Source organism: Malus sylvestris, chromosome 12 (assembly GCF_916048215.2).
Source record: "Malus sylvestris chromosome 12, drMalSylv7.2, whole genome shotgun sequence".
Taxonomy (NCBI): domain Eukaryota; kingdom Viridiplantae; phylum Streptophyta; class Magnoliopsida; order Rosales; family Rosaceae; genus Malus; species Malus sylvestris.
The window spans coordinates 10,651,776-10,723,864 of record NC_062271.1 but is presented as its reverse complement, the minus strand read 5'-3'; the positions used below and the strand labels follow the sequence as shown (position 1 = coordinate 10,723,864).

General features: G+C 37.6%; 1 protein-coding gene and 1 long non-coding RNA gene across 2 annotated transcripts; both read right to left on the bottom strand.

Annotated features, from left to right (window-relative positions):
• Positions 1-27,791: 27,791 nt before the first annotated feature.
• LOC126592442 (uncharacterized) lies at positions 27,792-62,139 on the bottom strand. The gene is made up of 2 exons (XR_007612644.1): positions 61,865-62,139; positions 27,792-27,893 (listed from the first exon to the last, which is right to left on the bottom strand). It is a non-coding gene; the product is annotated as an uncharacterized LOC126592442 (long non-coding RNA).
• Positions 62,140-67,624: 5,485 nt separating this feature from the next.
• Positions 67,625-68,560, bottom strand: LOC126592145 (uncharacterized). Its single transcript, XM_050257894.1, has one exon. It carries the CDS (start codon positions 68,558-68,560, stop codon positions 67,625-67,627), a length of 936 nt encoding a protein of 311 aa, XP_050113851.1.
• Between the last annotated feature and the right edge of the window lie 3,529 nt (positions 68,561-72,089).

Below are 72,089 nucleotides of genomic sequence, written 5' to 3'. Positions count from 1 at the left end.
TTTAGGACTCCTCTTTTTAGCTGAAACCTTTGCACATTAGGAATAGGGAAACTTGTCTTGATCAATCCTTCTTCTTTTTGGATTCATTTTCCTTCTTTGACTTGGAATACTTATTTGTTGCTGAAACTCAAGGCCAATTAGGTTTAACTTTCCTACTTCAAGTAGGAAACCTTGTTTGAGTAGGAATTTTCATTCTCCTAGGAATCCATCTTCAACTAGGAATCCTTCGTCGATTAGGAATCCTTGTTCATGTAAGCACTTTCCTACTTCAACTAGGAAACCTTGTTCAAGTAGGAATCATCATCTTCAAGTCTTCAAATTCGTCCAAACCTTGGCTCCAAATATGTGACATTCATTCCAAGCTCCATTTTGCTCCAAAAGGCTCCAAAATGCATCTTTTTATATGATTTGCCCTTAAAACCTGAAAACACATAAAACTAGCTTAAAAGACTACTTTAACTAAGGAAACACCATGGAAATGCATAAGAACTAGCTAACTAAGGTGCATAAATATGCTCCTATCATACATGAAGTAATTTGTGCAGCACATCAAGCTGGAAAAAAGATGAGGTGGTTACTGAGAAGGTATGGCTACTTTTGGCCCGATATGGAAAAAGATTGTAAGACCTATGCTAGACGGTGTGAAAAATGTTAGAGAGATAGAACCCTCCAGTATTTACCATCAGTGCCTTTGAATCTGATAATGAAACCATGGCCTTTTAGAGGGTGGGCAATGGACTTTATTGGGCAAATATACACGGCTTCTAGCAAGAGGCACACCTTCATAATTGTGGCAACTAACCACTTTACTAAATAGGTAGAAACTTTAATTGTAAAGACCATCAATTCAGTTGCTGTGAAGAAGTTCATTGAGACCAAGATCCTACACAGATATGGAGTGCCCGAGACAATTGTTACAGATAGAGGGCCATCATTTACCTCAAAAGAAGTATAAAAGTTTGCAGACAAGTTTAAGATAAAGTTGGTCCAAACTAGCCCTTATTATCCCTAATCCAATGGTCAAGCACAAGCTAGCAATAATATCTTGGTGAATTTCATTAAGATAATGGTGGTAGATAGCCCAGAAAGGTGGCATGAGAAGTTGAGAGATACTCTTTGGGCTTATAGAACCTCCAAGATGGCAGGAATTAGGACCACCCCTTAAGCATTAACTTTTGGGCAAGATGTTGTACTCTCTATAGAAATCAATGTAAGTTCGGTAAGGCTTTAGAAGGTTACAAGAGATCCTAGCCTACCAAGTTTACATCTCTAACTAGGGCAGCTATGCTGGAATGATAGGTCTGCATAATAGTAAAGATTTTGCCCAGCTCCTTTAAGGAGATGTTACTGTTGGCTAATTAAGCTTCAGAATCTTCCACTTCAAGATTGACTCTCTTCACTTCCTTAATTTTCTAATAAAGTTTGCTTGAGAAAGTCATCTACTCGACCTTCAGCATAAAAAGTTACTCCTCCAACTTTTGGATCTCAGCAGCAACCACCACGATGCGATCGTCCATAGCTGAGCCCTCTTCTACTAACTTCTACAAGGAGCTGGAAGTTATAGAGTGCTTTTCCTTATAACACTTCACTCTATTTGCTTACCTTTATGCAGGAAGATGTTGGTCCCATAGAGCTCTCAAATTCTCGAAGAAAAAAAGAAATGACTCATATTTAACCTTTGATATCTGTTGAGCCTTGTACAATTCAGTGAGGACTTTCTCAACATCCTGAAGTGCCTTGAGGTTAAAGGAGGCCGTGAAATCCTTCTGCATCCATTCTTTGAAGACTCTTCACCGATCTTGAAGATATTGAGGCGTGGAGGTAAGCTTTGGAGACCTCAGATTTATCTCGATTTTCCCAAACTCTTTAACTAGTTTGGGCAAGGAGGCCATGGCTAGAATAGATGCTAGAGGGGGAGACATTACTCCAGCACCCCAGAGGTACCAATAACAATGGCAGCTTCAATATAAATAGAGGGGAAAGACTCTGAAGCAGCAGTAATAGCTTTTCTAGGCCGAGGGATGGGGATCCCTAGGACTGGAAAAGCCTTGGGAGGCCAAGGAATGACCGCTTTGCTCACTACGGGCAAGTTAATGGGTTGGTCTATAACTAAACTAATGAAAGAGCTTGTATACCTAAGTTGAGCCTTGAGCTTTGGGAGGGGATTTTGTTAATGTAATTGTCTTAGGAGAAGTTGAAGGAAGATTTATGAAAAACATGTTCATTTAAGCAACATCTATAAGCATGCAATTAACAATTAAAGGCGGAATCATGCTTGCATGCACTTAAAAACAAAACATTAACCATGAAATTCAAAGCCTAGTAGATTGGTGAACCAAGACTCAACTCAAATCAAAGTGAGTTGAGAAATTATACCTTTGTAGATTCCTCTTTGCATAAGCAAAGGCTAATCACCCAAAGAGAGGGCCTTCATTCCTTGCATCTTAGATCTATGGATTTGGATGGATGAAATGGTTCTCCAAGTTCCCAAAATTGAGAACCTCTAAGTCTCCACACCAAGGTAAGATTGATGAAGAAATGAGTGACCTTGGAGGAGAAAGATTACTAGCTAATCCCTCCAAGGGGGCCGGCCTCTTTAGAGAGAAAGGAGAGCTTTGTGTTCTCTCCAATTTCCTAAAAGAAACCCTTAATGAATTTTGGCTATAAAGTCATATTTATACCTTAATTCATTGGATTGGCAAACTTGTAAATAAGTCCAAAACCCACTCCATCACTAAATGGCTGGCCAAAGGGTTTCATTGGGCTTTTAAGGCCTTTGTGAATTATTTGTCATTAAGTTGTCATACAACTTAAGTCAATGGGCTTGACATTCGAAGCTCATTGGGCCTTGAGGCCCAAAACTAACCCGTGGTCTTTTAACGAACTTGATTCGTTTGATTAATTAACATATTAATTAATCCTTGCCATAAATAATTAAACCATTTAATTATTCTTACTCATCTCCATTGTTTCTTCAATCTCTGCCTTACACGGTGTACGATCCATTAGGTTCCTTTTAACGAGGCAGTGGGCGATTAAAACCATTTCAAATCGATTGTGAATTGAAACTTACTTTCAATTCTCCCTTTAGTGATTATACACGTTTAGGGCTTCCACAAACCATGTGTGACACTTAGTAGCATATCATGGTTACCCAAGCTAATCAGAAGAGGTGGAGAACCTATTCATTTTAGGATTACAAATGCAATACGGTATTTGTCTAATACAATACTCTTGACCACATTGTTTGGTTTGATAGTTTATTCCTGTCTACTATCCAATGTGATTCGTGTGCTTATATGATTACTTTGAATGTGATTTGGAACGACTTCCTAAATCTCATTCATACTCTGGCCAGAGATTCTTAATCATATCATAGAGTATTCTCCCTCAAACGGTTTGAAGGTTAGAGATCCCTTGTTGCGCATTTAATTGCCTCCATGGCTAAGTGGCTTAACCCCAACTATGCCGTGGACACCCTCCTTTTGGAGTGACTTTTGACATAATCAAAGATCAAGGACTTAACCACTAGACAACTATGATGCCTCAGGTCAAAGGACTACTTTGCATTATCCCAACCATGAATTCTCATGTGACATGAATATGAGAATTCTTCGTTGATCGTGTTTAGTGAACTCATTCTCTATTGAGCACCTACGTACTTGTCTTGATGTCACACACACCAATGACTCGAGACTAGTCACTCTCCCTGAGAGAAGACACAGCATGTACTGATCTTAACAGACTGTCAATGCCCAATTGGCAATCCTATGATCAGGCACATTTAGGATGTGCTACGAAAGAATGGTCTCATGAATCTAACTTCTTTAGATTGCATTCTCCCAATCACATATTCCTTGGACTTATCGTTTAAGCATATAACATTTATATGAGACGGCTTAAAACAATAATCTTTGCCCTTTATATTTAAACTACATTAGTTTAACTTGTGAAATATCCGTAAAGTATCGTCATATGATTGGTTTTAGGGCACATTTCCAACAGAAGTAGGCTAGCTGGCCCGAGATGAAGCTTGGGGAGCCTTAGGGCTAGTCACCTTAGAGACAACATGTATCTCGGGGACTATAGGCTCCTTAAAGGTTGGTGTTGATTGATGGGTGGTTTTGTGCACTAGAGAAGACTAGCAAAGACAATACAAATTCTAAGTTAATGAAGAAACTTAAAAGAAACCTGAGAAGGACTTAAGGAAAAAAACTTATAGAAGTGCTGTCATCCTTCACGTAATGAAGCATCTCCTAAGTTATGGGATTGAACTGAAAAGTGGGGGTCACCACCATTACATGAGGAGAAGTGAAAGAATTAGAAGTTGGTGTTTACCCGAATTGAGATGTAGAAGTGCCTCCCCTTGCCTAGAAAATAACATAAGTAAATATTAAGCCTTTAGAATTTAGAAATACAACTTTGCCAATATTGAAGGAAATAATTGTACCTCTGAGGGCTTAGCCTGAGGAGGGGAAAGGTGCGTAGATTAGGCTGGAGTAGAAGAAGGCTCAGGCTACGAGGTTCCCTTTGCTTTGGTTTCCTGTGTTGACATACAACAAAGAATTAGCAAGAATATGAAGGAGAGAGAACTTCAAAATTAATTTAGTACTTAAGGTTTGAGAGATTATACTTTTAACTCCTGGAGAATCTTTGTGAAGACTTCCTTGTCACTTAGTTGCACTTTTGCACCCGACTACGACTCTTTGGAAGTGGGGGCAGGTTTCGTAGTGACATAAGGCCCTAATTAAAAAAAAACATAGGGGATTAGTTTAAAACTTAGCAAAATCAAAATTAAAAGAAAGGAACCAACGCTGCATCACTTACTGAAGGATTTTTGTTTCTTCCTGCCCACTTCAACTGGATGGGCAGATGAGGGTTTAGAGACCTGGGAAATCTGAGACCTAGTCATTTTCTTTGTAGGGGTACCTCTCGGGTTAGGCAAGTTGAGCTTAAGACCCTCATCAGGCTCAGACTCTGATGGCTCCACCACAGAAGCCCTCGCTCGACGAGGGCCCTTATCTTAACTTCAGGCCCAGCTTCAGCCTCTGATTCACTGAATAGCTTGAAGATGTCCCTAGCATCCCTAGAAACATGGTTGAACCCTACTTCTTACCCAGCGGCCTCTGCAGCAGCCTCTTGACGGACCAGGGCATCATCAGTCTCCTCTTTTTGCCCAACATCCATTTTCTCAGTATTGCCTTGGGCTGCAAAATCAAGAAAAGAATTAGCTAACAACAGACTATCAAAGCATCATGTAGAAGAGGACAACAGAAGCAAGGTGACTTATCTACAAGTATAAGATGATTATTTTGGTTGATAGCCTCATTCCAGCTCTCGAACTCGTTCTTATTGGGGAGAAATTTAAAGAAGACTTGTCCGAAAAGTCTGTCATGGGCCTCCCTGATGTCTCCATCGTACTTTTTCATCCATTTGGCCTCCTACCAAGTGGAAAACTGAGGAGTGCACTTGAATTTTAGGGCCACGGGCTTGTGGGCAATCCTACTCATCACCTTAAGGTTGCGCCGCGTTGCCTGAAAGGTGACCTTGAAGGGAGAACGGAGGCTATATGAGGTCTCATAGTGAAGGGAGTTAAAGAAGGGCATTAAAATTACCTGTCTGAATCCTAGTTGTCCACCACAGAAGTTGGGGTGGTAAACTTCTAGCCTGTGCTCGTACCTTACTCTGTCACTTCAAACCCCCAAGGCCAGGTCATTTTGTTGCATGCAGCTGACAAATTTCTCTTTGCATGAGCTACTGGCATCATCCTTAAAAGAATCCTGGAAGAGTTGGTCCGATAACCAATGGTACCTCCTAAGCACAGAGGCCCCCCATTCCAAATCTGCTTGAGTTTGACAAATTCTGAAAAAGTAGAGGTAGGTCAGTGTGGAGTGATTTGTGGTAGGAGCCTCTTCCAAGATTTAGGTTGGAACTACACCTTCGGGGAACTCCAAATTAGTAGCCCGAAACTCGATGAAGTACCATTGGAGCCAGAGCTACATTATCCAAGTAGTCATTTTGACGTTGGTCTCAAATGGCTCGCACTTGGTCATTTCGTGGAGAAGGTGATAGAGATGTGCTAGGATGAATGACCCTGTGGTAACATCATCAAATGAGTGTAGTGCCTTCACAAAGGGGATCTACTCCAACTTCACCCGATTTGTTGGGGAACATATGCTTATTCAACCAAAAAATAAGGAAATACATGCGTTCTTGGGCTCTGTCTGCAATTGGGGAAGGCGGGCTGAACATCTTCTTGGCAAAAGGAATGAAGCCTGCGAAGGATGTCTCATAGCTTTTGAAGGTGGAGGAATTGTACTCCAGATAAGTGATTACATTGGAGGCCTCCGAGCTTTCAGCGGTCGGGCGAGAAGGCGAATACCAGTTATGTGTGATATTCACACATCTGCTCGAAGGCCTTAGGCCAAAGACTTGTGCCATGTCTAAGATCATGGAAGTCATGGGATCCATTTTAAAGTCGAATGTGTTGGTCTCATTGTTCTAGAAGAGCAAGGCAGTTGACAAGTGTTGGAAATGTGCCCTAAAACCAATCATATGATGATACTTTACGGACATTTCAAATGTTAAACTAATCTAGTTTAACATATAAAGGGCAAAGATTATTGTTTGAGCCGTCTCATATAAATGTTATATGCTTAAACGATAAAGTCCAAGGAATATGTGATTGGGAGAATGCAATCTAATGAAGTTAGATTAATGAGACCATTCTTTCGTAGACACATCCTAAATGTTCCTGATCATAGGATTACCAATTGGGCATTGACAGTCCGTTAAGATCAGTACGTACTGTGTCTTCTCTCAGGGAGAGTGACTAGTCTCGAGTCATTGGTGTGTGTGACATCAAGACAAGTACGTAGGTGCTCAATAAGAGAATGAGTTCACTGAACGTGATCAACGAAGAGTTCTTATATTCCATGTCACATGAGAACTCATGGTTGGGATAATGCAAAGTAGACCTTTGACCTGAGGCATCACAGTTGTCTTGTGGTTAAGTCCTTAATCTTTGATTATGTCTAATTCACCCCCTAGGGGTGTCACGGCATCGTTGGGGTTAAGCCACTTAGCTATGGAGACAAGTAAATGCGCAACAAGGGATCTCTAACCTTCAAACAGTTGAGGGAGAATACTCTATGATATGATTTGGAATCTCTGGCCAGAGTATGAATGAGATTGGGGAATGCGTTCCAAATCACATTCAAGGAAATCATATAAGCAAACGATTCACATTGGATAGTAGACATGAGTAAATAAACTATCATACCAAACAATGTGGTCAAGAGTATTAGATTAGAGAAGGACCGTATTGCATTTGTAATCCCGAACTAAATAGGTTCTCTAACCTCTTCTGATTAGCTTGGGTAACCATGACATGCTGCTAGGCGTCAACCATGGTTTGTGGAAGCCCTATACGTGTATAACCACTAAAGGGAGAATTGAAAATTGTTTCAATTCACAATCGATGTAAAATTGTTTTAATCGCCCACTGCCTCGCTAAAAGGAACCTAATGGATCGCACACCATAAAAGGTGGAGATTGAAGATTAAACGGAAATGAGTAAGAATGATTAAATGGTTTAATCATTTATTTATGGCAAGGATTAATTAATATGTTAATTAATCAAACGAATAAGTTCGTTAAAGACCTCGGGATAGTTTTGGACCTTAAGGCCCAATGGGCTTCGAACGTCAAGCCCATTAACTTAAGTTGTATGACAATTTAATGAATAAAGATTCATTAAAGCCCAAAAGCCCAAAATTCCTTAGGTGGCCGGCCATATGGTGATGAAATAGGGTTTTGGTTGTTTAGGTCACTTAAAGAAGTGACTATATAAAGGACTTTATAGCCAAATATTCATTAATGTGATTAAGGGTTTATTTTGGGTGAAAATGGGTGAGAATTGTCTCTCCATTTTCTCTCTAAAGAAGCTAACACCTTGGAGGGTACATCTAGCAATCCTACTACTCCAAGGTCACTCATTTCTTCTACAATCTAACCTTGGTGAAGAGACTTAGAGGTTCTCAATTTTGGGAACTTGGAGAACCTATTCTTCCATCCAAATCCATGGATCTAAGAAGCAAGGAATGAAGGCCCTATCTCTTTGGGTGATTAGCCTTTGCTTATGCAAAGAGGAATCTACAAAGGTATTAATTTCAACTCACTTTGTTTTGAGTTGATTATTGGTTCACCAAACTACTAGGCTTTGAATTTCATGGTAATGTTTTGTTTTTGAGTGCATGCAAGCATGATTCCGCCTTTAATTGTTAATTGCATGCTATATGATGTTGCTCAAATGAACATGTTTTTCAAAATAAATCCTTCAAGTGGTATCAGAGCCTAGGTCTAGTAGTTGGTGAATCCTTTTGGGTTTTGTAGTTCATAAGTTTATGATTTAAAAGTTGTAATTGTTACAAGCTTTATTCTTGCTTCTTTGAATGTAAATTTTGTTTGAAAATTTGCCATCTCAAATGTTGTAGATGTAGTTCATATGAGGATGAATATTGGAGCTAAAATTTGGTGCCATGATTTTGGGAATTTTCGGCCAAATCCAAAGGGTGATTTTTTGGGTTCATGTTTGTCTTGTTAAAATGGTTTTAAGGTGACTTTTGGAACCCCTAAGTACCCTAGGATGTTAGCCTCATTTTGAATGATAAAAATTTGAGTTTTATTGCATGAAAACATTCATGGAGCTCTTATGGGTTTTCATGGATGTTCTTCATATGTTCTTGATGTTCTTGCCAAGAACAAAAAGGTTTTGTGTTTTGATTCAAAGTTTTGAATATTTCATAAAGTTTATGTTATATGTTTTTCAAATGATTTATCATGTATTTAAAGTGTTAAATATTTGAATAAATGATGATGGAAACATCAATCATCAAAACATATATTAATTTTATGAAAGTATTTAAAGTGTTAAATATTTGAATAAATGATGATGGAAACATCAATCATCAAAACATATATTAATTTTATGAAAGTATTTAAAGTGTTAAATATTTGTATAAATGATGATGGAAACATCAATCATCAAAACATATATTATTTTTATGAAAGGTGAAAGCACTACTTGATTGTTTTTGACAAAACTAATAAATCAAAACACCCATCACTCATTTTTATCCCTAAAAACCGGCCACCCTAATAAAATAGGGTATTTTTGGGGCTTTTATGCAATTACATAAAGTTTTGATACTTTTGTGTATTTGTACTTTGACCCGAAAGTTTACGTTTTGACGTTAAGGCCTAAAAACGCTAAAGGACAAATTGTTTTGCTCCTTTAATGAAGTTTTTTGAATTTATTTAAATTTTGGGTTCTAGTTGTATTTACATGAAGTAGTGACTTTTGTGTTTTTACAAAGTGACCCCAAAAGTTTATGTTTTCGCAATATGGCCCAAAAAGTTGTGGTTATTGCATGATGGCCCAAATAGGATGAGAGCAAAATTGTTTTGTCTCTTTAAATGAGAATTGGATTTTCATTTTGTTTAGCTCCACTTAAATCAATTTTATGGATACAAAAACAAATGAAAATGTTGCATTCAATTAATTAGTTAAAGCGTTAATTAATTAAAGGATGGTTATGAACCTAAGCCTAATATAATTGAGCTATGTGAAAGGCGTTTCAAATTTGTTTGAACCATGGGAATGTGTAGATTAGATTTTGGTTGTAATTTGATTTGATCAAATGTTGTAAAAGGGCATAAGTCCTTCTTTACTTTAAGGTAATTTGTTTTATGCAAATGTTGTAATGAGCATAAGCTCATCCTTTACTTTGAAGTATTTCTTTCTTGCTTTATATGATATGCATGAAAATGAAGTAATTGGATCCAACGCCCCTAAGACAACACGCCTTAATGTGATTAAACGCGTAACTAAAATCAATCTCCATCCCTAGACCGAGATTCAACACAAGGCTCGTGTTGAATCTAAACAAAGGTTCATAGTCATCCTAAGGCCCTAAGGCAACTATATAGTCCATCAAATGAATGCAAACCTAATGTTAGTAGTAACATATACTCTTGCTTTAAAAACCGTTTTAAAAGTATAGTGGGAGTATTATGTACAACTAAAACAATCATATGGACCAATAGTTGTAATAGGACCAAAATTGTTTTAATAGAGATTAAAATGTATATTGATATGTGATGAGACCTAAAACCCTCAACCAAACCAATATTAAGTTGAAAGCGTGAGAGTGCTTAGAACATTCTTTCGTGGCCTTCCACCATGGTAGTTCCAATCGTTTATGACTTGTACACCGGCTTCACCCTATCATGGGGAAGTACAAAGTGCATGCTTATACTCAGGAGGAGTCTATATACATATGATGAGGTGAGTGTAGGCAACGAGGATAGCTATATATCGTATCATCGTGAGGCTATTCTTGAACCCCTTCACGCACTAAGCATGGTGGGAAGAACTTAACTAAGTGCAATGGAACCAATATCATATCATTGTGAGGTTACATTCTCTAGAGGCCAAATAAGATGGGTACTTGCATTAGTTGCAAATGAGTAAGCGTACTCTCTCATTATTATTAATGCTAGCCAATATCATATCATTGTGAGGTGGGCTTGATAATAGTGAGCCTCCCATAACCTACTAAGAGTTTCATCCAAAACTCTCGAATTCCAATGAGGGATATGGAATTTGCCAAAAATAGTGGGTGATGCTATTTGATTTAAAGACCCGAATCAAATGGCTTAAAATCAATCAATTTATATACGTTATGTATTTGTTTACCAATATATTTGCAAACGCTATCCAACACTTGACAAATAAAAGCCGAACGTTTAGTTTACGGACTTGGTACTACAAAACCATAGATTGTCTTTAATGGCTTGTAAATGTACCTAAGTAGTCTCATCCTCACAATCTTCCTATTGATAATGTATCATTAGAAGAATATGTTAGAAAAGGTCTATCATAAAGAGGACAACACTTTTAATGTCATAATTCTTCAATTACAAATTGTTGTATGAAGAAATAAGAGTTGCTTTGAACAACTCTTAATCAATGCAAACACTTAGTGCTTGTTTCTTTGTTACATGAACAAGGAACTTGAGAAGAAAGCACAAAGGCTTGGACACTTAATGTGCCATGATTCTTCACTTCCAAATGTTGTATGAAGAAATGAGAGTTGCCTTGTACAACTCTTGAAAGTTTGTAATTATGTTTAGAACATAATGGTTGGTTGACAAAAATAGTCCATTAACATGGACTTATGATGATTTTGAATCATTGAGTGTTGAAGTGTTAAACCACTTAACGAGACGGAAACTAGGCAAGGACTTTACCTTTGTTTCCCTATCCTAATGGTTCACTAAGTTTATGGTAAACTATGTAGTGAACAATAACCACATACTCTCCAAATTGTTTGATGTGTATAACACAATTGAAAAAGGTTTCAAGAAGAGATAGTGGGAGTTTAGGGACCATGACTAATGTAGTCAAAGGTGAAAGTCAAATAAAGAAGATAAATAACTCCAAGGGAACAAACTTTCTTTATGAAAGGATGGACATTGGAAGGGGTATTTGCAAGAAATGTCTTGCAAGTGTCAAGAACACACCTTTCGAAGGTGTTGTAAAATGTTCTTGAATAGTTCAAAACAGTTGGTTCTTCTACTTGAATATATGATTCCGTATTAGTAACTATGTTTTACAAATCGTTGTAAAAGTGTGACTAATAAGAAGTAGAAGATATATGAGAGAAGAAAAGGTGCTTCACATACGGAACGTGAATAAGATATAGATCTCTGCGAAAGCAGATAGTACTTACTTCCTCATATGAACTACCAAAGAAATTGGATTATAGTAATCTAATTGATTGTCTCTATAGTAGAGATGATATGGTAGTGTTAACTGTTTAGAATATAATGATGCTTAAAACCCAAAAGGTTGCAAGGTATTGACTAATCCCAACTAAATTGTGATACCTCTAAAACATAAGTTACGAGTTGGTGAAACAAGGATGCTTTGGATCGTTAGATCCGGATCCAATACCTTCTTGTTAAAATTGTATAGAGGCGAAATGTTCGAATCTTTATTCTTTTGGAAAGAAGAAAGAATCACAAAGTTGTTGAGGTTAATTCACTTAAATGTTAGTGGCACTTGTCCACAAACATAATATTACTCATGTTGAATAACATTCACCGAAGATCACTCTCGGTTGGACTATAGTTTATTTTGAATAAACACAAGTCCGAATACTTTGTAAAATGTTTCAAAGAATTCAAGTAATGTAAGTTGATGAGTAAGACATCTAAAGTATTTACCTCCTTAGATTTGATCCAAGGAAAGGTAACACTTTAGATAAGTTTCCTTGAAAGATATCAAGGAAAATAGCATCATAAGATAATGTATTTCTCCATTAGGAGAAGAACGAACTTGAATAAGATTTAGTTCGTTAAATGTTATCTATTACCCATATATATAGGATATATACTTCTAAAACAATATGATTGTCAATGAGAAGATCTTCCAATATTTTCATGACTCCATAAGATGTAGTTGGAAAAGAAAGACAAATCTTAAGCATGTTAAAGATTTGGGGTTGTGTGCTAATAAGCAATATTTGTTTGATAACAATCTTGTAGGATATCCTTAAAATAACTTTTGGATATCGCTTCTATAAACCAACTAACAAATGTTGTTTTGTTGGGTAGTTCATTGTAATTCTACAATGTGATTTGCCTAAAAGCAAATGAACGAGAGATAGAACTCAAAGAATGGGTTCTTTGAGAGACAAGATAGTAATCAACAAATATAACAACCTAGTTCCTATACCACAAGCTCCAAGGTAGTCGATAAGAATGAAAATCCTTATGACTACATTGAGTGCATATACGATATATACTCAAGGAAATGGTAAAGTACCATTTGACTCGAAATAATGAAACCTTCAAAGCTAATTGGTAGCTTAAGGTGACTACAATCAAAGAGAATGGTTGACTTTAAGAAACCATTTTTGACGTAGTCTTAGTTTCAATTAATTCGAAGATTGCTAAGCTACAACTAAAATGGTGATTCAATGTTTTGACATAATATGGGTTTCCGAAACCATTATTAAGATAGTCTTGATAATATATGTCCAAAACTATAAATCACAAGACATGTAAGTTGTAGAGATCCATCCATCATGGATCTTAGCAAGTTAGTGGGAGCTATTTGCATTTTATGAGGAAAAAGGATCAAATCGTTTGATTTCTCATTAAGATGTAAATGAATCTTTTGTTTACGAGTTTTACAAAAAAATTAGTGGGAGTTAATCATGTTCCTAAAATTTAAGTATATATGATATATTAATTTTGGAAATGAAAAGAATACTTCTTCGTTAAAGTTATGACTTTAATACATTATGGGAGATATAGTCTATATACATGGGATGGAAATCTATAATGATATATTTCATGATATAATTGGATTATATCAAATCCCTAATAATAGACAATGGATACTAGGAAGTTTCTCATATGATGATAAACTTCAATAAGAAGGACGATTCTAGTGAGACTAGCAAGTTGCCCTTCTCAAAGGGAACGTACCCTTTGACTCCCATAGAAATAATGCGTAAATTGAATCCTTTATGCATAAGCAGAAAGGTGATTTATGTATTTCATATTGTATGAAAAACATTGATATGAGTTGTACCTAGAACGGTACAAGACGATATCAGTGCAAGCCCAGGATCAGAACCGTGGCAACTGTCAAGTGAGTCCTTAAGTATTTAAGAAATACTTAAGGATAGATTCCTCAAAGAATGAGGAAGAATTAGAGTAACGTAATGGAAGCGTAAATGTATTAGATTATGAATCTGATACATCATTGGATGTTTCTTCATTATGAATGAAGAGATAAACAAATATCTCTTTATTATGACTAAAGAGATATTTGGATGGAAACATTAAAGTAATGACTTTAGTGTGTTCCATTATGAATGCAAGATATATTGCCATATAGAAGTTTACAACAATGTTGTTTGGATGGGAAAGTTCATTTATGAACTCTCTATTCGATTCCAACCAGAAAGTGTATGACACTAATGGGGCGATAGCTCAAGCCTGGGAATCAAGGTCTCATCAAGATCCGAACACAAATGAGAGACTGAACCACATGATTGAGAATCATGTATAATGGTGACGTCGTTATTCTCAAGGTTGCTTCTGTGGATAACACATATAGATATCCACTGTCTAGGCCTACTATTCAGCCATTTATGAAATGACTACAGAAGAGGTATCATCAAGATGACCTAGCTGATTGGCTCTAGTGCAAGTGGGAGATTGTTGGAAATGTGCCCTAAAACCAATCATATGATGATACTTTACGGACATTTCAAATGTTAAACTAATCTAGTTTAACATATAAAGGGCAAAGATTATTGTTTGAGCCGTCTCATATAAATGTTATATGCTTAAACGATAAAGTCCAAGGAATATGTGATTGGGAGAATGCAATCTAATGAAGTTAGATTAATGAGACCATTCTTTCGTAGACACATCCTAAATGTTCCTGATCATAGGATTACCAATTGGGCATTGACAGTCCGTTAAGATCAGTACGTACTGTGTCTTCTCTCAGGGAGAGTGACTAGTCTCGAGTCATTGGTGTGTGTGACATCAAGACAAGTACGTAGGTGCTCAATAAGAGAATGAGTTCACTGAACGTGATCAACGAAGAGTTCTTATATTCCATGTCACATGAGAACTCATGGTTGGGATAATGCAAAGTAGACCTTTGACCTGAGGCATCACAGTTGTCTTGTGGTTAAGTCCTTAATCTTTGATTATGTCTAATTCACCCCCTAGGGGTGTCACGGCATCGTTGGGGTTAAGCCACTTAGCTATGGAGACAAGTAAATGCGCAACAAGGGATCTCTAACCTTCAAACAGTTGAGGGAGAATACTCTATGATATGATTTGGAATCTCTGGCCAGAGTATGAATGAGATTGGGGAATGCGTTCCAAATCACATTCAAGGAAATCATATAAGCAAACGATTCACATTGGATAGTAGACATGAGTAAATAAACTATCATACCAAACAATGTGGTCAAGAGTATTAGATTAGAGAAGGACCGTATTGCATTTGTAATCCCGAACTAAATAGGTTCTCTAACCTCTTCTGATTAGCTTGGGTAACCATGACATGCTGCTAGGCGTCAACCATGGTTTGTGGAAGCCCTATACGTGTATAACCACTAAAGGGAGAATTGAAAATTGTTTCAATTCACAATCGATGTAAAATTGTTTTAATCGCCCACTGCCTCGCTAAAAGGAACCTAATGGATCGCACACCATAAAAGGTGGAGATTGAAGATTAAACGGAAATGAGTAAGAATGATTAAATGGTTTAATCATTTATTTATGGCAAGGATTAATTAATATGTTAATTAATCAAACGAATAAGTTCGTTAAAGACCTCGGGATAGTTTTGGACCTTAAGGCCCAATGGGCTTCGAACGTCAAGCCCATTAACTTAAGTTGTATGACAATTTAATGAATAAAGATTCATTAAAGCCCAAAAGCCCAAAATTCCTTAGGTGGCCGGCCATATGGTGATGAATTAGGGTTTTGGTTGTTTAGGTCACTTAAAGAAGTGACTATATAAAGGACTTTATAGCCAAATATTCATTAATGTGATTAAGGGTTTATTTTGGGTGAAAATGGGTGAGAATTGTCTCTCCATTTTCTCTCTAAAGAAGCTAACACCTTGGAGGGTACATCTAGCAATCCTACTACTCCAAGGTCACTCATTTCTTCTACAATCTAACCTTGGTGAAGAGACTTAGATGTTCTCAATTTTGGGAACTTGGAGAACCTATTCTTCCATCCAAATCCATGGATCTAAGAAGCAAGGAATGAAGGCCCTATCTCTTTGGGTGATTAGCCTTTGCTTATGCAAAGAGGAATCTACAAAGGTATTAATTTCAACTCACTTTGTTTTGAGTTGATTATTGGTTCACCAAACTACTAGGCTTTGAATTTCATGGTAATGTTTTGTTTTTGAGTGCATGCAAGCATGATTCCGCCTTTAATTGTTAATTGCATGCTATATGATGTTGCTCAAATGAACATGTTTTTCAAAATAAATCCTTCAACAAGAGGTCGTGTTTGACTGGGACGATGATCTTTGACATCATGATCACCTCGTAGATGTCATTCGCCATCCATTTTTTCTTCCAAATGGGTTCTAGCTCGTCCACCCATTGAGACCAAGGTTCATCCTTCATCCTTCATAAGAGGGAAACCTCCCTGAAATTTGACCACTTAGAGGCAGAAATTGTTGGAAATGTGCCCTAAAACCAATCATATGATGATACTTTACGAATATTTCACATGTTAAACTAATCTAGTTTAATATCAAGGGCAAAGATTATTGTTTTAAGCCGTCTCATATAAATGTTATATGCTTAAACGATAAGTCCAAGGAATATGTAATTAAGAGAATGTAATTTAAACAAGTTAGATTAATGAGACCATTCTCTTTCGTATACATATCCTAAATGTTCCTGATCATAGGATTGCCAATTGGGCATTGACAGTCCGTTAAGATCAGTACATGCTATGTCTTCTCTTAGTGAGAGTGACTAGTCTCGAGTCATTGGTGTGATTGACACCAAGACAAGCATGTAGGTGCTCAATAGCGAATGAGTTCACTGAACACAATCAACGAGGAGTTCTCATACTCATGTCACATGAGAACTCATGGTTGGGATAATGCAAAGTAGTCCTTTGACCTGAGGCATCATAGTTGTCTTGTGGTTAGGTCCTTAATCTTTGACTATGTCAAAGTCACCCCGTCCGAGGGTGCCACGGCATAGTTGGGGTTAAGTCACTTAGCCATGGAGGCAAGTAAATGCGCAACAAGGGATCTCTAACCTTCAAACCGTTTTAGGGAGAATACTCTATGATATGATTAAGAATCTCTGGCCAGAGTACGAATGAGATTTAGGAAGTCGTTCCAAATCACATTCAAGGTAATCATATAAGTAAATGAATCACATTGGATAGTAGACATGATTAAACTATCAAACCAAACAATGTGGTCAAGAGTATTGTATTAGAGAAAGACCGTATTGCATTGTAATCCTAAACTGAATAGGTTCTCCACCTCTTCTGATTAGCTTGGGTAACAATGACATACTGCTAGGTGTCACTCATGGTTTGTGGAAGCCCTAAACGTGTATAAACACTAAAGGGAGAATTGAAAGTAAGTTTCAATTCACAATCGATTTGAAAGAGTTTTAATCGCCCACTGCCTCGTTAAAAGGAACCTAATGGATCGTACACCGTGTAAGGTAGAGATTGAAGAAACAACGGAGATGAGTAAGAATAATTAAATGGTTTAATTATTTATGGCAAGGATTAATTAATATGTTAATTAATCAAACGAATAAGTTCGTTAAAGACCTCGGGATAGTATTGGACCTTAAGGCCCAATGGGCTTTGAATGTCAAGTCCATTGACTTAAGTTGTATGACAATTTAATGAATAATGATTCACAAAGGCCCAAATAGCCCAATAATACCCTAAGGCCGGCCATTTAGAGGAAGGGTAGTGAACTTGCTTTAATTACAAGTTTACCACTCCAATGAATAAAGGTATAAATATGACTTTATAGCCAAAATTCATTTAGGGTTTCTTTTGGAGAAAAGAAGATAACACAAGCTCTCCTTTCTCTCTAAAGAGGCCGGCCACCCTTGGAGGGATTAGCTAGTAATCTTTCTCTTCCAAGGTCACTCATCTCTTCTTCACATCTTACCTTAGTGTGGAGACTTAGAGGTTCTCTATTTTGAAAACTTGGAGAAACATATTCTTCCATCCAAATCCATGGATCTAAGAAGCAAGGAATGAAGGCCCTCTCCTTGGGTGATTAGCCTTTGCTTATGCAAAGAGGAATCTACAAAGGTATAAATTTCTCAACTCACTTTGATTTGAGTTGAGTCTTGGTTCACCAATCTACTAGGCTTTGAATTTCATGGTTAATGTTTTGTTTTTAAGTGCATACAAGCATGATTCCGCCTTTTAATTGTTAATTGCATGCTATAGATGTTGCTTAAATGAACATGTTTTTCACAAAATTTCCTTCAGAAATCCCATCCTTGGTGGAATGGAGGTTGGGGGTAAACCAATTAGTAGTAGGCATGTTGTTTGCCATTGCAACTGGGACTCAGGGCAGTCTAGGCAGGCCCTAGAGAGTGTACCCCTTCTTCCTCGAAGAAGATGGACAGGTTCAGGCCAGCCCGAAGGCGATGAAGGTTGTTGAACTAGCTGCGCAAATTGACGATCCCCTCTCCAGATTCACATGCAGGGCGTAGTTTGGGGGCCATAATTGATTTTGAAGGAGAAAAATAGCAGTGATTGAAGACAAAGGGCAAGAAATGGCTGAGAATGCAAGAGGTTCGAGGGTTCTGGAAATTCAAATAGATGAGTTTGTTGAAAATGATAACCGAGGAAATTTAAATAGAGGTTATTTAACGGACAGTTAGTTAATGTTAGAGATCGTGGGCTTTATGATAATGGAGGCCCAAAGATGCAAAAGCAAATAGAAGATTAGGCTTGGACAAGTCGGTAAGCCCGAGAAGAATTAAAAGCTATTTCAGCAAAGGCATAAACCATATCCCTATGTTTGAAGTGATGGGCAACATAAAACACCTCACCACCAGCCAAAAAGCACTTTTTAAGGGTATGGATGAGTAAATAAGTGATCACTCACTGCCCTTCAAAAGTTATCAGTTAAAGGCAAAAATGGGACAGTCGGGCCAAATTGTCTATAAAAGCAGAGAAAGATACCAGAGACAAGGACACTCAACCAATCAATCGAAGGACATCCAAACTTTGTTCTCAAACAAGTTCGTACTCAAAAAGCTACACTTTGTCCATATTCTACCCTTTTTAGCTGTATTTCCCCTTAGAAAGCCATATTTTGTCGAGTTTAGAAGCTCTGCTACCTTCCCTTAGTGTTGTAGTATTGATTCCCTCTAGTAAATCCTATTTACTTTTCATCCCCCTTAGTATACAAACCTGTATAAACACAAAGAGAAGTGGTTGCAAGAAGTTTAACCTTGCCCGACAAGGTTAAATCTTGCCCGAAGCTCTTTTGTTTGTATTTATATGTAGTAGATATGTCGTTTAATGCATTTTCCTTCATGTATTTAAATCATTTTCAACTGTTTTACACTTAAAAGTTTCATTTTGCAAATCAAATATGGATAAGTTAATGAACCTGTTTTCATTAAAGCAAACTTTGATCGAGGAAATGGTTGGAAAGGACCAGAACCCCCTTCATCTTGGACATACAATGTTATGAATTAAAAGTCCTTGTTTACAAGGCAAGAAAAAGAACTTCATGCATACTTAACCCATATGTGACAATCCTTTGAAAAATAAGAAGTCTAAATAACTTAAGGCACAAGTAACCAACCTAATTTACACCTATTCAACAATCTATTATACAAAGATAACAGTGGCACGCTCAGATCTTTGTTAGTTTTGATTGTGATCCTCAAGGCCTACACCAAATGACCCACAAAGGCACCTTTCAAACTAACTATAAACTCATTTTGCAGCATACCAAGAAGCAAGATCTTGCCCGACAGGCAAGAAATAGCCATTTTCCCAGGGGGTTGTGCAAGGGACCAGATCTAGAAATCCAGCCCGAACAGGACTATAACTTGCTCTGGAGCTAAAGGCCAAGCACGTCTAAGTTTATAGCGATTGACAATTGGTGGTGAATAAGATAAATGATGAGTTCAAGTCCTGAGACGGAAACATGGTGGCTTACGTGAAAGCAACAAGGAAGTTGGTAAAGCTTTTCACAAGGTGAGGCTGACATCTGCATTTGAGGGGGAGATTAAGCGCTCGATATTTATTGAGCACCTAGAGGAACCTAGTATCCTATGCCCTAAGAGCTCGGTGGCAGAGTTGAACGAGAAAGACATTTGGATGACCCAAATATTTGACGACATATGTCATGGGTCATTCCTTGAAGACATATATGAATCCCAGTGTCTATGGTTTTGAGTGGCTAGGTACACCATTATTGACAACAAACTCTACAAACGAGGGTTTTCTTTACCCTATCCATGGTTCAAGTCTTCTAGGAAATACATGAAAGAGTTTAGGGCAATCATTCGGCTACTTGTAAGCTCGAAGCCAAGGCGGCCAAATTAGGCTATTACAGTCGAAGACAGCTATATAAAATATCACATGATGACCATGTGGTGAAAATAAATCACTAATATGGACAAAGTCGATTTTATGACCATTGACCAATTTTATATGTCTCATCCGTGACTAGCTTCAAAACATATAAATTCATCATAAATCAATTTCTATTTGAGTCTCATTTAAAGACTAGATAAATAAATCATTTCTCAAAGCCATTTAATCGGAAATGTAGTTTTTGAAGGGATCCACTCATTGATAATGCGAGTGTAATCCATAATAGGTACCTTTGTTCATAATTGTAACCTTTATAATTGTACCGATAAATATAACACTTAGCTTTACTAAGCATATTCTAACATTTCACAAATTTCATCTCCTAACGTGATTAATGACTTTGAATTAGCCTACGGATTGTGTGTTGGAATATATTAGTATTTTAGGTATTATTTTGTTTCAGTTTTCTTATAAGTTTAGTTTGGGCCTAGCCTATTAGCATTAGGGTTAGAGTTAGTTTATTATAACTAGAGTGCTTTGTTATTCATTAGAAAACAAGTCATTCACAATGTAGCCTCTTAGGGTTTTGTAGCCATTTCGGCATTCTAGTTTGTTTAATAATATTCTTATTATTTTGTACTCTTGTTCGTTTCGTACTCTGATATTCAACTTTGTTTCAATTGATTTGGGACGTCCAAAAATCTAAAGCAGGTCTCGGGGTCCCCACGCGCCGCCACCCACTGGGAAGACGCGCCATCTAGAAAAGAATAGGAAAAGGAATACAAAGTAAAAATATCCAAGTAGAATATCCACGTAAGACTCCCATTTATCCGTCATCATGTTCGAATATTCAAAAGCCTACTGCTGGTTCCTAACAACACGTGTCCCTATGTTGTGTCTTCCGAATTGCTGACTCTAGTCGAGTTGTGACCACCGCATGCACATTGTTCTTCATTTCTCCTATCTTGTCTTCCGCCTAAGCCACGTCCATTCAAAGTTACACTTTAAGTTTGTCACTGTCGAAAAGGTTGTTGATCTTGGAAAAGTAAGTTGATTGAACTAATAGATAGACCGATCATCCATGACCATAGTCCGAATACTAAGTCATACCAAAGGGCATCCCAATATTCAACTTAGTATTCAGAAATTCTTCCAATAATGTCCTATTTGACCATCATTAAAATATAAACTTGTTTCGTTCCAACCGTTGCCATTGTGGTAAATGAAACATGTAGTGCATAAGGAAATAAGATCCTTCTGAGGAGAAACCACTCCGAGATCCATTCTCAAGGAAAGTGTATTACCAATCCAAACCCTACTCACCGAGGAGTAGTCAAATTAGATCCACCATTTGTAGACCTCAAAATTTGTTCTTAAACGCCGTCTTCACTGCTTATTTTTCTTTCTTCTTACAATTACTACTTGCTCCGCTTTCTGAGCTAAGCAGAAAGCAGCTTCCTAAATAACTCCATAAACCACAGAATAAACACAAAATACTGGGTTAATTCCACTATAAACTAGTTCTCATTTTCTTCATGTTATTTCTGAATCCCAGACACAACTTAATAAATCTCCGAAAGTCCTGCTCTTAATCGGCTACCGACATGTCTCCTTACTCAAGCGATGGAAACTTTCGTCTCTATCATGTGAAATTTAGGACTTAAGAAATTAATCTTGAGTTTTTACCTTGAACAATTCCCATATCGCAAATGTGTTCATTGACATCGTCCTCTTTTCTACTTTTCAAAACTTCTTAGCACTCTTGACATGAAAATGTCGTGGTGCACACCTCATTCTCCAGACATCTCATAACTTCCACGACATTATTCCTGTAATTCAGCCAAAATTAGGGTTTTTCATCTGACCTTTGGTCATCAATTGAATAGGCTTCATGACTCACGACAATCTCTGTCTGAGCATGACTTTAGTTTTCCAATGGAATTAGTTGGGCTAACGCCTCAACTAACTGCCGTAAACCGGGTACAGCACTTACACCTAAATAGAATTTTCTGTTAAGTTGATGTTAAAATTGTAGCACAAATACTGGCATCATTCGATGCGAATGTATATTATACTAACCATGCTCTGATACCAAACTGAAACACGTCGACCCTAATAGCCTTCCAGGTAGGGCTGGGCAAACGGGCCTAGGACCCGCATGGTGGGCCTGGTCTAGTCAGTTCTAAGTGGGTACGGGGCAAGTACAAATTTTGTGAACTCAAAATGGGACGGGGCGGGCCGGTTTTAGATTTCTAAAAAAGTTCCCCAGCCAAGACCGTTGGTACCTTCCATTATATGGAGATTAAATCTCCACCATTGATTTAAAACAAATCTTATTCTCGGTCTCTCTCTCTCCCCTCTATCGATATTTCATTAGTCAATGGACTCCCCTATCTTGATCTTGAATCCCCAACTCAAGCATCAATCTGAAGGTCTCTCTCCTGACTCTGACTACCACCGTTCGTCGTCGTGACTTCGGCTTCTTCGTTGGTCCAGACGTGATGTTCGCTGCAAGGACACCAGCAAGGTTCTGGCAAAGATCATCAGGAAGGATGAGGACAGCATCGCCTCCCTCGACGGCCTCACGGAGAAGGAGATTGGCGTCTTCACCGACTGGGGGAAATAGTACGAAGCTTACCCAGTTATTGAGGTCTTCCATTTGTGCTATCTCTCTGGTTTGTTTCTTAATTTCAAGCTGTTTATGGGGATTCTAAGTAAAAAAAAAAAGATCCAGAGAAGGAATTTCTTATTTTTTTCTCATGCATGCAATAACTGCTTTAGAGCTAAACTATGGTATGTTGTTAAATTTTGGATTTTGATCAATTGGGTTATATTGTAATGCAATCTTAGGAAATTAGTCATCTGGGTGGGTTGTCTAAAATTCAATTTTTTTATTAAAGGTTGTTGCTTTGAAGGTTTTTCTTGAGGAGATCAACTAGGTTATATTGAATTTTGAGATTTTCGGTGAATTGGTTGTAGTTGTATTGGAAAATTTGAAAAAAACCCCAGCAAATCTTAAAGATCTCTAGTAGGTATCGATCACGATGGCGAAACAGAGGATCTGATTTTGAAGGCAAGAGTAGAAGGGACACCGACATCTCCTGGAACGATCGAGATTCGAGAGAGCAAAAGAAGAAGAGACAAAAAAAAATAGAGAATACCCGTGGACCCGGCCCATTTCAAATGGGCCAGGTTAGGTCTGGTTCTTGGATTAGAATTTGTTATACCCGGCCTGGCCGGGCCCGTTTCTTTTAAATCCAAGTATGGTTCGGTCCCTTCAAAATTGGGCCCGGCCCGACCCATGCCCAGCCCTACTTCTAGCTAAAGGTGAAAATGTGTTGGCCAACACTAAATTGATAATAAAACCCCACCATAAAGGTGACGAAATACTATCAACTAAAGGACAAAGCATAAGTAAGGAAATTGTGATGTGAATTATTTCGAACCGAAAGGCCCACTTATTAATTATTTAAAGTATTAGGTAAGTTCTCGCACAACCTCCCCACTTGGGGACACATCCTAGAACTAAATTCCATTTTTATATCACATTGATGAAAGCATAACAGTAGTGCATACAATAGTAAATTACAAAAGTATTGTTGATGCGAAATATATAAGCACACAAATTAAACCCTCTTTTATCAATTGTAGTAAAGTATGTAAGTAGGGATCGTTCTAGGCTGGGGATTAGGAGGGATTGCTAAATCACTTGGAAACTGACTTGAAATGTAAAAACGAAGTTTAAAACACTAAACTAGACTCAAAGAATGCAAAACTATACTTTAAAACACTAAAACAAACCAAAAGACTCAAAACAGCACCTAAACACTCAAAACTGCCTTAAAAACACAATCTGGGCAGTTTTGAACACTAAGGAAGAATTTGAACGAAAATATGTTATAACTTGACTCAAGACACTTAAAAACACAAACTAAATTGATTTCTAACTAATATGACTCAACAAAATAAAGGGGGATTGATTTTAGACAAATTTGAAAACAAAACAAGAACTTTGTAAAACAAAATAGGTTTTAAAACAAGATTGATCAAATTGAATGGATGAGAAGCTAGCTAAGGGGTTCTTCTCCACACATGTTATACTTGCATACAAAATGATTTCCAATTGCTCTTCGACAAACCATGAATACTCAACGCCCCAAATTAACCGTGAATTGCACTAATTAACCCTCAGTTTTTCCACAAGTTATTAGGTTGGATGATTGCATACGACAACCCAAAACATTCCCTACAAGTTCCCTACATGAATTGCATAATAGAGATACACGCAAGAATCATTAAGTTCTATGAAAAACATAAACATTGACGAGGCACTCGTTACTATGAATTGGATGAAACTTATGCCAAGAATTTACTTAACACGATTGTGATCAACAACCTTTACTACTTATGAATATAAGTTCATAACGATTAGGTGAAACTTCCTTATATCCTAGAATCAAACTTATGCATGAAAATTAAGCGTGCACTCTCAACCAACATACACAAATTAGTTTTAATTCATATAGATAAGTAAATTAAATTCACAATTCATGAAACGCAATTGGAAGTAATCAAATCATATAGCAAGCATAAACATGGTTTTGAATCCCCCCCTAGCCAAGGGGGGTTTAGTTCCTCATACTCGCAATTACACAAAGATAACTTAATTTAAACATTGAAATCAAAGATAGAAAACACCTAGAAACGCTCCAACACTCCCAAGGCTTAGGCATAGGCACGGCACAAGATGTTCCTTCTCTTTCCTTCCTTGCAAGCAGCGGCACTAGAGGTTTTGGACGGTTTTGGGTGGTTTTTATGGTGTAGAATGGATGGGGAATGGTATGGAAAGGTTTAGGATTGATGGGTGGTGTGGCTAGGGGTGGTTTTTTGGCTGAAATTAGAGAGAATGGTGGTGGGAAGTTTCAGCCAAAGCAAGGAGAAAATATGTTGTTTTGATGAATATGGGAGGTGGTATTTATAGGCTTGAGAGAGGACCACTCCATTTCCTTTGCATGTGCAGCTTGTGTGGGTGTGTGTTGTCATGTTTCCCCTTTACATTTACACACACATGCTTCATCATTCAACCACCAAACACACACATTTTCTGCCATGTTTTCCTTTACATTTACACACACATGCTTCATCATTTCAACCACAAAACACACACAATTCCTACCCATGTGTGTGTGTTTCCTTTGCCCATGTGTGTGTGTTTTTCCTTTGCATTTGCAGACACATGTTCTTCATTATTTCAGCCAACAATCCACCCATTTTCTGCCTATGTGTGTGTGTTTCCTTTCTCTTTTTATTAGCCAAATCTGCTTAGCCCTTTTCTGACCTTTCAGTGTTACAATGCCCATAACTTCTTCTAGAAAAAATGAGATTAACAATCCGTAAATTGCTCCAGAAAATAGACATCCGTAGCTTTCCATGCATATAAGGCTCATTCTCTCATTCATTCTGAGTTGTTTGTAACATGCTTCCAAAGTCAGATAATCTGCACAGGCAGTTTTGACGAATTTGTTACTTAATAATTCACTTGTGCTACTTTTCTTTTCTTTGCTTGATAAATCACACAAAACACAAAAACATAGTAAATAGCTCAAAAATATAAGGAACTAACTAAGAAAAGACAAGTGAATTTTATGTAAAATATATATAAATATGAGCTTATCAATTGTGTTATGCCATTTATATAATCAAAAGTAGTTCGTACAATTGACTATAAATCGATATCGACAAAGCAAAAGTGAAACTCTCCAACTAATAGGAAGTCTGCACTACTGCTACGCTCAATTGCCCTCCTCAATCATAACCAATTCATGAACCAAAATCATTCTACCAGTAGTTTAGTAATCGTACATGTATTCAATTAATCACACTAGCATCTACTAGCATAAGTATAGCATGTAGGGTATGCTAGTCTACTAGCCGAGTTCTCTACCGGTATCAATAAGTAATCTAGCCTCCACAAGAAATATAACATCTATACATAATTTACAACCATAGCTATACGAAATATCACATGTTGACCAAGTGGTGGAAATAAGTCACCAATATGTCCACTCATCGATAATGCGAGCATAATCCATAATAGGTGCCATTGTCCATAATTGTTACCTTTATAATTGCACCTATAAAATAACAATTAGCTTTTACTAAAAGTATTATAACATTTCACAAATTTTATCATCTAAACGTGATTAACAACTTTGAATTAGCCTAAACGGACTGCACTACGCGATTCGGGACATCAAAAAACCTAAAGTAGGTTTGGGTCCCCCCACACGCTACCACAAACCTCCGTGGTGGTGTCACACACTGTCACACGCAAGTGGACGTGCCGCCGTTGCACGCCGTCATGCGAGTACAGCTGTAGTCACCATGCCCGTGGCCACGAGCCGGTCGTCGGATATAGTTTAAGGTTTAATGGAATATATCTGATTTCCATTGAAGATTATGTTATGTCTAACGGATGCCACTGCTTGTCACCATTAAAGTTAATGGCGACGCCGTTGACCATTGCCAAAGCTACAGAAAAGACTTAGAACTCAAACTAAAGTTCAAATCAGCTCGATTCTTCATCCAAATTTTGACAGAATTGTCCAACAAGGTTTAGAAATTTATCTAATCCTTGATATGAGTTGATTTGGGACTGATTTGGAATGGGTTTGTTGTTTCACCATTTTTTGGAACCAAAAGTTCAGAGAACTTACCAAAACATGAAGATTTCGAGTTGAACCCATCTTGGATTTGATAAAGCTTCACTAGACATCTTTATCGGAAAACTGGAGAATTGCACAGAGGTTTTCCAGAGTTAAAACCCTTGAGTCTCTAACTATAACTAAGATTCCAAGTACGAATTCCCTACCTCAAAAACATTTAAGATGATCTTGAGCTCGATTAGGCTCTGATAGCGATTTTACCACTTGTAAAACAAAGGTTAAACCATAGAACATTCTTGCAGGAGAACAAGTGTTTGTAGTATAGAATGGCTCAAGTAAGGTCGATCTTCTCAAGGACTGATATAAACAATTTACGAGTTTTTGTGTATTTAACTTAGTTACCTCTAAGAACTAAACTAATTCGACGAAAATAAATACTACTATACATGACTTAAACAAATATCTGAAATGGGAATTGGCTTATAGGAATAGTGATCCAACTAAACAAAACAAGTAAATATAGAAACTCAAGATAATACAAGTAATTGAAGAAAATTAGATTGACAAGGCGCTAGAGTTCAACCTTTCCCAACAGCACTCCTACGTAGCTCTTCCAATTGCTTAAGTAATCGAAAACACACATGCTTTGAAGGTTGGGTTTTCCTCGTGTATGTTTTACTTGTGACATTCAAGCTAAAACGCATACCATTACATGCAATTTATATATGACATTTGGATTAAATATAGACATGAGTGATTCATTAATCTTGGTGAAAATCCTTTTGTTAAACCATGTAATCCCTAAAAGTATGATATTTACCTTAGGAGAAATTACAATCCTCAGTCACAAGAAGCATAACCAATTTTAATGTGACATTCGTTCAAAATTGCATCCGATGACTTTTCTAAGCATCCTAATGGTGATAAAGCATCAAGGCACATATATAGTTTAATTCAGTGATTGAAAATATCAAAGCAAGCATGTAACAACACTTAAGCAATTGAAAGAGAAATCTACGTAATCATGTTAAGACTCATGGCCTCACTCTAGCAAAAGGAAATTAGTTACACATACTTGTTTTAATACATAAGGAATTATCCATTAAAAACAAAGAAAGAAAACAACCTTTTTTTACAGGATGAGCTCTCTGATCATCTTCTCCTCAAAGAGAGGAGCATGCTTCTTCTTCTCCTCCTCAAATTTGGAGCTGCGACACCCCTTTATTTCCTGCTCTTTGCTCTCCTTCTGTTTTCTCCCCATTTTTCTTCTCTCTGCTCTCCCTTCTGCCGTTTTATGCACTCTCTGCAAAAAACTCCCATCCGTCTATTCGTCTTTTACCCACCTCTCTGTTGCCATGTGTTGCCTTATTTTATTAGTCAATGAAGTGGGCAGTTGTGCTCTCCACTTTCTCCTCTCGACTTTTCTTTTGCTCCAAAGGCCAATGAGCAGAATAAAAAAACCAATTTTCTCCTGAGTGTTGATGACAAAGCAAAGCACAAGGTGCATTTGCTTTCTTATTTTATTAGCTAGAGTGGGCATAATTGGCCATAATATTTGGTAGACCAAAAGTCCTTAGATTTATAAATGAGATGTCCTTAGAAAGCTTGAAACATCTGCTTTCTTCATTCTTAAACTGGGAACAATTGGCTGGGAATCTTGAGCTGAAAACTTGATATGATCATCTTCAATCTCTTGTGAATCAGCTCCAACTAGAATTACTCAAAAATTTCACCGTTTGCATTCTTTTCCACCATACTCGATCTTACTGCTCTTGGAACTTAAAACCTCCAACTAAACTAGACAAGAAAATAAATATAAAATGAGGAAATATATAATATAAATATTGGTTCATTAGACTCAATTCCTTCAAGTTTGAACTTAAACTTGTCAGAATGCCTCAATGTAGTGAGTTTGTGCCTTACCTAGTAACGATTTTCACATGCAAAGGCAGCACCATGCTCACCAAGCTTCACAGAGTGTGGTTTTGATATTTTGAGAGACAAATTTCTCTTGGATGGTGAAGGTTTATGGTGGTTTGGCACTCAGCTAGAGAGAGTGACGGAAAGAGAGGTTGCATAGTTAGAGAATGAGAAAGTCTCGTGTAAATGAGGGAGAAAAAGACCGAGGATGGGGATTAAACCCACTTGTATAATTTCCCACAAAAAATATGAAAATTCCCTTCGAAAAATTTAAATTTCTCTATCTCCAAAGCTCACAATTCAATCCTATTTTCGCCTATACATCCGTGAGGTCCATCATTACTCAAGACACCCAACTAGGGGCATTTTGGTCATTTCACATCTTTAGGGCATAAAATACATTTTTTTAGGTATGAGTTGTATCATGGCCAACCATGTAGGCTAACACAAAAATGATAGTGCAGCATTGTCAGGGCTTCTAGTATTATGCAAAGTCTAAAAAGCGACTACCCAAGCGTCTTACCTCTATGACAAGCCCACGACCATTTATGCAGTGGGGCTCGATACCATTGGGCCCATGTTAGAGGCAACTTGAAAGGTTAAGTTCACAATTGTAGCAATCGACTACTTCACTAAGTGGGCTGAGGCGTTGCCACTCGCCACGATCTCCAAGCCAAAGATTCAAGCGTTTGTTTGGCAGAATATAATTTACCATTTCAAAACACCAAAGCTTATCATCACCGATAATGGATAGGTCATAACTGTAAACATGATCATCAAGATTATACTATGCTGACGATTTGCATCTACCCCGACCGAGGGGGATTTTCCATCCTTAACGCAAGAGGTCCTATAGTTATATAAAACATCTCACAAGGTAGGCACAACTGAAACACCCTATGCCTTAGCATTTGGTTGGAGGCGGTTGTACCAGTTGAGGTGAATATGCCTACTCACGAAGCTAAGTTCTATGATACCGAGAAAAACAATGAGGAGCAAGCCTTAAGCTTGGATTTTCTAGAAGAGAGACGCTTATAGGAAGAGCATCATTAAGCATCATACCAAAAAAAAAAGTTCCTTGGCACTACCACCAGGGTGCACACCATAGGCCTTCCGTCAAGGTGACTGGGTCTTATAAGCAGTCACGTCTTCCATAAAGGAGAAGTCGACAAGAACATTTGCTCTATGGTGGGAAAGGCCTTACAAGGTGGTCGGAGTGGTGCAACCAAAGAACATATCAGTTGGTCGACCATGAGGGTCGACCTTTAGCCTACCCGTGGAATGCTTAACACCTTAAGAATAGGCCGAGAGCCACATGGATAGTGTCAAAGAAAGACTTAGCCTAAAAAATTGTTATGTTACAATATATATACACATACACACGGCTAGAAACAATAAATAAAATGACTAGTCTGGTGTGCTCCTAAACTATCTAGACATCATATGAGCCAAAAGGGTATGCTGCTCGAGAGGCTGGTGGCTTGCGAGTCTACTCTGTGGTGGGCTCCGTGGAGTGCTTGTGCTGAGGTAGGGCAAAAGCAATACTACCTACAAGCTCCTCAACCACACGGGTCTTGTCAACTTGCTATTCCTACACAGAGTCATCCTCACTCCTAACATTTAAATCATAGTCAAGATGGAACATTTTCACCTTCTTGTAAAATTCCATATATTCCTGAAAAGGCGGAGTAGAGCAATAAAGTTAACACTTGCAGGGGTTTGGAAAAAATCATCCATGTCTAGATTGCTACTGGACAAAGTGTCGTTCAAGGCCTTTTTGTAGACACCCATTTTCTTCTACATGACCCAAACATCCTTAGCCTCTGTCAACTCAAGAGCAGTTTGGAGTTGGCATATGGCAATCTCTTTCAACTACCTCTTTGTTGGAACCAAATTCACGCACTGCCGTAAGTGGTGGAGATGCACAAATCTAAGTAACCTGTAAAAGAGTAAATAATCGTGAGAAAGCTTGAGACCTAGGGGTGTGTGCCGACCAAAAGCTCTTCAACAGTCAACCTACTAAGCAAGTATAAGACTTGTCGAGAACTAATTGATTCCATTCCAGATCAAATCAAATGTCTTGCAAAACAAGCATGCTCATCCTAGTAGAGTTGCTCAGACTTCTTCTATTGTCCCGAAACAAGGTGATAGTGGCATTGTTGCTTCATTAATCTAGCTTCGCTTGAAACTATTGAGTCCGTGACTATTGAGTTTGTGACCAAACTTCTAAGGTAACTTATTTAGATCAACCTTACTCCAGTGTTAGAAGATCATGGTCTCACAAATGCCTGTAACTATGCATATGAAAGACACTTGTTCCCTTTTGAGGATGGATAGTTATCCACAGACCATACCTCTTGAAGTAAGCTGGAATACGTACCATTGGTCTTTTGTCTTTATCTGGTGATCCAGTCCTTTATGGAGTAGTGGAGACACTTTGATTTCAGACGTGCGGTCTCAAAATTTGTGCCATAAAGTTTTTAATGATCAGGAACACTGTGCGTGCACATTTTGAAATGAGCGGCCATTTGTATCTTGGAGTGGCTTCAATCTTCACATATTCTAATCTTGAGGTGAAAATATTTTCATCTTCAATGGTGAAGTCTCTTAAAGCCTTGTCATAAAATAGCACCTTCATGGTTGAAATCCTCCATGTTTTCCTCATTTGTTTCTTTCAATTCACGTCATGATGCCTTGTCCTTTGTTTCACAACTCTTTTTTCCAACCTAGTTTTCTTTTTAAACCTTTGATATCTAGAATTCTCAAACCAAAAACTTACTTTTACCATGTTAATCTTTGCCAAATAAGGCTAGGCAACACAAAATTAAGCCATAATCTCGTAATAGTGTTCCTTGCTTCTTGCAACTTGTTCATAACATTCATTCCCATGTGGCATCCTCCTTTCCGCACACGGGCTCAGTCTCAACAAAGTATTGAAATTCTTTAGAGGCCTCTTCACCTTCCTTTGGGCATAGATGCCGATGATTAGTGAACTTCATCAAAGTTGACGATCTGGGCCAAGTCTACTTCATACTCTTCATATGAGAACTCACAAGCCAAGGGTGAGGGCTTGTCTCCCCCCAATCAATTGTAATTTTTCGTGCCCCTTTCATAGGACTTTGATGATAATCATGTGTTTGCATGAATCTTCTCTTTTTCACATCCCTTGCTTCTTTGTTCACAGAATACAATTTTAATCCGATAAATCTTTCCAAAGTAAAAGAACTTTAAGAGAAAATGAGCAATAGAGTGAAATACGAGTAAGCTTATGGGCCTGGGGTTGTTGAGTCTATGACTGGACTTCTGAGGTCGACGTATTCGAATCAGGGTTACTCCGGCATCAGAAAATCATGGTCTCACACTTCCCAAGAGCTTGAACCTATCCAGCAGCTGAGCGTTGTCCTTCTTGACGACCTCTACAGCCTTGCTAGACTATTCAAGCTGAAGCACATTAGCCTTCAAAGTGTCCATCAGCTGCTGCATATCCTGCTCTTAACGAACGTTGCCTTTTGCTATGCAGGAGTTTCTCGAGCTCCTGATAGTAAGCAAACAGAGCCCTTATGAAGAAAACCAGTTAGTATCATTTCATAATAGAATTTTACTCAAAAAAAAAAAAAAAGGTCACATATGGAAAAATACTCACCCCCAAGAAAACATGCAAGAGACTTAGAGTTTAGGGTCCTAACAAAGCATGTAAGTGAGCTTGAAGGTGTGTCACTTTGTTGCCACAAGTCACTTAAAGAACAGAAGAGCAGCTAGCAGGTCAAAATTACGTTTCCCGCGCATTAATTGCAAGGGTGGGAGAATACTCGAACCTAGGGACCTAGGGCTCATTGAGTGCCTATATAAGGAGGATGAGTAATCCTTAGAACGGCTTGGTCGAATTGAGAGAGAAATGAGACTATGTTTAGCTAAGCGCTATTTGAAACCTCTTATTCAATATATACGAAAGAAGTAGTGGATATAGCCCATTACGAAGGGTGAACTACTTAATTATTGTTGTTCAATTCTTCTTATTCTAAAATCTGAGGTCACCAAGGGTTGATACATGACCATTCTGGTCTTTGTTAACCTAACTAGTTTTGAGCGTTAACACTTGTTGCTTCTTATTAGCCATGTCTTCAACAGAAAGAAAAGCATATCTTAATTGCTATTAGGGATTCTTCATCCTGTTTATTCTTGCTAGGAGTAATTAGGTTTTCATCCTTATTTTTACTAATCTATTGATTAAAACCTTATTACTTTTCAATTTTTGATCAAGGTCCTTTGTATTAATAATATCATTAATTATTTCAATAATAAAATATTTTTTATTTCTAAATATATTTATTTAATATTAAAAATGTTACAATTAGTATATTTATATTTATGGCTAAATTTTTTATCATATATTTTTATTTTTAGTTTGTACCTATTTTTAATTTGCAACCCTTTTTTAATTTGTACCAATTTTCCTTTCAGTTTTAATTTGTACCCATATATTAATTTCTTTTTGTGCCCATATTTTTTAAAGTTTTATTTGTATTGTACCCATATTTTTTTATTTATTTGTACCCATTTTTATTTTTGCTAAATGTACCCATTTTGAAGAATGTACCCATGTTTTGATACAATAATTTTTTTGTTATTTTTTATGAATGTACCCATGTTTACACACACACACACACACACAATAGTATATTTATATTTTAATATTTTTAATCCCACAAATTATGGTTTTTTTTTTTAAATCTCATTACTATAAACAACTATAAATTTTAATTTTTAATTTAAAAAATATAGTAACTTACATAGAAATAAATTATCAATTAATTTCAGGGACTTGGATCAAAAATTGAAAACCAACAAGGTTTCAGTCAAAGACTGTTCATAACTAGGGACCGCATCCAAAGTCTCCCTTCTTGCTATTTTGGCATGCATAAATTATGCAAATTCATCGTCAAGTTAGGCGTTAGTCTTGATCGTCTATGCCAATCCAATCACACCAAGAACAATCGTACAGTTTCAACTAGTTTATGATGGACAACCTGACAAATAGACATCCAGATGAATTAGCTTATCAGCTCCTCAAGGAAGAAACTGAATTTTAAATGTATACATAAGAAAATCGTGTGCAATGAAAAAGGTACTGTTAATAATTCCGTACTAAACTCATCAAACGAAGACCCTATAACTTATTTGGCCTTTTCAATCATACCAAACAATCCAAACACAATAAAAACTCACCGAAGCCATCGAAAAAGATAAATTAGGGTTTTCAAGGAGTTAGTGTAATCCACCCGAACAATATAGGGCATTCATATTTATTATCAATGGTAAACGAAGATCCGGTGTGATTGACCAAACTGGCTTAATTAGTCCATTATAGATGGAATCTAACCTTCCTTTTAAGTAGCATAACAACTCATAGTTGTTTTTAATACAAACGATACGTTTTCTAAACTAATTAAGAGGATGGGAGAGGGATTGACTAGAAAGATCATAACTATTAGAGCAATCCACCATTTACGGCATAATTACATTGTTTAATTTTTATTTTTACTTTTTCACATTAAACCACGTGGTTTTATTTTGGAGGCAAAACGAACAAGGCTTCAAAAGTTTTCGTTTATATAGTGTATTTCTATTTAATTAGTATTAGTTGCAATGCATGTCATGACATGTTTACTTATAAGGATGAGAATGCAATATATATGATAATTTTTCATTCCTGATAAATCATTTGTTTACTAACACAAAAAGATTGAATGAATAAGGGGGTCTTTTGTTAAAAATATGTGTTCCATTGTTGCTTATTATAACAAGGGGTTAGAATCGGGAGACACTCTTTTTTGACACACATTTTATAGGGTCTACTTCGTAATATGTTTTAATGATTTAACTATCTATCTTTTCAGTTTTATCTCAAATATTATTTTTACCAAATTCACCTAAATCCAAAATCAAATTAACGTTAGATTAAATGATAGTTTTTAGTGTTTTTTTAAATTGTATTCGTCTATTTTCTTCACTACAAATAAATGTTTTATAAGTTTCAGATATGTCTAACTTTTTTGCAAGGATTATCTATGAAAGGTGAATTGAAATGTAAACGGTTCGAACCCTTGAAAAATGTTATCGATTGGACTCTATAAAATGTGCCAAAATGTATGTTAAAAAATAGGTATCTCCCGATTCTAACCTTTCAACAAGATATCATTATTAGTTAAGGATGTATGTTTATTCCGAACATGAACAATTGATGTATCATTCTTTTATTACCCGATTATTTTGATCTTCAAAAATGCAAGTAATAATACAATGTTGCAGTCATATTTAGAATAGGAATGTGATTGTGTAAATCCTAGGAAATCTGAGAATGTATCTTATATTCCTATTAGGATTAGATTACCTATTAAATGTTGTAATTCTAAAGGGAAAGGTTTTACCCTTCCTACTACTTTAAATAAAGACACAATGGGGTGGAATAACACACACCTCACAATTACACATCTCTCTCTTTCTCTCTATCCATGCCGCACCCCTCTCTCTCTATGGCCTCCATAATTGTTCAGTAAATTATGCCTACAACACATTATCAATACGCTCTTGACGCTGCGCTGACAAGAGAGTTTGATCTTCAATCTGGGGAGTATTACGTCTTTAATCATTCTTTTCATGATTAATTTAATTATTTTATTGAATTGATCTATTCAATTTAATTTTTCTATGTTGAACGTAATACAACAAATTGGAGATGCAATTTCGGCTTTCAGAGAAGGATCTTCTACAAATTCAAAAGCTTATTCGTTTTCTGCTACTCAGGTACGCTTAAAATAAAGGAAGATATTTAAAACGACCCATGAAGCATGAAAACATTCCCCATGATGCATGAACCCCCTACATTTATATTTACCTTCCGATATATATATTGTATATGTTTCATATATTTGTCAATTTATATATTTGTTTCATGAATTACGCAATAATTGCTATGTGGAATTTGTGAGTCAAAGAATCAAAAGAAATTAGAAGCATATTAGGGTTTTCCTAAACCCTAAAGGATTTGAAAAAAAAAAGGGGAATCAGGACATGGTGCGGCACACCACCGCACCATCATTATGCAAATAATCACCAGGCCTAGGCCTGGATTTTACCTCGGTAGGGCCTGTAGGCCTGAGCCTATGCATACTGGCCTTGGCCCGCAGCCATCCAACCTGCCCAATTGTCTGGGCTGTCCTCCCATACACACGCTGCAACCTTTTTGGTTGCTGGGTTTTGTTGCTCTCGCCCGCATACATATAGCCAGCATATGTTGGGCTTGTCCCTGCGCCACCCATACCCAAGCCCGTGACCTGCAGTCACTATAAGGCTGCTTTCACACAGCCAGCCTTCGCTGGGATCCCCGTGACAACCCACAGGCTAGCATGAGCTGGACCTGCCCGTGAACTCCCCACAGCCCAAAACCGACACCCAGCTACGGCTGGGGTTTCCTTCCCTCCCCGGTGGCCTGCAGCCATACCTCGAGGCCCTTTTGGCCTTGCCGTTTTTACTTAAGGCACCTCGTGCCTTCCTTTTTTTTTCATGGCACCCATGCCGAAATTATTTTGGGGCATTTTTCAACCCACAAGCTATTATTCTAGCATTTTAAAATAATTTAACCCGTATGTTAATATTATTTTGCTTCTACAATCGACCCTGTATGGCCCGATTTATTGAATTAATTAAAAGTGACCTGCAGTCCATTAATCTGATAATGAATCCAAAATTATTGACCTGTAGATCACTTTTGGACATTAACGATTCAATAATTTATTTCTCTTCTTTGAACCGTCATATACTTTCGTAGTAACGAAGCTCTCACACTTGAGTTCCCGAAGACAACTCAAATCCATTACACTAAGTTAGTATATTGCATTCTGAGTTTCTTGCAGGAACCTCTCTTTTATGAACTAAATGTTCATAAACTAAATCGAACCTGTAGTTTCAAATTTAGTGCCTTTGAAACCAGAAGTTTTCATAAAACAATACACCCATGAAAACTCGACGTTTTTCATGAAAACCATGTCTTAGAACTCGAATGTTCTAACTTTGATGCTTAGGGATGATTCATTCCCATAGCACCAATCACAATCTTGTTCCCTCAAATTCAGTGAATTGTCGAACTGTCACAAGTTGGATTTTCCTGATTTTGACGTTTCTAATAAAAACCACTTTATGTGGGGTACAAGATGTGAATCTCCACATGACTATTAAGAAGTTGAGAAATCATTGAAGCCAACAATGGCATGGAAGAGCTGAATAAGCCTTTACCATGATCTTCATTCGAAGACTTATGCTCAAAGCATTACAAATGGAAGTACCTCCCAAACGAGGATTCCATGGCTCTTTGGCTCGCTTCTACGGACCGTCTAATCATGAAAGATATTGCCCAAAGAAAACCATGATTACGTCCATGAATGAGTACAATTCTGAAGTTTATAAATCCGATCGAATTTTGACTGGAGAATACTTTTCTCGTCCTTCCTTGTTTCTAACTCGCCCCTGAAGCAGCAGTGTAGATAACGAAAATTTATCAAATTCTCGGTTTTGATTACTACCACAAACGTGAGAGAAAGGTATAGACCCAGTTTGGTCAAGGCCTACCAAATGGTGGTGCACTGCTTTGGCAAGGATACACTGAATGGCATACTCTCTCACAATCCAATTTTGAGTTTGTTTTGACAAACATATGGTAGAATCAAGGCCTGCCAAGGTGTGGCATCATGCCCAACGCGTGATCCTTGGCACCCAAGACCTAAAACTTCAAGAATACGGGATAATATTCCCAAACCTTAACCCTGCAGAATCTACTTCCGTCTTGATGGAATAAACCATTGGTTATGCACCTGTTCGTGCCCCTACCAATGTTGTTAAGGAGTACCATTCTAGTAGTCAATATGTGAGATTGATTTTGCTCCACCGAGTATCGTTGGAATAGCAAAATTGTGACATGAATGGCCTTGTTGGCCGAATCCACCAAAGTAACTTTGGTTTACTTTGTGAACATTTTTCCATGTTCTTGGATTCAAGTTTGGTGTATGTTTTACTTATGAATAATCTTATTGATATTGTCCTCGAATATGAGTTAATTGAATCATGTTTCTTGAATACATATGACCAATTCAATTGACCACGTGATTACGTGGGAATGTGGGAAAGTTAGTTGTCTGGATGAATGCGTACTACGCACACTAACTTTACACCTAAATCACATCTCTAACAACGACTTCAGGTATATCCAACCTGATTAAGAGAATTTGGCACGCTCCTCGTTGTATGAATGGTACTGCATCACCATTTAAGAGACCTTAAATTTTCCCTGACGTTGAGTTTTTAAGGATATTCGAGATGACAATGATCATAAATGAAACCACTGAAGAAAATAGAGTGAAATATCTTTGCACCACCTCCAAAAAAAAAAAAAAAAAAAAAAACACTAAGCCTGAAGCTTTCATTTGGAGCCAATGGGTTGTCTCCCAACTGGGAATACACCACATGTGGCTAGCCTAGAGCTGGGTGATTGAGCAGTTTACTTGCTTTGGCACGACCTTTTGGGACACTTAGGTCGAACAATGATGCTACAACGCATCTCCTTACCCGAAGTAAGGATCTTGTGCCTACAAGCACACTTTGCCAAGCATGCTCATTAGGGAAATTGATTTTCTAAATCATTCCTAGCAAGGATACGAAACAACTCCATTTTCACAGTGGATTCAAGGGAATATATGTGGACTAATCCAACCAAAATGCGGACCATATAAATACTTATGGTTTTGGTTGATGAATCGACAAACTAGTCACATGTTTGTCCACACACATTGCTGCTAAACCTCCTGGCCGATTATGGGTTAACCACCCTACTTATCCCTTAAGGTCCCGGAGACTGGATAATGCCGGAGTGTTTACATCGACGATTTTCGATAAAGTATTGCATGTATTTTGGGTTTCTAATTGAACATCGAATTCCCATGTTCACCACAAATAGCCATGCCTAGTGATCATAAAGCGCAATTTAAATGATCGCCCAAATTTTGGTAAACGTACCAAGTTTTCAGTTTCTGCCTAGGGCTATGTAATCCTTGTACGTAGTTATGTTGGTCCACCTTGAGGCCCATTGCCACACAACCTATATGACGTTACAGTTGGTTACTGGGTACGAACCTGCTGATTTTCATATTTACGCATTTGGGTGTGCATTCCATGTGCCAAGTTGCGCCACCGCAACATACCACCTTGGGTCCTCAAAGAAGGATGGGAATCTTTTGTCGATCATGATTCTCCTTCACACTAGCTCTATTCGAGCCCTTGCACACGATCTCTTTACTGCTCATTTGCGGGTTGTCACTTGAATGAGACCGTCTTCCCGCCGTTAGGGGGAGATAAAAACGTCAACGTTCTTGTAGAACGGCGCGAATTTGCGTGGACGTTGCCCACTATTTTTCATCTCGATCCCCATACCGCACAAGTATGATAAGCAAGTGCGATGAATTCTAGATTTCAGAATGTTGCTCCAGACGCATTCATTTGATCTAGCTAAAGTGACGAGATCATATACCAGCTGCAAACATGCCTGCAAGGATAGACGTACTTAACAGACGTCGAGTCAACATCCTTGGAGGGTGTGCCGCCCCTGTTGGACGGTCCGGTACATCGGCGGATAGCCAATCAATCTGTCTTGGCCTGGAGCACGACAGATCATTCGGTTTGTAGGATTCACTTCTCTAGAAGAGGAAGACACAACGTAATAATGAATCTAAACTCGATCGTTGTCTCAAATCATTTCCATCTCATGAGATTAATCAAGATTACTCCCGAGACTTGAAGTTCTTGGTCCAGTATACTAGTTTGGATGAGAAAATGGAATTGAAATAAGATTATCATCGATGATGTTTTCACTTATATGGTAGCTACCGACATAAATGAAAAGAGACGATATCAAACCGTGTTCCGTTGATTAAGTGACAACGTAGAACTGATTGGACAACTAAAGTTACAATCCAGGTCAAATTCCTTACCAAAGTGTGTATTGGACCTGTCGTTCCTACACTGCCCAAGGTAACTCCGTTGTGTTACAAATGGGAAAGGAAGCGTTATGAGATGAATGAAATAGTGCGATATGATGCACACCTTACGGCGCAAGGTTTCTCTCAAACGTCATGTGATTGATAGCAGCATTATGAAATGTGGTTAGTGTTTCTCCATGGGGATATTGATACAGAGAATTACATGTAAGTTCCCGAAGAATTACATGGATTGGTTCAAATAGTTCCAAAACCACGAAACACCCTCTTAACTTGTTTGAGGCGTTCACTTACAATTTGACAGATATGGTATACCCGTCTTAAGTGATTATTTGATCAGTCAGGGATGAATTATGCCCTTGCGGGTTAAACTATGAAGTCTTATTCCAAATTGCTAGAGTTACAGTTTATGTCGTTAAACACGAATCTCACTAAAACTCTGGAAGAGCTTGAGAAAACTGACTCGCACCTGAAGATGGAATTTGAGATGAAGGATCTTAGGAAAACTCACTTATGCCTTGACCTGAAGTTAAAGCATTGTTCTGACGGTATTTTGGTTTACCAGTCGAACTACACCTCGAATGTGTCACCTTTGAGTAAACCTTTGATCGTCCACACGTTATATGCAAATGAGACCCTTGAAGAGGTTATGGAATCCGAAATTCCTTATCTAAGTTAAACTTTGCGCTTCGTTGTACTTAGCTTATTGTATTTAGACAGGACATCTCCTTCGCTGTTGATCTTGGTAAAGATGCAGCACCGCGCTTACACGCAACCACTGACTTAGTATTAAAGACATACCATGAAGGTATTACATGGGCAAATCCCAACGCATCTCAGCAGATCCAAACCCCCTGATCCTCATAATGATACTTGCCTTGTTTGTTATGCTGACGCTGGTTACTTATCAAACCCGTACAAGGCAAAATCCCCAAATGGTTATGTCTTTACCATTAGGGATATCGCAATATCTTGGAGGTCCACGATATGGCCTTAGTTGCGAAATCTTCAAATCATTCCAAGACTCACCTTACTTCACTACGCCACAAGTGAGACATGGTTAGGAGTTTTTGTTGAGCATATCCGAAGTACTTGCTATTTTTCATCTATCCTTGAGTCCCAACAACGATCCATGAAGATTATGCCACATGTATCAACCCGACCAAACCATGATACATCAGCGAAGTCAACGCCAAGACATATTGCGTCTACATCTACATCAGCAAAGCATCAAGAGATTGAAGTCATGCAAACCGATCCCAGACAACCTTGCCGACCTTTACACGACGTCACTGCCGAAGTCAACCTTCCAGAAGCTTGTCCGAGGAATTGGTATGCCTAATTATCTGAGTTGAATCGCTTGTAGTTCTCTTATTTAGAAGTTATGTCTAACTCAAGGGAGTATCTAGAAGTATACTCACTTGATCTTAATGTACTCTTTTTCCCTATGATTAGGAGCATTTTTCCCACTGGGTTTTTGCTACCTAACTAGGTTTTAACGAGGCACCCATCCTAGGATGATCATAGTCCGTTGAGTTCACTACCTTCGTCCAGTTTGACGATTGTTTTAGACATTATGCATATTTTCTTACTTTTCTCCTTAGTCTATGGGTTTTCCTGATTCCTTGGGTTTTACCATAGCGAGGTTTTTGTGAGTTTTTACAAATGCATACTTCAAATTAAATTTGAGACTCGCGATCACCCGTTGTGCCGATGACTTCATCAACTATTCTACCTTATCTGCTGAAGATCTGATGCGATGGTTTGTTGAGTATTTACACACGTAAGGGGGAGTGTTGCAGTCATATTTAGAATAGGAATATGATTGTGTAAATCCTAGGAAATCTGGAAATGTATCTTATATTCCTATTAGGATTAGATTACCTATTAAATGTTGTAATCCTAAAATGAGGGTTTTACCCTTCCTACTACTATAAATAAAGGCACAATGAGGTGGACTAACACACACCTCACAATTACACATCTCTCTCTTTCTCTCTATCCATGCCGCACCCCTCTCTCTCTATGGCCTCCATAATTGTTCAGTAAATTATGCCTACAACATACAATTCATTTCTTTGTCGATTTTTATTTATTTTTATTTTTATTTTATTTGTTTATTTATTTATTTAATTTTTTTTTTGGGGTTTAGGCCCACAGTTTACCCACACAAAACAATTGTATCCTATCCAATGTATTCGATAGTTGTAGAAGTATATATGACGGCTCATCTATGCTAGCTTTTCCCTGAGTAATAGAAAATACAATATAAGGTATTACACTTTGATCAAATTAAAAACGAAACTCAATACCATGATTGACCCCCATGGCCCTCTGGAGACCACCACCCACTTCTATTAAAAGGAAAGATGATTATAGCAGTGCCACTTTCTATAACCCTTTGACGTCCAGCAATTTGTACACCCACATCATAAAGAAATGGGCAGTGGGGACTCTCTCTCTCTCGGGTCCCTTTTGTTAATCAAATTGAGAAAGAATTTTAAAAAAAATTAAAAATTAAAAAAAAATTAAAAAAAAAAAAACAACGAAGAATTAAGAAAGATGAAGAACTAGAGAGCAGCATTTTTCGAAATCCTTCCAATGAACAACATCAACTTAGCTTGATTCTGAGCTATTTTCAGTTGTCTTCTCTGTAGCTTGTAGGAACCCAAAACCCTGCTGCAAACCAAAACCTTTGAAAAAACAGAATGCAGGAGTCAATTCTCCAAGACTTGAAACAACGCACATATCCAGAAACAATAACACCCTGTTTCCTCTGCCTCTAATAGGAGCTTCGTATAGAACAAACTTTTATAAAATTGTAACCCACCCTCACGCTAGTTATAACAATTTCTTGCAGGATTACCCTTTGTGGGATTTACCGTCAACAATTTGATTTAGCAATGACTTCGGCCTTTAATATTTACAAAAGCAGAAAAGCAAAAAAGTATAGTGTGGTATGGGCCTTAACTATAGTATCATGGGATTTTACCCTCACACCACATGTTCACCCTTTGTAGATGTTACCAAAAACAACGTCATTTAACAATGGCATTGGCCTTAACATTTTCAACACTATCTATTCAAAATATGGAATAACCCTTCATGGGATTTACCGCTAACAATTTCTTCACACTTCATTTTTTTTCTAAGACACATATAACCGGACTTACAGTAGTTACATGCTACAATTAAGTTGGTTAGACTGGACATTATAGATTGTGATAAGGTAAATATTGAACAAACTCCTCAATACAATACTCCTGAACAATCTCCGCGATATCACACTTCACAGTTTGGCATAAATCAGTAATGTAATTTTAAGATAAGAACTAGTAGACTTCAAGCATAAAGACGAGCGATTGCATTTACAGACCACTGGTAGATGCATCAAGTTACAAAAAATTACGATTTTGGCTCATTAAAAAAAATTACAGGACTTTTGAGATGTAGAGACAACCACACAATTTTTGTTGTTGAATGAGAGTTGAAGTGCTTGAGAAAATCATGGCTTTATTTCAACCATCATATTTGGATTCGAAGATGTGAAGTTTAGATTTATTATTTGGCTTTCCTTGTCAAATGTTGTAAATTGCACCACACATGTTCTAGATAGATTTAGGGTTCAATGCCACGCTTGGGATCTTGCTGTTGGAAATATTCTCTCAAGAGCTTAACTTCTCACATCAAAGGTTTGTTCATACATGTGCATTTCATACTAATATTTCCAATTCATTCTATCTAGTGGTTCTGTCTCGTCAAAATTTTCCGCTACTTTCCAGTTTGCTGAGCACACATTTTAAGACATCCCACATAGGTTAACTGACACCTTTTACCTGCGAGTGATTTTTAACCCTAGTGTTGGAAGTATGCCCACAAAGCCACTCATTTAATGTAATAGCTTTTTGGAATACTTAATGTATTAAACTTTTATATGTTTAATGAAGGGCAAAGCTTATTGTTAATCACTATTTATTGTATCATGTGTTTAAGTAATAAGCGAATCCAAGGGATGTATTTGATCTAAGAGACAAGTGATCTAAGTGAGTTAGATTAACGAGACCATTCTCTTATGTTAATTCCTAAAACGTTCCTAGCCATAGGATTGCCAATTGGGTATTGACAATCCGCTAAGGTTAGTATGTGTTATGTTGACTCAAGCGTGAGTATGACTAGTCTCAAGTCATTTGGTGTTGGACACTAAGACAAACACATAGGTGCTCGAAAGAGTAATTGAGTACACTGAACAACGATCGAAAGAGAGTTCGAACATACATGTCATGTAAGAACTCGAAAGTTGCAATATGCAAAGTAGTCCTTTGACCTAAGGCATCATAGATGTCTAATGGTTAGGTCCTTGATCTTTGATCATGTCAACTGCATTCCATTGAAGTGTCCACGGCATTGTTGGGGTCAAGCTATCTAGTCGTGTAGGCATATGAATGCACAACAAGGGATCTCTAACCTTCCATGGTGGAAGGAGAATACTCTAAGATATGATTCTAAAGTCTTTGGCCAAAGCAAATGAATATGACTTAGGAAGTTTGTTCCAAATCATATTCAAGGGAATCATATAGAGAAGTATCGCATTGGATAGTAGACATGAAACAAACTATCATTCAAACAATGTGATTAAGAGTATTGTATTAGAGAATGACAGTATTGCATTGTAGTTGTAACTGGATAGGTTCTCCAACCAATTCTACTTAGCTTGGGTAACCATGACATACTACTAGGTGTCACTCATGGTTTGTGGAAGCCCTAATGATTAGGCAACACTAATCATAAAAGGGAGAATTGAAATGTGGTTTCAATTCACAATCGATCGTTAAGAGTAACAATCGCCCACTACCTCGCTAATTGGAACCTAATGGATCGCACACCGAGTAAGGGTGATAGTGAAGAAATTAAATGAAATGGATATGCAATTAAATGGTTTAATTGAAGAATGGTCAAGATTAATTAATTAGTTAATTAATTTTACGAAAGGTTCGTATTGGGCTTATATGTTGGTTTTGGGTTTCGGGGCCCAAAAGCGTTTTGGTCCAAAAGGCCAATTATGTTTAAGTTGTATGACAACTAAAACAAAATGGGCAAATAGCCCAATAACATTAATATGGCCGGCCATTAGGGTGAATGGGCAAGCTTGGATTAATTACAAGTTTACCACTCACTTGAAATGAAGTATAAAATGAACTTTATAGCTTTATTTCTTATTAGGGTTTTCTTTGAGGCAAAGAGGTGAAACATTTTCTCTCTTTCTCTCTACAAAGAGGCCGGCCACTTAGGGAGATTAATCTAGCAATCTCTTCTTCCCTAAGTCATCCATTTCATCTTCACACTTAACCCTTGGTGTGGAGACTTAGAGACACCAAACTTTTGGTGTTTTGGAGATCCTTTCCTTACATCCACAAAGTCCAAAGGAGCACAAAAGGAGAAGGAAATCACAAGCAATATCCAAGGAGCTAGGAGGTGACTTGAAGGTCCTCCACTTGGGTGAATCCCTTGTGTAAACAAGGATGAGCTTCAAGGGTAAAGAAACTCTAAATCTTTACTTCTCTTTAATGTTGTTAAAGAGTTTATTGGTTCACCATATACTAGGCTTTGAAAGTCATGGGTTTTATGAATTGTTTTTTAATGCATGCCTACTTTAAAGTGTTAATAGTTTGCATATGTATTCAAATGTTCTTACTTGTTCTTAGCTAGGACAAAATTTTTCCTTCAAGTGGTATCAAAGCCTAGGCCTAGTTTATGGTGAATCCTTTTGGGTTTTGTGATTTTCATGATTTGTGATTTAAATGTTGTAAATGTTACAAGCTTTGTTCTTGCTTTTGAATATATAAATTTTGCTAGAAAATTTAGCATCTCAAATGTTGTAGATGTATTTCATTTAAGCATGAATATTGGAACTAAAATTTGGTGCCATGTGTTTTGGAAATTCGGCCAAATCCTTAGGGTGATTTTTTGGGTTCATGTTTGTCTTGTTAAAATGGTTTTAAGGTGACTTTTGGAACCCCTAAGTACCCTAGGATATTAGCCCTCTTTTGAGTGGTGAAAAATTGAGTTTTGGTGAATGAAAACATTCATGGAGCTATTATGAGTTTTCATGGTGTTCTTCAAATGTTCTTGAAGTTCTTGCCAAGAACAAAAAGGTTTGAAGTTTTGATTCAAAAGTTTTATGTTTTTCATAAAGTTTTGGTTTAATTTTGATGGGTGATTGTTATTGGTGAAGCATTAATTTTGGCTTTAATGTTTGTCTAAACTCATAAATGTTTTACAAAACATTTTCTTACAAACCATCAATTTCACCTTTACCTCACTCACCAAAATCAACTTGCATAAAACCCTTTCACACTCCTTTACCACTCCAAAACCGGCCACCCCCTAGTGGGGGTACTTTTGGGGTCTTTATGCAATTACATAAAGTTTTGATACTTTTGTGTATTTGCACTTTGGCCCAAAAGTTTACGTTTTTACGTTAAGGCCCAAAAACTCTAAAGGACGAATTGTTTTGATCCTTTAATGATGTTTTTACATTAATAAAATTTTGGGATCTAGTTGTAATTACATGAAGTTGTGGACTATTGTGTTTTTACAAAGTGACCCCGAAAGTTTTTGTATTTGCATTATGGCCCAATTGTTGTGGTCATAGTTTCCTTTTGGCCCAAATAAAATGAGAACAAAATTGTTTTGTCTCTTTAATGAGAATTGGATTTTCATTTCATTTAGTTCCATTTAAATCAATTCTATGGATCCAAAAACCAATTGTTTAAGTTGCTTTCTTAGTTAATGTGATTAATTGAGAAAATGGTGATTATGAATCAAAGGCCTCGATAATTGAGCTATGTGATTGGCCGCTTTACATTATGAATGTTTGGGTTTGGTAGTGTAGATTTGAATGTAATTTGATTAATTCAATTTGTTGTAAATGGACATAAGTCCATCATTTGTGTTGTAAAAGGGCATAAGCCCTTATTATTATTTCATGTATTCCTTTTGTTTATATGTATGCAAAATGGAATAGTTGGGTCCAACGCCCAATAGGAAATAACGGTTTAATTGGATTAAACGCGTAACTAAAATCAACAACTATCTACCTTAAACCCAAGGTCCAACACAAGGCTCGTGTTGGATCAAATTAATCGGTTCATAATCATCCTAAGACCTAATATGACTATATAGTCCATATGAGGATGCAATGCATTCGTTAGTAGTTCCATATAGTCTCACTTATTTCTTCGAAATAGTGGGAGTATTATAAACTACTAAATTCATATTAACTTGGACCAATAGTTGTGATAGGCCCATGTTCTTTTAATATGATTAAAATGATTTTGATGTAGCCCAAAACTACTCCCTCGACAAACGAATATTAAGTTGATAAGCGAGAGATGTTTTGAACATCTCTTCGTAGGCCTTCCACCGTGGTGGGCTCCAATCGTTTGCGACTCATGCACCGGCTTCACCCTATCATGGGGGAGTTCAAAGTATGTGCTTACATCCAGGAGGAGTCCATAAACATATGATGAGGTGAGTGTAGGCAACGAGGATAGCCGACATCGTATCATCGTGAGGCTATTCTTGAACCCCTTCACAAACTAAGCATGGTGGGAATAACTTAAACTAAGTGCAATGGAGCCGACATCATATCATCGTGAAGCAACATTCTCTAGAGGCCAAACGGATGGGTAATTACAAAAGGTTGTAAATAAATAATGCGTTATTCTCTCATCATTATTTTTGCTAACCAACATCGTATCATCGTGAGGTGGGCTTGGTAATGGTGAGTCTCCCATACCCCACTAAGAGTTCAATATAACTCTCGAATTCTATTGAGGGATGTGGAATTTGCCAAAAATAGTGGGTGGTACTATTTGATTCAAAGACCCAATCAAATAGTTTTAAACAAACAATCTAATACGATTTCTGTTATGTTATGTAGTTAACGACATGCCTAAAATTATACCCACCATTATACTTGACAAAAGGGGCCTTAGGGGCCAACGTTTCCTTGCTTGGTATCGCCACATTGAGAATGTCTCAAAGGTGAAAGACATATTGTATGTGCTTAAGCAATCCCCTCCTCATATACCTCCTACGAAACTAGCTTTAAAGGAGGAGTGTCAAAATTATGTTAGACACTATAAGGATGACTTACAAGCCAAATGCTTAATCCTCACTTCACTTAGTGAGGAGCTTATGAAGCTACATAAGCACATGGACACTTCTTGTGCCATGGTTGAAAGTTTGCATAAGATGCATGACAATGAGACTAGTAATGTACGATTCTCAAATGTTTCTAGTCTAATGAATGCCAAAATGGCAAAGGGGACATCGGTCCATAAACATGGACAAAAGATGGAAAAGATATTTAAAGATCTTAAAAGTTTAGGAACTTCCATCGATGGGAAAATGGCCCAAGACTTTTTCCTTGCATCTCTCTCGGATGATTTCACTAAGTTTATTGTAAACTATAAAGTGAATAGATTCGATCATTCTTTAAACGAGATGATTGACATGTGCTGTAAATTTGAAAAAGGTTTCAAAAAGGACAGTGGGAGTGAGAATGCAAACACAAGGAAAAGGTTGCATAAGAAGAAGGCAAAGAAATCCAAAGGAACATGCTTTCATTGTGGAAAGGATGAACGTTGGAAGAAGAAATACAGGGTGTGCATTGCGAGCCTTATGACACGAACTTTTGAAGAGACTATTTCTGTCATAGAAAGTGTTTTTACAGTGAGCTCCAATTCCTGGATATTTGATTCAGGCGCTAGTCAACATATCTGTAATACGATGCAGGGACTAGCGGGGAGCAAGTCACTGCGCAATGGGGAGATGGTTGTGCGAGTTGGGAACGGCACTAAAATCTCTGCAAAAGCAATAGGCACCTACATGCTTAACCTACCCTCTAGGGAAGTCCTGGAACTTAAAAATTGTTTATATTTTCCTTCATGTATAAAGAATTTGATTTCCATCTCTAAGCTTTTACGAGATGGGCACTCAGTATTGTTTGACAAAATGAGTTGCACTTTATACTTGAACGGTCATATTATCTCTCATGGTAATATGATAGAGGGACTTTTTCACTTAGAGACGAATAGTGGGATGCACTGTATTGCAAGCGGGAATACCTCAAAACCCAAAAGGGCTAGAGAAGAAGTTAACCAAGAAAAGATGTGGCATCTTAAACTTGGACATGTGAACCTTGATAAGATTCACAAGATGTCGAAAGACGGATATATCCGCCCATTAGGTAATGACCAGATGGGTACTTGTGAATGTTGCTTGAAAGGGAAGATGACATTTACTGGAAAAGGAGAGCGTGCCACTGAAATTCTAGGGTTAATCCACACTGACGTATGTGGACCTATGTCTACTACGTCGAGAGGAGGCTTCTCCTACCATATCACATTCACCGATGGTCACTCTCGGTTTGGCTATGTGTATCTTATGAAGTACAAGTCAGAATCCTTTGAAAGGTTCAAAGAATTCAAGAATGAAGTTGAGAAGCAAACTGGGAAACAGATAAAGATCCTAAGATCGGATCGAGAGGGTGAATATCTGAGTAATGAGTTCCTAGATTATCTCAAAGAGTGTGGAATAATATCATAGTGGACTCCACCAGGAACTCCACAACTTAATGGAGTTTCTAAAAGGAGAAATCGAACCTTGATGAACATGGTTCGTTCTATGATGAGTTCCGCTGATCTACCAGTAACATTCTGGGGATACGCTCTATATACAGCAGCTTACTTGCTTAATAGAGTACCTTCCAAATCAGTTTCACAAACGCCCTATGAGATATGGCATGGAAGAAAGCCAAGTCTTAATCATGTTAAGATTTGGGGTTGTGAAGCATATGTCAAGAAGCTTGAAGCGAGATCAGTAAGATGCTATTTTGTGGGATATCCTAGAGAAACTATGGGATATGAGTTCTACCATCCTGACGACCAGAAAGTCTTTGTCGCCAGAACTGCTAAGTTTCTAGAGGACGAATTTGTTCTCAAATGAACTATAAGCAAAGAGATGGAAATTAATGAGATTAATAATGAACCACAAACAAGCACTCGACATATTGACAACCCTGTTCCTGAACCCCTAGCTCCACGTAGATCTGAACGGGTTAGTAAGCCACCTAAGAGGTATGGCTTAGACAATGACTTTGCGGAATTGCACTTTCTAGGTGACAATGACATAAATGAGGACCCTAAGGACTACACTGAAGCAATGTCCGACATTGATTCAAAGAGATGGCAAGAGGCCATGAAATCCGAGATGGATTCCATGTATCAAAATCAGGTCTGGACTCTTGTAGACCCTCCAGAAGGTATTGTACCTGTTGGAAACAAATGGGTCTTCAAGAGGAAGATAGGCGTTGATGGGAACGTGGAGACTTATAAGGCTAGACTAGTAACCAAGGGTTACAGGCAACGAGAAGGGATTGACTATGAAGAAACCTTCTCTCTTGTAGCCATGATTAAGTCCATTCGGATTTTGCTTGCTATAGCTGCGTACCATGATTATGAGATATGGCAAATGGACGTGAAGACGGCCTTTCTGAACGGCTACCTAGAGGAAGAGCTCTATATGACTCAACCCGAAGGTTTCATGTCCAAGTCTGAAAAGACTAAGGTATGCAAGCTTTAAAGGTCCATTTATGGACTTAAGCAAGCCTCCAGGAGCTGGAACATTTGTTTCGACACTGAAATCAAAACGTTTGGTTTTACTCAAAACGAAGACGACAATTGTGTTTATCAAAAGGTCATTGGGGATGCAGTTGTATTCCTAGTGTTATATGTAGATGACATATTACTATTCGGGAATGACACTGCAATACTTTCTTCTGTAAAAGTGTGGTTGTCCAAAACCTTCCACATGAAAGATTTAAGAGATGCATCTTATGTACTTGGGATAAAGCTCTATCGTGATAGATCCAGAAAATTAATTGGATTATCCCAATCTATGTACATAGATAAGGTGCTAAGTAGGTTCCAGATGGAACAATCTAAGAAAGGTTTTCTTCCTGTGAGACATGGAATTCACCTTTCTAAGTCCATAGAATCTAAAACTCCTGAAGAGATACGGCAAATGAATATGATTCCTTATGCTTCCGCATAGGAAGTCTCATGTATGCCATGATATGCACAAGGCCTGATATCGCATATGCTGTGAGCATTACTAGTCGATATCAATCTAACCCAGGACCAGAACACTGGGCAGCTGTCAAGACGGTCTTTAAGTACTTAAGAAGAACTAAGGACATGTTCCTCGTATATGGAAGAGCAGCAGAGTTGCGAGTGGAAGCCTATACAGATGTAGATTTCCAATATGACGTCGATGATAGAAGTTCCAACTCCGGATATGTATTCACTCTGAATGGTGGGGCTGTCAGTTGGAAGAGCAAGAAACAGAGTGTAATTGCTGATTCCACAACAGAGGCTGAATATGTCGCTGCAGCTGAAGTCGGCAAAGAAGCGTTCTGGATGAAGAAGTTCATCACTGAACTTGGGGTGGTTCCAACCATTACATCACCAGTAACTTTGTACTGTGATAATAGTGGGGCGATAGCTCAAGCCAAGGAACCCAGGGCACATCAAAAGAACAAGCATTTTGACATGCGTTTTAATATCATTAGAAGATATGTTGCCGAGGGGAAAGTCAACATTCTCAAAGTTGCTTCAGCCGATAACGTAGCAGATTCACTGACAAAGCAAATGTCTCAAATCCAGCTTGACCGTCATATGGAAAAGATGGGTATTAGATACATGGGAGGATGGCTTTGAGTGCAAGTGGGAGATTGTTGGAAGTATGCCCACAAAGCCACTCATTTGATGTAATAGCTTTTTGGAATACTTAATGTATTAAACTTTTATATGTTTAATGAAGGGCAAAGCTTATTGTTAATCACTATTTATTGTATCATATGTTTAAGTAAAAAGCGAATCCAAGGGATGTATTTGATCTAAGAGACAAGTGATCTAAGTGAGTTAGATTATCGAGACCATTCTCTTATGTTCATTCCTAAAACGTTCCTAGCCATAGGATTGCCAATTGGGTATTGACAATCCGCTAAGGTTAATATGTGTTATGTTGACTCAAACGTGAGTATGACTAGTCTCAAGTCATTTGGTGTTGGACACTAAGACAAACACATAGGTGCTCGAAAGAGTATCGAGTACACTGAACAACGATCGAAAGAGAGTTCGAACATACATGTCATGTAAGAACTCGAAAGTTGCAATATGCAAAGTAGTCCTTTGACTTGAGGCATCATAGATGTCTAATGGTTAGGTCCTTGATCTTTGATCATGTCAACGGCATTCCATCGGAGTGTCCACGGCATTGTTGGGGTCAAGCTATCTAGTCGTGTAGGCATATGAATGCACAATAAGGGATCTCTAACCTTCCATGGTGGAAGGAGAATACTCTAAGATATGATTCTAAAGTCTTTGGCCAAAGCAAATGAATATGACTTAGGAAGTTTGTTCCAAATCATATTCAAGGGAATCATATAGAGAAGTATCGCATTGGATAGTAGACATGAAACAAACTATCATTCAAACAATGTGATTAAGAGTATTGTATTAGAGAATGACCGTGCATTGTAGTTGTAACTGGATAGGTTCTCCAACCAATTCTACTTAGCTTGGGTAACCATGACATACTGCTAGGTGTCACTCATAGTTTGTGGAAGCCCTAATGATTAGGCAACACTAATCATAAAAGGGAGAATTGAAATGTGGTTTCAATTCACAATCGATCGTTAAGAGTAACAATCACCCACTACCTCACTAATTGGAACCTAATGGATCGCACACCGAGTAAGGGTGATAGTGAAGAAATTAAATGAAATGGATATGCAATTAAATGGTTTAATTGAAGAATGGTCAGGATTAATTAATTAGTTAATTAATTTTACGAAAGGTTCGTATTGGGCTTATATGTTGGTTTTGGGTTTCGGGGCCCAAAAGCGTTTTGGTCCAAAAGGCCCATTATGTTTAAGTTGTATGACAACTAAAACAAAATGGGCAAATAGCCCAATAACATTAATATGGCCGGCCATTAGGGTGAATGGGCAAGCTTGGATTAATTACAAGTTTGTCACTCACTTGAAATGAAGTATAAAAGGAACTTTATAGCTTTATTTCTTACTAGGGTTTTCTTTGAGGCAAAGAGGTGAAACATTTTCTCTCTTTCTCTCTACAAAGAGGCCGGCCACTTAGGGAGATTAATCTAGCAATCTCTTCTTCCCTAAGTCATCCATTTCATCTTCACACTTAACCCTTGGTGTGGAGATTTAGAGACACCAAACTTTTGGTGTTTTGGAGATCCTTTCCTTACATCCACAAAGTCCAAAGGAGCACAAAAGGAGAAGGAAATCACAAGAAATATCCAAGGAGCTAGGAGGTGACTTGAAGGCCCTCCACTTGGGTGAATCCCTTGTGTAAACAAGGATGAGCTTCAAGGGTAAAGAAACTCTAAATCTTTACTTCTCTTTAATGTTGTTAAAGAGTTTATTGGTTCACCATATACTAGGCTTTGAAAGTCATGGGTTTTATGAATTGTTTTTTAATGCATGCCTACTTTAAAGTGTTAATAGTTTGCATATGTATTCAAATGTTCTTACTTGTTCTTAGCTAGGACAAAATTTTTCCTTCACCTAGATCTTTCCAAATTGTTTGTGGCATTGACACGAGTATTTTTGGGTCCCCTTCTTACCTGAAATCTCAACCCTTCTTTATAAAGATCATTCTAGGGTTCATTTGTTTTTGGGGTTTGAGATTGGAAAAGTTTTTGAGAGTTTTATTTTCATCTCCATCTCAGATCTCCTAGGAGCATCAAGCATATTTTATGGGTAATGTTCTTCATTGAATATTTCTAAATCTACCCTTGAAATTGCTTGCTTAAATTCGTTTTATATGCTCATTTGTTTTGGCTAGGAGTTTTACATTTTCATAAAAGTGTTGATTTTAGCTTTGAGCTACCTCTTGTGTTTTTCATTCAAACCCTAGGCACAAAATCATGTTTATTCATCAATCACCCAATCACTGCATATTAGGGTTGTATTGTCTTCATGATTTTGTTTTATTGTGTTGGTCAAGGTCTTCAAGTTTTAGATCTTTAAACTGACCCCATTTTCAGATTCTTGTCAGTTTCTTCTTTCAATTGTTTGACTGACGAAAATGATTAGTCATTGAATCCAAATTGCAAACTATCATCATTTCATAGCATGTTCATTTGTTATTGTTGGTCTTGGTGCCACAAGGTAAAGAGTTCAGGAGGAGTTGCCATCTTGTGAAGGCTAGAGACAACACCTTTCCAGTGCCACGAGGTGAAGAGCTTAAAAGGAGCTGCCACTTCGTGAAGACTGAAGGAATCCGTCTCGTGTAAGGCAAGATTGCACAAAGGTCTCTGCTCTGTAGATAGGGATCTAGGAATTGAGCTTGTGTGGTCTTTGTATGAACTTTGCTTACATTAGTGGATTGGACTCAGTGGAGAGTCCCTGGTTTTTTAACCTAGAGGTGGGTTTTTCCGACCAAAAATTTCTTGCGCATGTCTCTTACACTCATCCTCATATATTATTTACTTGCACATGCTTCGTGCATCCTATGAATTGTTATTTGATATGTGTTAGAGACTATATTCACACTGCATATTATGAGCAATGAACTGAATTGTTGTTGACTAGGATAACTTGTAGTGAACTAAGTTTGATTCTAGATTTGCGTTTGATTAACTGACGAATCTGTACTTAGTTGACTGGTGAGCTTGACTAGTCAATCCAACATACTTGAACTCATAATTGCTTTGTCATTGTTGTTCACATAATGAACTGATATGTAAATGTGTCCAAGTTTAGGAATTATAGTTTTGAAACTAATATGGGTAGACTCTGATTAGTTGAACATATTGGTCATTTTGGTTTTGTTCTTGCAACTTCACTTTTTGTCACTGACTAAATTGTAACTAGTTGACTAGTCTACTGCGGAAAGTTAAATTTTTATTTGCAGGATATTCCGCCTAGTACCCAATTTCAGAAGATTACCCAAATCGTTGATTGTAGTGAAAAACAAATGTCACCAAACCTTTGGTGCCCACAAAGCTAAAGTGTTCAATAAGACTCTATGCCCTCAAAATCAACAAAAAATTGAAAACTTTCATATGCTTTAGATCCATCAAGATTCTAGATATAACAGAAAAACTAAACCAGTTAAAGAAGAAGCAAATGTGGTGTAGAATAACGATGAAGCAAATGAAGTACATAAACAAGTCATGGCTGAAGCAAGTTGTTGAGCACCTGGTGTGAAATTGAAAGAACGCAATCGTGGATCCAGAAAATTGGAAGAAGTGGCAGAGAATATGCACATAATAGTATCACAGAAAAGAAGCAAGAACTCACTACAATATGAATGACTTAGTTCCTACAACTTCAAACTTTTTCAAAGAATGGGCTTTGTGTCTTAAAAATTCAGTAACTATTGATAGCTCAATCAAGAAATTTAAACTAGAATGTGAAATTGAAGCAAGAATCTAGAACGAAATCATATCGACACTTCAAATGTATCACCTTGCTGAATTTCATTGATGCATAAGATCAAACATGTGATTGGCAAGAACGCATTAGCCAATTGCGTTTGAACTAAGAAACTTCAATAGTAGCAAAGTCGTTTGAGTTGAATTAAACATGGTAAAATACCAAAAATATATATGACAATATTTTGGAATTTCTTGTATTTTCATTAATCTCCAAAGTGGAGTATATATCGGAGTTACAATTGGTATAACATATGCACTTCATCAATATGGGACAGCAGGCTACTATTTACACTTTAACTAATAGATAAATATATAACTCGCAACATTGCCCTTCAAGTTGGAGCAAAGATGTCACGCATGCCTAACTTGTCATGCGAGTTGGAAAACACAATATTAGACACAACCTTATTAAGCAATGTCGATGCAAATTTCCGTCATCTTCAGTCTTGATGAAAATGTACCTACAAAAAAATCAACACCTTTGATCAAAGAACTAAGCCTCATGAGCCCACGAGGTGGGGGTGGGGTGTTAGGCCAATGGATGCCTAAGTCAGTTTCTCTAAGGAGAGTAAAGTGTTTAGGGCTTTTTTAGAGTAGCAAAATGCTTCTAAAATTTGGTAGAAAATGGGGTATATATAGGGGAGAGGGCCAGCCATAGTGTTAGGGTTTTACCCTACACATGGTGGCATCCTATTGGCCAATTTTTATGGAGAAATATTCTCAAGATATTAAATAGGAAATAATATTTTGAGATAATGGAGTAAATATCCCTAATTGATTTAAATTGAGATTACTTACTTGATTGGAATCAATCTTCAATTGGGAATGTATTAAAGATAAGATTTGGGTAATTAAACCTTATCTTTAATGCTTTGACTTTTCCTTGTCAAAGGGCAAGTGAGCTGTGGGCTATTGTATTTAGCTACCGAGACCTTCAGGGGTGTGAACTGCACGTGGGAGTATCTGATGCGAAAATTATCTTAACACACAAATTTAACCTTTTTTTGACAATTGTAGTACAAGTATAAGTAGAGATCGTTCTGGACCGGGGATTAAAAGGGCTTGCTAATAACCTCTAAACTGACTCAAAAACATAAAACTAAACTTAAAAACACTTAACAAGACTCATAAGACTCAAAGCAAACTTAAAATACTCAAAACAGCTTAAAACAACTAAATAAACTTAAACTAGACACTAGGGATGACTTTGGACAAAAATTGACTTTTACTTGAATCAAAACACTTAAAAACACAAACTAAAATAGATTTGAAACACTTTGAAACAAGAAACTAAAAGGGGGGTTTATAATTGGATGAAGTTGTAACAAACAAACAAGTATGAAAAACTAGACAGATTGTAAAACGAATGTGAGAAATAAGATGATGGATGGGATAGCTAGAGGCTTTTTCTCCACACATGACATGTATGCAAATAACTTGATTTCCAATTACTACTTCATTGAATTATGAATGACAATGCTCCAAATTAACCGTGACATCACTAGTTAACTCTCAGATTTTCCTTGTTTTATTGGATTGGATGACATCATTCGACAACCCAAAACATTCTTCTAAAGTTCCCTACATGACATCATAATAGAGATACAATCAAAGATCATTATGTTTAATGAAAATCATAAGCATTGACAAATCACTTGCAACTATGACATCATGTCACTCATGCTAGGAATTGCACTTAACGCGATCGTTTATAAGCGACCTTCACTACATGTGAATATAAGTTTGTAACGATTATGTGAAACTTCCTTATATTCTAGCAACGGATTTATGCATGCCAATTAAGTGTCAACCCTTAATTAACAAATACAAATAAGTTATCAATCAAATAGTTAAGCCAATTGCATTCACGATTCAAGAGTTCATAACTGGAATTTATCAAATTATATTGCACACATAATCATGGCTTTGAAATCACCCCTAGCCAAGAGGGGTTTAGCCACTCATATTTACAACAAAACGAAAGGAAATGAATTTAAACATTAGAAACAAAAGAAAGAAAACACCTAAATGCTCCAACGATCCAAGTTGGATAGCAAGCACGTCCAAACACTTTCCTTCCCTTCCTTTGCTACGGCACAAGGTGTTGGTGAGTGTTTGAAGGTTTGTTTGTATGGAGGAATGGATGTGAAGATGAATGGATGTGTTTGGATGAAGGTTGTGTTGAAAATGGGAGTGAATGATCTAACCAAGTATGAACTAAATTTATGTTACACACACTTCCTTTTATAGAGGAAGTGCATGGCAATGGAGGGGAACATGGAGTGGTGTAGCAATTGAGTGCAATGATGCAATGTAATGATGCATGAAATCTGCAATGATGGAGGGAACAATGAATGGTGTAGCAATTGAGTGCAATGTAATGATGCATGAAATCTGAAATGATGGAGGGAACAAAGAATGGTGTAGCAATTGAGTGTAATGATTCAATGTAATGATGCATGAATCTGAAATGATGGAAGGAACAAGGAATGGTGCAACAATTGAGTGCAATGATTCAATGTAATGATGCATGAAATCTGAAATGATAGAGGGGACAAGGAATGGTGTAGCAATTGAGTGCAATGAGTGGTGTTTGAAATGATTCAAAGGTGAAAGTGAAGTGATGATGCAAAGCATGGGGGTAAAATGGAGTGGTGTTGCAGCTAGGGAACATGAATGATTGTGCACATGGTAGAGAAAGGAAAGGGAGGTGGAATGATGCAACAAATGAGTCAATGGAGGGAACATGGATGATGATGCACGGCATAGGAATCCAAAGGGAGTGCAATGGTGGTGCACGACAATGATGGAAAGGTGAATGGTGGAGTGACACCCCTTTGTGGCTGAGCTCTTTGTCCTTTTTACATTAATTCTTCTTTCTCTTTAACACATTCCTAGCCTCTTTAGTCTTCAATTTCGTCCATCCACCATGCTCCATGCATGTGCTATTCATTCCCAGCTCAAAACTGCTCCAAAATGCACCAAAATGCATCTTACTGCTTCATAAGGCCTATGGACCTATAAACACACGAAAATAGCTTAAAATACATAATTAACTAAGAAATAACAACATAAATGCATGAGAACAAGCTAACTCAGTCGCATAAATATGCTTCTATCAGTATCTGAGGAGCCTGCCTATTTATTGAGGGTAATCTTGTCTTTCTTGAGCAAAATTCCACGTGTTGCCTTTATAATTTTTGGGGATTATTTTAGGCTCCACAAATGCCCCCACACCTACTGGGCTACATTCATAAAAAAAAGGCAGTAGGTGTAGAAATCTGAAGCTGCATGGGCTTGTAGAATTGTTTCCTAATTTGAACTGGATCTCCTTCCTTGATTTGGAGATAGACTTAAGCAAAGGATTAAATAAATCTGGAGAATAATCATCATTCCAACAAGGAAGAGAGAAGCCAGAGGAAATTTTTTCCCCCTCCCTTAGCTTTCTTCTTCTCTTGCCCTTGCAAAGAGTCGTCTCTCGTTGTTATTCTTATTCTCCATGCTGCATCAAGGTAAGAAAAATTTGAATTTTCTTCTTCTTGAGTTTTTGGGAGTCTTGGAACTTGAAAAATTGGCTCGGCAGAAGCCGAAGATGTTTTAAACACGTGGCAAGGGTGCCACGGGGCTGCTGGTGGTGCGGCACGAGGCTTGGCTCTCGGCTAACATTGGTCAGGTGATGGCTCGACACGGACTAAGGACGTATGGGCGCAGTGTTGGGCTCAGGCCCATTGGAACTTGAAGGAGAGAGGGAGAGGCGTGAGTCGACTCTCTGGTGTCTGTGACTTGGGTCGAGAGGCCTGGGCCTATTTTGGGTGTGCTAGGCACGAAAGAAAGAGAGGAAATGAGGCGTGGGCCTTCCCCTTATTTGGGTCGTGCTGTGCGAGAAAGAAGGTTGTGTTGTAGGGCCTGGCATTGAAGCGTAGGGCTTTGCCCTCCTTTACCTTTTTTTTTTTTCGAGCTGCCTTCTAAATATTTTTTCTTCGCACTTTTTGTAGGTATTTTGAGATGTCTTCTTCCGATCACAAAAGTGATGAGTATCCTCCACCTTCAAGGCTGCACATGTCAAGATCAATTTCGACGAGTTGTTTTTGGATTTTCTTAAGATGTACAAGTATGCCATTCCGTTAGGGGTTCGTGTCAAGCAGGTGAAAGATGATAGCAGACATGAACCGTGTGGCGAGGGTGCTACTACTTTTCCCATGTTGTGCCTTTTCCAAGAGGTGATATGCTCCATGAAATACGCGTTTGCTCAGTGCTCCCTGAATGCAGTTCATGTGATGGTGGTGTTTTATAACTTGAGCAAATTCTTTGATCTTGGCTTGACCATAAATGAGTTATGGTACTTCTTTGAAGTCGATCACAAGGAAGGTGTGGGGCAGCTAAGGTCTCGCCATAGGCTGCTAGATGCTTCCTACAAAGGTGATCATGAGTGGGCGAGAGACACCTTGGAGGTTAGTGGAGAGTTGGAGTATGACTCATCTCCTGAGCTGTGTGTTTCGACTATCTTTATCAATGGTAAGTGAACTACTTCATTCCTGGCCTGCTTGAATTTTTGTTAAGCTGCTCCATGACTTCAGTGTAATGAGAAAGTAACAATTTCTAGTCTATCTAATTTCTTTGATTTCTTTTTTCTCTTTTCTTCTTTCCTTTCTTCGTTTCTTCTTCTTCTTTTATTTTTATTTTTATTTTTTGAATGCTAGAAATTGCTAAATAATGATACGACACATGGTACCTCGGTACATGCCACTTCCTTGGTGTAGAGCTCAACCCTTATTTTCGTTTTCATCATCTTAGTATCTCCCAAGCTATAGGGTATGGCTACAATAGTGCAAAATAGGTAGAGTATAATGTGGGTGATGAGAAAAAATTGGCTAAGTGTTTGGCTTCAAATGGGATATTGGCGCACACAAAAGGGAGGGAATAAGGCCATTTAGTGGTGGAAACATGCATAGCCTAACTTCATCTTTATAGTTCCATCTAACCCAATGGCAAGAATACCTAACATAGAGAAAAGTTCTTTAGTATCCAATGCAAATTAGTATTTATGAGATCATAAAAATCAAATAAAGAATTTGAAAAAGTGTTTAAGAGTAGAAACAATAAAACACTCTCAACAAAAGCATAGGCTCAAAATCTCACAAGGGTAGTCTCCACTATTTCTCCACAACATCTGAACATAGACACTTTATCCACCAAAACACTTGAGATATGGCATAATGAATGAGTAAAAGTGTGATGCATAGACCTCCTAGGCAACCCTTTAGTCAAGGTATAATGATTTAGCACATCATATACATTGCCATTAATAAATTAAAGTGACACCTCTAACATCTCATGTTTCAGACCAATCTCCCTTCTTCTTTTTTTTTCTTTTCTTTAAATCCCACCCATGATTAATTTAATTGTAGGTCATCATCCTATGCAATTTCTCATCTATGACTATAACAAGAAGACAACGTAGAGCAATTATACAAAGGAAAATGATACACATGTCGTGGCTCCACATTGTAGAGGAATAATAGCTCCAATCACTTTGTAGCTGGCACAGACATGTAGCACAAAACCAGTAAGGCCGCAACACCATTTCCTTCTTTTTCTTTGATCTTGTGAGCTTCTCATGGGTAATAACATCATTTACAAAAATACTCTGAAACACATATTTCTTTGTTCTCTGACTATAAATAAATAAAAATAAGCAAAACAAACGTCCACCCCCAAACCTAAACTAAACATTGTCCTCAATGTTTATGACAAGAAAATTATGCAATGAGTAGAGAAGGTCTTGACAGTATGGAAACACAAACGAATACAAAAGCAAAAATAAAAAAAAACAAAGCTATCGAGGTGGGTTGCTGATAGTGATTTTACCACTTGTAAAACAAAGGGTTAAACCATAGAAAATTCTTGCAAGAGAACAAGTGTTGTAGTATAGAATGGCTCAAGCAAGGTTGATCTCCTCAGGGACTGATATAAACAATTTACGAGTTTTTGTGTATTTAACTTATTTAACTCTAAGAACTACACTAATTTGACGAAACTAACTACTACTGGATGTGACTTAAACAAATATCTAAAATGGGAATTGGCTTATAGGAATAGTGATCCAACTAAACAAAACAAGTAAATATATAAACTCAAGATAATACAAATAATTGAAGAAAATTAGATTGACAAGGTGCTAGAGTTCAACCTTTATCCATGACATTTGGATTAAATATAAACATGAATGATTCATTAATCTTGATGAAAATCCTTTTGTTAAACCATGTAATCCCTAAGAGTATGATACTTACCTTAGGAGAAATTACAATCCTCAATCACAAGAAGCATAACCAATTTTAACGTGACATTCATTCAAAATTGCATCCAATGACTCTTCTAAGCATCCTAATGGTGATCAATCATCAAGACACATAGATAGTTTAATTTAGAGATTGAAAATATCAAAGCAAGCATGTAACAACACTTAAGCAATTGAAAGAGAAATCTACGTAATCATGTTGCGGCTCATGGCCTCACTCTAACGAAAAGAAATTAGTTACACATAATTATTTGAATACATAAGAAATTATCCATGAAGAATCAAAGAAAGAGACAACCCTGTTTTACAAGGAGGTTATCTCCTGATGCTCTCCGATCCTCCTTCCATGTGGAGTTGCGGCTCCCTTATTTTTCTGCTATGTTGCTCTCTGCAACTCTGTCCAACGCTGCAACTTTTCCTTCATTTCTTCTCTTTGCCGTGTGTTTCTGTCTTTCCCCCTCTCTGCCGTGTCCTTCTCCTCTACTCATCCGTGTGTTTTCTTTCTTTTCCTTTAACAAAAGGCAGCCCTTTTCCAAGTCACTAAGGCCACAAGTGGAAGACAAGCCTCATCCCACTTCCTAGTGCTCCACTTTGCTTTCTGATTTTTTTTTCAAACACCACCCATGGAGACAAGCTCCACTTCCAATTCTTTTGTTTGTTTTTATTATTTCCTTTTCTCCTTTTTGCTTGAAATTGATCCTAAAGCAAATTTAACTACACACTAACACAAGGTAGGGTAAAATGCAACCATTTTAACACAAAAACATCACAAAGACTTTAGAAATTGATGGTATAAATGCATGAAATATATGAGTGATCAAATACCCCCAACTTACATTTTTGCTTGTCCTCTAGCAAAATATAACACAAAACAAAACAAAACTACTCAACTAAGACTTGACTCAACAACTTAGCAGCTAACTTCTCAATTCGATTTCATATATAAGTTCCAACCATGAAATACACTGCCAAGAAGTAAGTAACAAGTGCTCAATACATCATCCAATAGTTAACCAAATTTCCTTCAAACAAAACTTGAAATGTCATGTGTGAGCTAGTCTAGTCAATGCAATTCCAAGCTCCTTTAAATCATCATATGCAAACATATGAGCTTCTCACAAGACATACGCTCATTCACTCATAGGTTTTGGTTAATGTGTTTCAGTCAAGTGATCTCATTGTACATGCCGCCATATGCTTGCTTGTCCACCAAACTCGCTATCAATATTTAAGTAATACCTTGGATCAATAGGACTTTATTATGGTTGTAATGGGGCTAAAGGTGATAGGCTAATGAAAGAAAGGATATGGAAATCAAAAATTTTGAGAAAGTACACTTTAGTAGTTTTCCAACACCTCAATATCACACCACCTCAAATTGAAAGCAAAATAATAAAACCTCGAGCACCTGTTACTCCCCAAATTCAACTTCAAAAGGAAATTTATACTCCGCAAACACATTTTCAACAAATCAACACTCTCCAATTTTCTCTTCTTTTTTTTTTTTTTTTTTGAAAGAAACAAATCTGCAAAGCTATGCATAAATCTGCAAAAGCTACATCACCCATCAAATTCACATTTCATTGTAATACACATGCTCCATCCATCTTTCTACATAAATGAAACCCCTAAGAGCACAACCCATGTATTACTTTCTCAAAACAATAAGGAATCGATTTTTGTGTATGGGCTCAACTCCAATATCGGAGCAAGGTAAAGAGATGTGTCTAACAAAGAAATAGCTTAGTTAAAGGCTCAACGGGCTACTACGGATAAACATAGCATATAAGGTAGGCACGAAAGGCTCAAACGATCCAAAGATGGCCTATATCACTTCCAAGTTATTATATGAATTGATTAATGAATCGAGAAGTATAAAGCAAGTTCTAGAGATACATGTACAGTGAGATTATACGCACAAGAAGGAATGAGATTGATGCATAATGGTTCAATCATGTATAGGCTCAAAAACTCACAAGGTTTACATAGTCTCACATGATTCACATATGAAACGCTAAATCATGCTCAAGTTTCACATTGACAAGACTAGGCACATTTATTTTTCAAGTTAATTGCTGGAAATCACAGTTAACACAAAGACAACGAAAAGAACTTAGACTTCTTGAAAGTAAGAAGGAAATTAAGATCAAATCTCATCATTGAATTGAGAAGTAGCTACAAACAATAACAAAAATGCAAAAAAATTATTATTTTTTTTTAAAGAAGTAAACTAACGAAATATATTTCCACCCCCAAACTTAATTATAGCATTGTCCCCAATGATAATGAAAGGAATTTTGAACAATAAGACATAAAAATGGAAGGAAAGAAATACAAAATGAAATAAAGACACATAAAGAAAAGGAAAGAACACACCAATTTGTGTAGGAGAGGAGAGCAGCAGTAAAAATGCATTTTTGTTCCATGTTAGAATTCCAAATCATCCCCAAACTTGTTTCAACACGTCCCATTATGCATAACAAATGTGTGAGTAACCTGTGGGATTAAGAAACTTTGCAAGAAGTTGTGGTAGAGACTGCAAAAGCATTACCTGCATAAGGGAGCAAAAGTAGGATTTAAACACACAAACCAGAAAACAAGAGAAAAATGGAACAAGAACATTTAAAATTATTCAAACTAAAGATGAAAGATAGAAAACTTGGGTTGCCTCCCAAAAAGCGCTTTAGTTAATGTCTAGAGCTAGACATCCTGTTGGCAATTTGATTCAAATAACAGGTTCCTTCAAAGTGATGAAATCCTTAGCAAGATCATATGGAGACTCCTTGTATAACTTCAAGCGATGTCCATTAACTTTGAAGACAAAACCAGTTTGCATGTTTTGGATATCCACAGCCCCATGAAGATGGACCTGTACAACACGATATGGACCATTCCAACGTGATTTGAGCTTTCCTGGGAATAGTTTCAGTCTCGAATTAAAAAGCAAAACCTTCTGACCCGGTTGAAACTCTTTACGAAGGATGTGAGCATCATGAAATTTCTCGGTCTTATCCTTGTAAATATTTGTATTCTCATAAGCATCATTCCTTATTTCTTCCAGTTCATTCAACTGCAGTTTCCGCTTCTTTCCAGCTGCCTGGTAGTCAAAATTTGAGGTGCTTAATAGCCCAATATGCCTTGTGCTCAAGTTCCATAGGTAGATGGCAAGCTTTCCCATACACCAAACAAAAATGAGACATCCCAATTGGTGTCTTATAAGCTGTCCTATATGCCCACAAAGCATCAGTAAGCTTTAAACTCCAATCCTTTCGAGATGAACTAACAGTTTTCTCAAGAATCCTCTTGAGCTCCCAATTAGATACTTCAACTTGTCCAGATGTCTGTGGATGGTATGGGGTGGCTATGCGATGGTGAATATGATACTTGGCACAAAGGGCAGCCATGGTGCGGTTTAAGAAATACGTACCTTCGTCACTGATGATAGCACGAGGTATTCCAAATCGGGGAAAATAGTATTCTGCAAGAAACCTAACACCACATAACTTTTGCATGTTGGAGAAGCTATTGCCTCCACCCACTTAGAGACATAATCAACCGCCACCAAGATGTAAAGATTTCCATGTGAAGAAGGGAAAGGTCCCATGAAGTTTATACCCCAAACATCAAATAGTTCAATCACCAAAATACTTTGTTGGGGCATCTCATTTCTCTGAGAAAGATTTCCAACTCTTTGACACTTATCACCAGCCTGGCAGTATAGGTATGCATCTTTGAATAAAGATGGCCAAAAGAAACACTCTGTAAGATCTTGGCCGTTGTCCTTCTTGGTCTAAAATGACCACCACATGCATAGTGGTGAGCAAACTTCAAAATGCTTTCTTGTTCTTCTAAGAGGACACACCGACGAATGATTTGATCTTGGCAATGCTTAAAAAGGTATGGCTCATCCCAAAAGTAGTGTTTTACAGTGGAGAGGAACTTCTTCCTTTGTTGGTAACTGAACTCTGATGGTATTTCTCCAAATGCCAAACAATTTGCGATGTCAGCATACCATGGTACTTGATAAGTAACCGTTAGAAGTTGCTCGTCTGGAAAGCTCTCTTGCAGGGGCAATGAATCTGCCTCATCAGTTCTTGCATTTACTAATCTTAAGAGATGATCCGCCACAACATTCTCACGTCCCTTTTTATCTAGGATCTCCAAATCAAACTCTTGCAAGAGAATGACCAATCGAATCAATCGTGGTTTGGCCTATTTTTTGGACAATAAGTACTTGAGAGCAGAATGATCAGAATACACAATGACTTTAGCACCAATTAAGTACGATCGAAACTTTTCAAGAGCAAATACCACTGCAAGTAATTCTTTTTCCGTAGTGGCATAATTCAGCTGAGCATCATTCAAAGTGCGACTGGCATAATATATAACATGGGGGAGCTTGTCACGTCACTGACCAAGGACAGCACCCACAGCATAATCGGAAGCATCGCACATGAGCTCAAAAAGATGGGTCCAATCTGGAGTTGTTATAATTGGGGCTAATGTGAGAAGATCCTTCAATTTGTTGAAAGCATCATGACAATCTGCATTAAAATCAAAACAAGCATCTTTAGCAAGTAAATTACAAAGAGGACAACTAATTTTGGAAAAATCCTTGATGAATCTTCAATAAAAACCAGCATGTCCCAAGAAAGATCTCACATTCTTCATAGAAATTGGTGGTGGTAATTTGGCGATCACCTCAATCTTTGCCTTGTCGACCTCTATTCCTTTGCTTGAAATTAGATGTCCTAGCACAATGCCATGCTTAACCATAAAATGGCATTTCTCCCAATTTAACACAAGATTAGTCTCCCTGCATCTTTCCAAAACCAAAGACAAGTTATCCATACATATATCGAAAGAATTACCAAAAACAGAAAAGTCATCCATAAAACCTCAACAATATTTTCAACCATTCCAGAAAAAATACTCATCATGCATCGTTGGAAAGTGGCAGAGGCATTGCACAATCCAAATGGCATTCATCTATATGCAAATGTACCAAAAGGGCATGTAAACGTTGTCTTCTCTTGATCCTCAGGGGCAATTGGAATTTGGTTGTACCCTGAATAACCATCTAAGAAACAATAGAAAAAATGACCAGCTAGTCTCTCGAGCATCTGATCAATGAATGGCAGCAGAAAATGATCCTTTCTAATGTTGTTATTAGGCTTTCTATAGTCAACACACATTCGCCATCCGGTGGTCATCCTTGTAGGCACAAGCTAGTTGTTATCATTCTTCACCATAGTAATACCGGTTTTCTTTGGAACCACCTGAGTCGGGCTCACCCATTTGCTATCCGAGATTGGATAAATGATACCTGCATCGAGTAACTTCATCACCTCAACTCTTACAACTTCCTTCATGATCGGGTTTAGACGTCTTTGAGCTTCAACAGTTGGTTTAGTCCCAGCCTCCATAAAAATCCTATGCATGCATAAAGCTGGACTAATGCCCTTTATGTCAACAAGTGTCCACCCCAGAGCATCTTGATACTTGCGAAGAACTCTTAGTAATTTGTCTTCCTCTGTGTCATTAAAATCAGCAGCAATAATAACAGGCAAGGTCTCATTCACCCCGAGATGAGCATACTTGAGGTGGCTCGGCAGTAGCTTGAGCTCTAACTTCGAAGTTTGCTCACTTGAAGGAAGAAGGGGCTGCTTAGGCACTCCAAGGCTTTCATAAACATGTCGCCACTTTGGATTATGAATTGGTGCACTATCTAATGCAGCAATGACATCCACCACATTTTCTTCCATAGATAAAGTAGCATCATGGTTGGTGAGGCAAGTTAATAGCTCATCGTTAGATGAACGTGAGGCAAAGTTTGCATGCACAATCCCATCTAAAACATCAACACGAAAACACTCTTCAAGTTCGAGAGGACGCTTGATAGCTTCAAAGAGTTTGAATACAATTGACTCTCCTTACACTCTTAAGGTTAAAGTACCTGCTTCCACATCAATAAATGTTCAGGCGGTGGCCATGAACGGTCGGCCTAAAATGAGAGGCACTTCCTTGTCTTCCTCAATGTCAAGTACAATGAAATCAACTGGGAGATAGAATTTATCCACTTTAATAATCACATCTTCCAGAATACCCAAGGGATAGGTCACGGACCTATCTGCCAATTGAAGACTCGCAGATGTGGGCTTGAGTTCTCCTTCACCTAATTTTTTAAAAACAGAATAAGGCATAAGGTTAACACTTGCTCCTAAATCAATCAATACTTTATGAAAATCAAGACTACCAATAGTACAAGAGATAGTGAAACTCCCCGGATCTTTCTTCTTGGGTGGTAGCTTATGTAAGAGGACAGCACTGCATTGCTCAGTTAAAATAACCTTCTCGTATTCCAAGAACTTTTTCTTTTTAGAACATAGCTCCTTCAGAAATTTAGCATATGATGGGATCTGTTTAATAGCATCTAATAGAGGCAAATTAATTTGAACCTTAGCCAACGTCTTCATGAATTCAATGCATTGTTGATCCTTGGAACGTTGTTGCTGTCGTTGTGGAAATGGCAAAGGTGGCTTGTATGGTGGCTTGTCAGAAGGTGCAAATAAACTACCAAGGCCTTTTTCCTTGTTTGCATCAAAGTTGGGTCGAGATTGCACTTTGTTACTTGCACTAGGATCTAGAATACCTGCTGCAGAAATAGCCTCTGACCGAGACTTTGCAGCTAACGGTGCACTTTCAATAAGCTCTTCTTCTTCCACTTCGGCTTCATGGTGCACCACTTCTCTGTTGTCATAGCTCTTGCCACTTCTCAATGTCCGTATTACTTTACAATGCTCCATCCCTCTTGGATTTTGCTCAGATTGGCTTGGGAACTTTCCTTTCTCTCTTTCATTGAACATGGTAGCAAGCTGTCCAACTTGAGTCTCCAAATTCCCTACTGATGTCATGAGATTCTGAATGCTAGTTTGTGTGGATTGGACAAAATTGTTGGTGCTATTAGAGAGAGCGGACATATGTTGAGCTAGCTGTGACATATGATCTTCAAGAGATGGTTTCTTAGTCTCACTAGTTGATTGGTAAGACTGTTGGTATTGACGTGGCTATTGGTTGCCACCCCAACTAAGATTGGGATGGTTCTTCCACCCAGGATTATATGTATTGGAATAAGGGTCACTTTCACCATATTCACATGCTCTTGCACAAGCTCAGGGTAGCTATCCTTGTTGGGGCATTGAGTGATGTCATGAGTTGTCTCACTACAAATGATGCAAGCTTCTTGGGCATTGGGCATGGAAGAGACCTGCATTAAGGCAGCAAACTTGGCATTAAAATTCTTCTCCATTTTAGCAATTTGAGCAGAAACATTAGGAGAACTCTGAGAAATCTAAAAAACTCCCATCTTTTGTGTTTGTTCTACTGTCCATTGTTGGGATTCAGAAGCCATCATATCAAATAACTCAAATGCTTCCCTTGCTGATTTTGACATTAGTGATCCTCCAGCAGATGCATTCACTTGACTCTTGGTGGTGGCATTGAGACCATCATAAAATATGTTCATTTGAAGGTTAGAATCAAACCCAGCATAAGGACATTTTGTGTACATCTCATTATATCGTTCCCAAGCTTCATGGAAAGACTCGTTTGGCTTTTGAGCGAAAGCCAATATCTCTTTCTTAAGTGCAAGAGTCTTGGAAGAAGGAAAAATCTTATTGAGAAATTTTTCTTGCAATTCTGTCCATGTTGTAATGCTATTGGCAGGCAGAGAATGCAGCCACGCCTTGGCTTTGTCCTTCAAAGAGAACAGGAACAAGCGTAACTTGATAGCTTCAGAAGAGAAACCTCTGATTATGGTGTTGTCACATGCCTCAATAAAATCAGCCAAATGCATGTTGGGATCACTGTTTGGCAACCCATGAAATGATGGCAATATGTTGAGGATGTGAGGTTTAATTTCAAAGGTTGTCCCATCTTCCACATCTGGATATATAATGCACCTTAGCACTGCATTGACTCTCGCTGCCAATGAATTCCTTAAAGGTTGACCTGCTGCAGGTAAGGCTAGGGCCATGTGTGCAACTGGTGCCAAAGGTTGGAAAATAGATGTGCTGCTCTCAGGATCACGAAACAAATCCTTAAGAAAAGTATCACCAATGTTGGAATCTTGTGCTAAATATTTTTCTCTAGCTAACTTCCTTGCACTTATCTCTGGTTCAGGGTCGTAAGGAATAAGCACTTGATTCTTGGACCTTGTTCCAATCACCATATACTACACCTGAACAAACAACAGAAATATTAAGCCACAATAAAAATAAAAGTAAAATAAAATAAAACTTAACAGAAACTAACTAAACAACAAAAAGGAAAAGAAAGTAAGTAAACCTAGATGAATCAAAAACATAGTTTATGCAAATTGGCAACCACTAGTTAGTTAAACAAAGACAAAAATCTCACACCACACATCCACTGCACTTAATCAAAGATCGAAACTCAAGTAAATTAATTGCTGTTTTTTTTAATGATTAATAAAAATAAGACATAAACATAAGCATAAGAAAAATAAACACAAAAGCTTGGGAACTGTTGGCACAGTCCCCGGCAACAGCGCCAATTTCTTGATAGCGATTTTACCACTTGTAAAACAAGGGTTAAACCATAGAAAATTCTTGCAAGAGAACAAGTATTTTTAGTATAGAATGGCTCAAGCAAGGTCGATCTCCTCAGGGACTGATATAAACAATTTACGAGTTTTTGTGTATTTAACTTATTTAACTCTAAGAACTACACTAATTTGACGAAACTAAATACTACTGGATGTACTTAAACAAATATCTAAAATGGGAATTGGCTTATAGGAATAGTGATCCAACTAAACAAAACAAGTAAATATATAAACTCAAGATAATACAAATAATTGAAGAAAATTAGATTGACAAGGTGCTAGAGTTCAACCTTTACCAACAACACTCCTACGAAGCTCTTCCAATTGCTTAAGTAATCGAAAACACATATGCTTTGAAGGTTGGATTTTCCTTGTGTATGTTTTACTTGTGACATTCAAGTTAAAACGCATACCACTACATGCAATTTATCCATGACATTTGGATTAAATATAAACATGAATGATTCATTAATCTTGATGAAAATCCTTTTGTTAAACCATGTAATCCCTAAGAGAATGATATTTACCTTAGGAGAAATTACAATCCTCAATCACAAGAAGCATAACCAATTTTAACGTGACATTCATTCAAAATTGCATCCAATGACTTTTCTAAGCATCCTAATGGTGATCAATCATCAAGACACATAGATAGTTTAATTTAGAGATTGAAAATATCAAAGCAAGCATGTAACAACATTTAAGCAATTGAAGGAGAAATCTACGTAATCATGTTGCGGCTCATGACCTCACTCTAGTGAAAAGAAATTAGTTACACATAATTATTTGAATACATAAGAAATTATCCATGAAGAATCAAAGAAAGAGACAACCATTTTTTACAAGGAGGTTATCTCCTGATGCTCTCCGATCCTGCTTCCATGTGGAGCTGCGGCTCCCTTATTTTTCTGCTATGTTGCTCTGTGCAACTTTGTCCAATGCGGCAACTTTTCCTTCATTTCTTCTCTCTGCCGTGTGTTTCTGTCTTTCCCCCTCTCTGCCGTGTCCTTCTCCTCTACTCATCCGTGTGTTTTCTTTCTTTTCCTTTAACAAAAGGCAGCCCTTTTCCAAGTCACTAAGGCCACAAGTGGAAGACAAGCCTCATCCCACTTCCTAGTGCTCCACTTTACTTTCTGATTTTTTTTTCAAACACCACCCGTGGACACAAGCTCCACTTCCAATTCTTTTGTTTGTTTTTATTATTTCCTTTTCTCCTTTTTGCTTGAAATTGATCCTAAAGCAAATTTAACTGCACACTAACACAAGGTAAGGTAAAATGCAACCATTTTAACACAAAAACATCACAAAGACTTTAGAAATGGATGGTATAAATGCATGAAATATATGAGTGATCAGTTGCCTCCCACCAAGCGCTTTAGTTAACGTCTAGGCAAGACGGAATGCACGATCTAAGGCTTGATTAAGTCAAGGTAATCAGCCACCTCAGGCGCCTCAGGTGGAGGATCTAATTCAAATATGATTGGATCAATAAAAGGTAATGGGAAGGGCTCTTTTCTAGTGGCAACATTAAGCTTTCTATAATCAATGCAAATCCTCCAACCGTAGTCACTCTTGTTGGCACCAGTTCATTATTGTCATTATTGACACTTGCAATTCCATATTTTTTTGGTACTGCTTTTGAGTCGGAAAGCTCGAGAAGGGTAGTAGGCGCAACATTAAAGGGTTGCGGTGCCATGAACTCCCCTATATCTTCATCACAATTCCCGTATTCTTCTGCAAATGTTAAAGTTTTTTCCAATTTATTTTTCATTCTATCCTATGTCAAATTAGAAGCAACAACTGAATCCAAAGAGTCA

Bases quoted from the DNA above. Each gene is read 5' to 3' on its own strand.
- LOC126592145 (XM_050257894.1), bottom strand. From the start codon at position 68,560: ATGACATCAGTAGGGAATTTGGAGACTCAAGTTGGACAGCTTGCTACC.